Here is a 60,948-nt window from a genome sequence, read left to right as displayed (position 1 = left end):
AATGTTTCAGATTAAAATATTTCCTAGTTTTAAAATACTAAAATTCTCAGACAAAATTAGAAAGTAAAACTCCCCTTAATTTCATGTTATAGATAGAATTGTCATTTCTTTGCTTTCCCAGCTTTCTTGTGCATATGTAAACACATGTATCAGAGATGTGTAGTTATTTTATTTTTTTTGCCAGTTGTAGGGCTTGAGCTCAGGGCCTGAGTAGTGTCCTTGGGCTTTCTCAAGGCTAGAGCTCTACTACTTGAGCCATAGCACCACTTCCAGCTTTTTTCTATGTATGTGGTACTGAGGAATTGAACCCGGATCTTCATGTATGCTAGGCAAGCACTCTACCACTAGGCCAAACTCCTGGCAGAGATGTGTACTTTTTTATTTTGCTGAATAAAGGGTTTTATTACAACTTATTTTGGTATGGTACAATGTATTTTGATCATTTTCTCCTCTCCGGTGCTCTTGTCATCTTTCCTCCTCTTCCCAAATAGATATATGTGTATCTTTTTTCTTCTTCTGGTACTGGGGCTTGAACTCAGGGCCTGAATGCTGGCTCTTAGCTTTTTGGCTCAAAGCTGTTGTTCTACCACTTGAGCCAGAGCTTCACTTCCAGCTTTTTGGTGGTTAATTGGAGATGATCCTCTCATGGATTTTCTTGCCCAGGCTAGCTTTAAATCATGATCTGTAAATCCCAGCCACCTGAATAGGTAAGATTATATAAGTCAGTGGGCTACCATATGGCCAGCCATATGTGTGTTTTCTAGATAAATAAATCATATTATACCAAGTTGGCTATAAATTATCTTGCAGCTTGAACAAAGAGTCTTGTACCTGGCTTGGCTGTTTCAAGCATGGCTGATATATTACCATTTGAACCTTAGTTGGAGTTTGAGTCTCTTGGACTTTTCTTCTTGGGCTGGCTTTGACTGGTGATCCTCAGATCTCAGCCTCTTGAGTAGTTAAGATTGCAGATGCGAGTCATTGAAGCCTGGCTTATAGCCATCTTTCTATATTCATGAGTAGTTACTCATGCTTTGCAGAGTCTTAACAGTCCATGGTTATATAGCAGTGACACATTTTAATTTGATTCAAAACTATGAGCAGTTCTGAAATAAAAAAAATCATGGGCATTCATCTCTTCCCTCTTGCCTAACTATCTCCTTTGGATAGATTGTGTATGTCTAACAGCTAGATCAAGAGAATACTTATGTAAAATTAAATAAAATGATCTATATTATCAAATTTATTCATCTAATTTATTCCTTCCAAAAAGCTGGACTAATTTTCCTGTTGCAAATAGAGCATTTTACCTTCACTCACTTGGCATCTTATTACTCCATTCAATCTTTGCTAGCTAATCTGAAAGAGGAAAATTAAATTGCATTATTATTCTGGTTTGTATTTCTATGGTTACTAACCAGGCTTAATATTTTTTCTATTTTTCTTTCTTTCTTCTTTTTTCTTTTTGGCAGTTTGTATTTCTTTGTTTGAAATTGCCCTGTTCCTGGCTCTTATTTTAGTATAAAAGGAAAAGAAGGAAATTGTGATTTTTTTTGTCTGTCTCTTTTCTCTTTATTGATTTTTAAGAATTCTTCAGAAAATATACTAACATTTTAATGTCCACAGTTATGTTTGATGGTTATATTTACTTATACAAATGCATAAGTTCATTTATTTGTCTTGATGTATTAAATATAAGCTTGTTTATTGTTTTAGGTAGTTGTATCTGAGTAATTAATTAACTAATTAATTAATGCTGGTTCTTAGATTGAAACGTAGGCCTTGAATTCTCACTCAGCTTTTTCATTCAAGGCTGATGTGCTACCATGAGAGCCAGGTTTCCATTTCTGTTTTTTTTTTTTTTTTTTGTTTTGTGGGGGGGGTAGTTACTAGGAGATAAGAGTTTCATGGTTTTGTCTGCTTGGGCTGGCTCTGAACCTTAATTCTCAGATCTCAGGCTGCTATGTAACTATGGTAAACCACTGGTGTCTGGGTGTTTGTTTTATAATATGGAACATAACCCCAATTTTTTTCCTGATGGTATTAACCTTCCCCTTCTCCCATATCGAGGATTAAACTTGGGGCCATGCCCCTATGCCTTTTGCCTTTAATTTGTTTTTCAGATAGGATGCTCTCCTGCTAACTTGTACTTGCCTCTACTTCTATGTGTCACTTTGCCTGGCCTTAATACTGACCTTTTAAAAAGATTGTAACTGACATTTAAAAAGATGTTCCATGTTATAGTAGAGATTTGGAATTTTATAAACTGTCTTTTCTCATTTATTAAAAATTATCATTTTGGGTCCATGCCTCTCACCCTAGCTACTCAGGGAGAGCACTGGAGAATCACAGTTTGAGGCCAGCCCAGGCAAACATCAGTGGGCCTCTTATTCAACAAAGAAGCGGGTGTGACGGTTCTTACTTGGCATCCCATTTATAGGGGAGACATAGGTATGAGAATCATAGTCTTGAGGCCATCCTGGGAGAAAGCATGAGACCCTGTCAATCGCCCCATCCCTCCAAAAAACCTAAAACAAAAAGTTACGGAGGTGTTGCCAAAGTGTTACAGCATCTGCCTAGTGAGCACAAGACCCTTAGATCAAAACCCTGTATTCTCCCTGAATTATTATTTGATATTTTACTATTTTATTCTACTTATGTAGAGAATTTTATGGGTAGCTTTTTCTGATGTTAATTCAGTCTTGATTTTCTGAAACAAATCCTAGTTAAGATATTTTTCCCCCCAGTCCTAGGGCTTGAACTCAGGGCCTAGGCACTATCCTTGAGCCTTCTCAAGGCTAGAGCTCTACCACTTGAGCCACAGCATGACTTCTGTTTTGTTTTTTTGGCCAGTCCTGGGGCTTGCACTCAGGGCCTAGGCACTACTCTTGGGCTTTCTCAAGGCTAGTGTTCTACCACTTGAGACACAGCACCACTTCTGTTTTTTTTTTTTTAATGTATGTAGTACCGAGGAAAAGAACCTGGGTCTTCGTGCATGCTAGGCAAGCACTCTACCACTAGGCTAAACACCTGATCCCAATTCTGGTTTTTCTATGTATGTGGTACCAAGGAATGGAACCAGAGTAGATGTTATTTTTAAATGTTTTTTTTTTGTTCATTTATAAATATCACATTTAGGATGTTTGCATATTTATGTACAGGTAAATATGGGGCTTGTTTTTCTTGGTCAGTTTTGGTTTCAGGTTGTGCTAGCTTATGAAGCAAGCTCACAATAGGTCCATCAGATTTTCTTACAAAGCCTACATGTAGAACTGTTTGCAGGAGTCAATTTCACTGTTCATTTCAATTTAATTTTTTTCATATTTTGGTATAAAATTGTAAAAAGTACTGTTTCATTAATAGTTTTATGTTATCTATAGTTAAGTCTTTTACTCTGTGTGTGTGTGTGTGTGTGTGTGTGTGTGTGTGTGTGTGTGTGTGTGTCTGTGTGTGCGCGTGCATGCTTGGACCCAGGTCTTTGTACCCCGATTTTGCACTTATGGATAGGGCTCTACCATTTGAACCAGGTCTTCATGCTGGCTGATTAATTGGAGATAGAGTCTCTTGGACTTTGAATCACAATTTTCTTCTATCAACTCCCGAGTAGCTAGGATCACCTGGTTATATGCATATCTACTTCTTTTACACACTGAGATTCTTTTCATGGCCTGTTAAACAATTTCTCCTTCTATATATTTTAAATAAATGTTTTATGACATTTGAAAAGTATGTATATATTCTTTCTACTTTTGAGATAGATTTTGATTTGCTATGATGTCAAGCTTGTAATATGGTTTTTCATATATTTTATATCTTTTTTGTCATCTGACAGGACACATGTTGGGAGTGGTTTACTGCCTTTCCCACTGTATCTATGGGTATGACTCATTTTTTTCCCTATTGCTAGCACTGCTTGATTGCTTTTTTGGAGAGAGCTCAGTTTAAACTCCCCACCCCTCAAAAAACAAAACCCAAACCTAAGAGCTAAGAGCCCTATGCCTGGCCCCAGCTGCCTGGTTTGAATACCAGCCCTACCCACATGAGCTACAGATCTTGGACAGATTTCCTCCACTGGAAAAATCACATCATCCACTCTGGAGGGGGCTTGAGGGCATGACAGGAGTTGAGGCAGAATGATGGCTGACACACAGCAAGCACTGTATTGCTTACTCACCGGGTGTCTGCTGCACAATATTAGGAGCCTTATTTGTTATGTGTTGGTGTGCCTACTGTTTATTTATGTCTCACATATGGCTTATACTTAATTTTCTTGACAGTACTAGAATTTGAACTCCCAGCTTTATGTTTTAGAGGCATCTGGTCTACCACTCAAGCTCTAGCCCTTTGAACTTTTGTTTTTCTTTTCTAGGGGAGGAGGGGACGATATATATATATATATGAATTTTATATTTAATTTTTATTTATTTATTATTTTTCCTGAACTTGCCTCAGACTGAGATCTATCTACTTCTTTAGCTAGGATTACAGATGGTAACAGTTACATTCAGCTTATTTGTTGAGATGGACTTTCACTGTTTCCCAAGTCAGTCTTGAACTGATCTCTCTCTGCCAAGTAGCTGGTATTTCAGAGCATACCACTGTGCTCTGCCCAATTTAATTTTTATTTATGAATGGAAAATAAAACTTTTTACATATTTAATGTACCCAAGTGATGTTTTGAAATTGGTATATAATGTGGAATAGTTGAACCTTTCCCAATTAACCTGTGTGACCTCACACACTTATCTTCATGTTGAGAACACTGAGTGGCTTATAAAAGATATAAACCTACTTCAAATAGTTCTGAAGGTTAGTAAGTACAAGATCAATATATTGGCAGGCTTAGTGCTGGTGATAGTTTTTCCATAATATTCTCACATAACAGAGGGACAAGTGGACTCCCTCAGGCCTCTTTCCTAAGGGCACTAATACTTCTGACAAGGGCCCCATCCTTATGTTTTGCCATCTCTTAAAGATCTTACCTCTTAATATGATAGCCTTGGGGGTTGGGATTCTATCATAAGAATTTTGGAGGATATGCAAACATTTAGACCTGGTCTAGCTTTGGGCATATGATATGTTTTCAAACTTTTTGTATATTTTCTTGTAAATAATATATCTCTTGTAAATAGCATATATTTTAATTCATTTAGACAAACTTCAGTCTGAAAATGCTTATTTTTTCAGAAGAGAGCCTTGCCTGCTTACAATTGTTGGAATTACTGACATTCTTACCTTTTTTTTTTTTCGCTAGTCCCAGGGCTTGAACTCAGGGCCTGAGCACTGTCCTTGGACTTTCTCAAGGCTAGAGCTCTACCACTTGAGTCACAGCACCACTTCCAGCTTTTTTCCATGTATGTGGTACTGAGGAATTGAACCCAGGTCTTTGTGCATGCTAGGCAAGCAAGCACTCTACCACTAGGCCAAACTCCTGGCCCTCCTAGTATTTTCTTAAGTTACATTTCTAGATCTCTTGCTAATGCTAAGGTTGTGTTGTTACATTTACTTTCTAGTATTAGTATCTAAACTTTAGTATTTATTTATTTATCCAGCCTTGGGATTTGAACTCTGGGCCAGGATGTTGTTCCTGAGCCCCTTTTGCTCAAGGCTAGCACTCTACCACTTGAGCTACAGTAACACTTCTGGATTTTTCAGTGATTAATTGGAGATAAAAGTCTCATAGACTTTCCTGCCTGAGCTGGCCTCAGACCATGATCCTCAGATCTCAGCCTCCTAAGTAGCTAGGATTACTGGAGAGCCACCAGTGCCCAGCTTCTTTTGGGGATGCTTAAATGGAATTTTCTTACAAGTATCATTCTCATATAAGCCAAGTATTTTTTTTTTAAATTGAAGATATTGAAATACCACGCGTCTTTCAAAACAATTCTAAAATATAGAGCTTCATTCAACAGACAGAATGATCCCTAGAGATAGTGGGGGACCCTGGGAAGTGCCCGAGTGGCTCCATGGACAGTCTGTGAGCATGGCCTTCCTTTCTCACCAGCCTGTGTATGCTGGCCTAGATTAAAGGTCAGGATTGAGCTTGGCAAGTATAGGTTGCCTTGTTATTGGGCTTTCTCAAGGCTAGAGCTCTATCACTTGGGTCACAGCACCACTTCCTAGCTTTTTCTATGTATATAGTACCAAGGACTCCAATCCCGGTCATCATTCATGCTAGGCAAGCACTCTACCCATTTTTTCATACTAGCATGAGTTGCCACTCTAAGCTGGTTCGTTGGGGAGTGAACAATCTAGAGCCTAGAAGCAAAAAGACAGTTTCAACTCAGCCCCAAGGGCTCCGCCCTATCCTCCATCTTGTGAGCCTCTTCTTCCGTGACTGGATCAGGAATTGGAAATGGGGGGGTCTTATGCCTGCAGGAGGCACAGGATTCTGGGGGAGGGTTGGCTCATTCCTTCCCCAGCACTGCATCTCCAGTGACTGCAAGAACACCCCGCCCACAGTAGGTGCTATTCGTTCAAATGACCTGAGCTCAGAGAAGGAAAGTTGTCTTACATTAACATTTGAGTTATGAGGCTTTGGGAAAAGGCTCATAGAAGAGAAATGTATTACCTTAAAATTACGCTCTCTCTAACCTCTTCGGTATGATGTAAAAGCAATAAAAATCAAATGTGTTTACTACTCTTTCAAGAACTTACTCTGGGCAAACATAGCCTCTGCTTTCAGTGGGAGGGTGGAATAACACTGCCACATGAATGACCGTTCGCATCAGTAATGCCAGTGAAGACTTCCAGTCAGTAAAAATGCTCCCAAACCAGCTGCCAGAGACATGCCGCCCTCATCTCACTGGGATCCCATAGTCTAAAAAAGAAAACAACAACCAAGTGAAAACTCCCAGCTTACATCAGGGAAATACTGCTGCAGCAATTTAATGAGATCCCTAGGTGAATCAGTGTTTTTTCTGATGGGTCTGTTTGACTTCCATGGATATCTGGCTAGACCTTGATTGATTGTCAAGCTTTTTAAGTAGCATTGATTTTTAACAGCTGCAATATTGGGATGATGAGGTCATTGTATTTTGCCGTGGCATTGAAATTCTTGTTAAAGCAATGTGAAGGTTAGAAGTACGGGTGGGGACTGACTTCTTGCTTGTGGTAAGTTTGAGATACGAGAAAGTGAATATAAGTATGACTATAAAAACAACACAAAGACATGAAAAAAAACCTAACAGGTCCAGCAAATTCATATATAATTAAACTCAGAAGAATTCTCCTCTCGTTAAATGTAAATAATAAGCACACATGAAAACAAAACAAACAGCGTCATGTTCATTGATACACAAAGTATGGTATGTACAGGGGAGGATTGTAATGGGGGTAATTCTTTTGAACAATGGACTTACAGTTTAATAAAATGAATACCAGGAGTGTGTTTTGTTTGGAGAGTAGTCAAGAGGAAAGGGGGCAGAGGTCGAATGGTGAGTCCTGTCACAATATTCAAGGTACGTATGTGAAGATGGAATCCGATCTGTTAGTGGAATGGGTGAGGTGGAGACAGATGGGGGAGAATGATGGAAGGGGTGATATTGACCAAGATACTTCATACTCATAAACTGACATGTTGAGTTGAAACCCCCTTGCACAAGTACTGCTACCACTACTACTGCTAGTAATCATAGAATTCTGTCTAATTGTGAAGGGAAATTTCAGAGTTTTAAGAATTACAATGATACTTGGTGGCCACTAGTCTTAGTTCACTATTTCTTTTCAGTACTACCACCATTTATTAAGCAGATGGATCCATATGGGCCAGGAGCTACCACAAGCTCTCTCTATACAGAGCTCTCTTTAGCCTCACCACAATTCTTTTTTTCCATATATTTTTATTGTAATTAATAGAAAGGTTACATTATATTCACCAGATAGAAGGTGGGTTACTTCTCATGTCTTGATCCCCATTTCCCTTCCCCCACCCCTGCCCCTCATCTTGTTTTCCTCCCTTCCCTATCCAACTTCAAATAACCAAATAAGCATATATACAATATATCAGATAACAAGGTGAAATACCGTAAGTATGAGATAACCAAGGGACAGCAAAAGAGATGAGAGATAACATAGTACATTAAGGACAACAATCACTCATGATATGACTTTTGTTTCTATATCCTGGAGGTTCTTTCATTTAGCATCATTCTATATGGCCTTATGTATCTAGGTTTTGTTCTATTGTAAATCTCTGCTAGGAGAGCCCAAGGTTTCTACAAATGAGGGAAATCATTGAGCCTATGTTCCTTTGAGTCTAGCTTACTTCACTTAATATGATTTTTTTCATATATTTTATGTACTTAATAGAAGGGTTACATTATATTCACCAGATAGAAGGGATTTTTTTCTAAGTCTTTCCATTTCCTTACAAGTGGGGCAATGTCATTCTTTCTGACAGCAGCATTGAATTCCATTGTGTATAAATAACCACATCTTGTTGATCCACTCATCAACTGAGGGACATCTGGGTTGGTTCCATATCTTTGCTATGGTTAATAGTGCTGCAATGAACATTGTTGTGCTAGTGGATTTAGTCTGTCCTTGTTTCTGGACGATTGGGTAAATGCCAAGTAGTGGAATTTCTGGGTCATAGGGGAGCTCTATGTTTAGTCTTTTGTAGCCTCACTACAATTCTATAAGGGAAGTTCCTTTATGCTCCTTTTACAGATGAGGAAACAAGTCTCAGCATGGTAGGTTAAAGTACTTGAGACTGTTTCACTTGTCAGTAGAAGAGTAAGGCTATAGATGGCGCTATAGCTGAATTAAAGGCCACAGGGTTAACTGCTACTTGGTATATGATGGTTGCTTGAGTGAATACTCTGAGGTCTCTTTTGGAAAGATCAGAGAGTAATATGTGGAGCATCAGTATCAGTCCTGGGGAAAATAATAAGTCAATGCCTTTATTTTGTACATATATACCTGCACACACATATATGCACACATTTATGCATACATAGACATATGCACACATATGTTGATGCACACATGTGGATATATATATATATATAAATATATATATATATATATTTTGCATGGGTCTTAGTTTGAATTTTCCACCTTCAGAAAGTAGCCATCTTGGACTCCCTTTCACTTGAGTGAGGGGGCTAGAGAAGGCTTCGCACATTTTGGATTCTTCCAGCTCCCACCTATTGATCGCGGCTGCCAGAAGCTTTAATCCGATTAAAGTCTGTAAAACTGGCTTCCATCTCTGGCGCCTGACTCAGGTTTCAGAGCAAGGGGAAAAAAGTATGACATCATCTCTGCTTGCATCTGTGCTGGGTGGCTAATGAAATTACGTGATGGGTTTGAAGACCATTAAAGTCAATGTTGATCCTGATTATTATTAAGAGTATTTTCAAATTTACTGCACTAGGAGGCAGTTTTGAAAGCATCATTTTTCATAGGTGTGTTCATTGCTCTGGGTTTTCGCACACCACTCTGAGGGATCTAGAGAGTACTAGCAACATCGAGAATCAGTTCTGAGAGTTGCAGGACGAAGGTGTGTGTAGCTCTTGTGCTGGAGGAAGGCCATGCTTCTGGGATTTTTCCATCATGATGCATTGCGATGACCTTGAATTGAAAAGGCCTAAACTGAACTGAAACACGTCCATCAACGACATATAAAGCACCAAGGTTGCCATTCATATCAGCAATACTCCTACAAGGGGGACTCGGTAAGGTCCCCAGGGACTGAGTGTGGATGCGGAATTAGCACTGGGAATGTATAGGGCTTAGAGGAAGGGCAATGCTTATCTTGTTTATGTCTCCAGGATCAGCTAAATGTCAGCAATGCAGAAATTAGTCTCTCTTAATAGATGCATGCATTTATACATATATACAGTAACTGCCTTGATCGTCACTGTACAACTCAGTAAACACACGCAGAGCAACACACACACACACACACACACACACACACACACACACACACACACTGAATCATACCCAAATTAAGATACAGATTCCCCTCCTCCTCCCGCCATACTCCACTAGGCTTTCCCACACCTCTCAATTCTCCCAGCAGACAGAATCACTACTTTGACCTATCTAGCCACAAATTAGCTGGTTCGATGACAAATGTTCTTCATATAATACATCATATAAATTCACGTAAGCTGAATGTCTGTGTCCACATACATGGGTTTGTCTAGTGTTCTTCCATGATGGATATTTGAGTTCTCTTTAATTTTTAGTTAATATCAATAAAGCTGCCTCAGGCATTTTTGTCCATGTCATTTGTTACATTTTTTTTCTCCTCTGCTTTGTTTTAGGAATTTACACAGAGTTGGAACTGCTTGCTCATCTAAAATGCTTATGATTTTTTAATTCTTTGTGATTACTGAGTTACTGTCTACTGAGAACAGGTGGGGTATTGTTAAAGAGAGTAGTTGTAAATTATGATGAATTCAAGACAGCACCAATGATAATTCTATTCACAAAATATCTTTCTTAAGAATGACTGAAAATCTGTCTTTGGTGCTTGTATTCCATAAAAACTTTGTAGGATTTCCCAAAGAGTGTCTGTCACATTCCTCAACAAAGTACTAAGTTAAAGATTTAGTAAACTATCAATACCTTCCACTTAGAAGGTGCTGCTAACTGATACAATAAGTCACTGGTAAGTTATATTAGGTTGACTGTAGGTAAAGATAAAAGCAAATTAAATGTGTCATTTGCTGATACTTTGGAAGGAAGATTGCATTCTTGGATATGTTCATGGAAATTCAACTTTTCATGACCATCAGTGGACTGAAGCAAAAAGCTAAACAGAAAGTTTCTGAGCAGCACACTGCAGCTGGAGCTAGTAGTATACGTTGGTGTTCATTGGGGCTTAATGCATAGCATTCCTGTTTCCCACGAGAGTTCAGAACTACTATAAGGTAGTCAAGAGGTCTGATAAAAATAGGAATATTATCATTGTTCCTGATTCGGCCAGTAGTGGGGAATGCTGGGATGAGCTAGACTCATGCTCCCAGGCATGGCAGGACAGGCAGTGGTGGCTGAGTGTGGCCTTTTGAGCATGGCCGTGGCATATGTGTTTCGGGTGGGGAACTCACTTCCATGAGGCCAAAGTGCTAATTTGCTCCAACTTTTCCATTTCCCCTGGAGAAGGTTAACTGACTGTAGAGGCTGCCATGAGACTTTGGCACAAAGTGTTCAAATGCTCCTATTTGGAAGGGATAGGGGTACCATAAAGAAGAGAAGGATTCAGTCCTGCTGCAAACCAGGAGGCACAATGTGGAGTCTGGGAAGGCAGGGTGTTTCAGATGCAGGCTGTAGGCCATAGTCCCCTTGGCCTGTTTCTGGGCGGAAGGATTTATTGGCATACAGACACACAGACACACATTTGTGCTATAGCACCAGAGTCAATAGTTGGTACAGAGAACCTCCAGTCCATAAAACTTAAAGTGCTTATTCTCTGGTCCTTTCCACAAGGAGTTTGCTGACCTTTGCCTTGGGTCAGGGTAACTCACAGGGGCACTGAAGGGGGTGGTGGAATGGAAGGATGAGAGGCCAGGGGCCATGTGTGGTTGGTGATATTGGGGCACAAAGCAAAAATCAGGTAAGGGGCAGGGTGGGGAAAGCTCTAACCTGTCCTGTGTGCTGTGCTTGCCATGATCAGTGAACAAATGTAGAGAGAGCATTGTTGCAGGCAGACATGTCCATTATAATTTGCTTATTTGAAGACAAATAGACAAACACTTAACAGAGACTCTGCATTTACAATTATTAAGAATTTGTAGCAGAAAAAAATCCCACTTGAAAGAGAGAGGTTTGTGGCAGAGATCCACAGAGGTGGTAAACAGCATCTGGTGCTGGAAGGAAATGAGGAGGATGAATTAGGAAGCGGGATGCCATTTAGAGTTAATATGGGAAGATGGAGGACAGGGAGCGCAGGAAATGTACCTGCCAAAGAGTGGAGGGAAGACACTAAGCTGAGGGGACCAGAATCTTGAGGGATCGAATTTCTTTTAAAACGAAGATGTTCTTTTCTATCACATAGCCTGTAAGATTATTGAGGCACATTATTTTCTCTCTACCTGCTTCCAAGGAAGATGCAACTTTTGCCTTGTGGGGTTTTTGTTATGAGGCCAGGAGGTTAAGAAGTGGAGCTATGTGTAGTGGAACTCAGCACTGAGAAGAACTATGGCAGGGGAGGCAGAGGGACTGGAGACGGAGCAGGCAGCCAGAGGCATGAGGACCCCAGGGCAGTGCCTTGCTCAGAGCTGCTGTGGGGAGAGGACTTGGGGAGTTGGCAGAGGAAGGCAGCTGTGAGCACCTGTGCAAGATAATCAGGAAGCCGGGGATGGGGTTTTATGATAGGTTATGAGTTCACTTCTACCTGATGCCTTCCAACTGCCTCACTAAAGGTGAAGACTTAATGTTTAATTGCTGACTCTCAAATTGCTGTTTCTATAGGACACTGTACAGAACGATGTGATTCTTTCCGAAACAGTTCTTTAATTTTTCTGTTTTCTTTGACTACTTGTATTGAAGTATAATCCACAGATAATAAACTGCATACACTCAAAGGTGCCCGGGGTTGTTGATATATTTTGACAAGTAGACATCTGCAGAATCTCAACCAAGATGTTGGGTGGATCCAACCTCCCAAAGCCTTTCCCTCACCCCGTGAATCCTGCCATTTCATTTCATTGTCAACAGATGGACCCTGAGCTGTGTTCTGGCATTATAGATTACTTTGTATTTTCTAGGACTTCACATAAATGAAATCCTATAGCACATATTCTATTTTACTCAGAGAAATTACTTGAAAATTTATACATGTATTCTTGTGTATGAATAGTTTATCACTTTTTTTACTTCAGAGTAGTATTTCATTATATGGATATCCCATGGAGTGTTTATTCATTTGACTTGTTTGTAGCTTTTGGCTATTAAACTAAATATATTAAAGGTGTATTCTAAATATACTAAAGTATACTAAATTGAAATAATGGCTGTAAGTTTTGGCAGTGCTTTTGTTTGTTAGATAGGTGCTTAACTACTTGAGCTGCACTTGCTCTTTAGCTTTCTCTAGTTATTTTTCAACTAGGGTCTCATGCTTTTGCTCCAGGCTAGCTTTTGAGTAGGATCCTCTTATCTTTGCCTTTCACATAGTTGGGATTATAGATGCATAGCTTTTTTTTTTTCCTTTCGGTAGTGGTGATGTAGTTTGAACTAGAGCTTTGCTAAGCAACCACTTTGCCACTTGAGCTACATTTTTGTCCCTTTTTGCTTTAGCTCTTTTGTTTTAAACAAGAGTCTTACTTTTTCCCCTGTGAATTTCCTGAACTATGATGGGATGACAGACATGAGCCACTGGGCTCAGCTTATTGATTGAGATGGGGGAGTCACACTGACCTTTGCCTGAAACCCTCTGATCTCTACCTCCAGAAGAGCTGGGTATTAGCTACTATACTCTGTGTTCACATTATCTTTATATATATGTATATATGTATATATATATATATATAGACTTGCACTTTTAGTTGTATTGGGTAAATACTGAGAGATTAATAGCTGGATCACATGGCATGCATATGTTGAACTATTTGAGATACTGATGAAACTGTTTTACAAAGTGATTGTACAATTTGACATTGCTACCTGAGGTATATGACTGTTTAATTTACTTCACACCTCCATCAACTCTTGGTTTGTTCTTCTTTCAATATTACCCATTTCAATGGGTATGTAGTAGCATGGCACCTAAATACCTAAATTTTACTTTCCTAATGATTAATGAAATTGAACATTTCCTCAGTTGCCACCCGACAATCCCTCTCTCCCTTCATTTCTTCCCTCCTTCCTCCCTTTTCCTCCCTTCCTCCTTTTCCCCCCACCCCCTCTTTCTTTTTAAGTCTGTACTAGGGTTCTAGGTCAGGAATTGCCCTCTTACTTGGTTTTTTCATTCAAAGCTAGTGCTCTGTCACTTGAACCACATCTTCATTTGCAGCTTTTTGCTGGTTATTTGGAGATAAAAGTCGCATGGATTTTTCTACCCTGGCTGACTTTGAACCTTCTTGCGTAGCTAGAAATTCACAGCTAGATGTGAGCTGTTTGGTACCTGGTGTCTTTTGCTCATTTCTTATTTAAGAGCTATTCACATATTCCAGACATAAATCCTTTAACAGGTTAAAAAATACTATTACTAGTGTGTTTTGATTTCAGTTACCTCAGCAAGGTCTTTCAAAGAGCAGTTGTTTTTAATTTTGATAAAGTCTAGTTTATTGATTTTTTAAAAATGTATTGTGCTTTTGGTGTCACAGATGAGAAATCTTTGTGTAGCCCAATATCACCAAGATTTTTTTTAATGTCGTGTTTTCTGCTAGGAGTTTTGAATGGTTTTAATTCTACTTTTATATAGTTTTAGGTGCATGAACCATTTTTAGTTCATCTTATATATGACATGAAGTATGAATTAAAGGTCTTTTTCCCTTCATATATCTTTTCTTGTTTCTGGCAAGGATTTTTTTTTCTCTTGTTCTAGTGTCATTGTCTGAAAAAACTATCCTTTCCCACTGAATTGCTTTTTGCACATTTAGAAAAAAATCCATATATTTATGAGTTCATTCCTGGATCTGTTGTGTTCCATTGATCTTTTTTTTTGTAGACTTTTATACTAGTACTGCAGCATTCTGATTATTATAGGTTTATAATAAGTCTTTCAATTAGGCGCTGGTTGTCCTCCAATTTTTTTTTTGGTCAAATTGTTTTAGATATTCTGTCCTTGGCATTTTCATATACATTTTAGAATCTGTTTGATAATTACTGGGGTTTTGAATGGTACTCCATTGACTCTCTGGATCAATTTGAAGAGCATTAGCATCTTAACATTATCCAGTCTTCTAACTCATGCATATGGTTTTTATTTAGATCTTATAAAATTAGTCTCAGCAGTGTTTTATCATCTTTTGTGCAAGTCTTGCACAATCTTTAATCGAAATTATTCTAAGTATCTCATTGTTTCACTTCTTTCAATTGGTGATTCTTTGTTCTCAGTGTGTATAAACACGATTGACTTTTGCATATTGATCTTGGATCCTCTGACCTTGCTTAAATGACTTATTAGTTTTAGTAGAATAACTTTTAATTTTTTTTGGAGTTTGGGATTCAATCCAGGTTTGTTCATGCTAAATATGCTCTCTACTATAGAAATACATCCCAAATAACTAAAAATGTATTATATAACATATATAACTTTAAAATAAATATATATCTTTTGGGGGGGGGTTGTTATGGGGCTTGAACTCAGCCTGGGCACTGTCCCTGAGCTCCTCAGCTCAAGACTACCGCCCTACCCCTGGGTTTGGGCATTGTCCGGGAGTTCTTCAGCTCAAGGCTACTGCCCTACCCTTGAGCCAAGCACCACTTCCCATTTTCTAGAGGTTAATTGGAGATAAGAGTCTCAAGTCCTTTTGTGCACAGGCTGGCTTTGAACTTTGATCCTTAGATCTCAGTCTCCTGAGTAGCTAGGATTACAGGTGTGAGCCACCACACCCAGCCTAAATATAAATCTTTAAGTAGTTGTACATGAGTCCCCAGTGCTGAGAATTTCTGAGTCTCTGGGAGCAAAGGCTGAAGTGGGAAGCATGTTTCCAATGTCTATGTAGTCGTCAAGACTTAGGTGATAACTAGCGAATGTTGTCAGTGCACCTGGAAGTCTAGGTTGACTCTTGGATTTTTACCACTCGCATGTAGCTGAGTTGTTGAGGTGAGGCTTTTTGCTGTTTATTTTAGGTCCCAGAGGCACAGTGGCAAAATAAAAACCAGCAGGCTGTGAGGACCGGTTGGTTATGGTAAAAGAATTGCAATGGGTCATTAGAGCTCTACTGCTGCTTTGGTAGGCGTTGAGAGGCATTGTCTGCAGAGAAGAGAAAGTCCAGCACAAGGAAGATGTCTGCTGACCAGTAACTTAACCTAGGCATTCAGCTTTAGGTAAGACTTGGTGGGACTGACCAAATAATTAATGTTTTGTGACTGTTTTGTTACATCCCTTTCTTCCATGTTGACCCTGAGAGGTGCTAGTAAGGCAAAGATGAGAGATAAGCCAAGTGGACAGAAACCAAGACCCTACCCTCCTCCATTCTTCTTGAATCTTCTCCATTTAACCAGAGGGCTTTGTTCTTTGAGCAAAATATTGTGTTATATATTGAGATTCTACATCAGAATTTGTTCTCTGAAGTGTTTCTCTCTCTCTCTCTCTCTCTCTCTCTCTCTCTCTCTCTCTCTCTCTCTCTCTCTCTCTCTGTATTATGTGTATGTGTTTGAAAAACACTGGACTAGATCAATGAAAGTGATCTATGATGAGTGCCTTCCTCTGAAACAAGAGGGAAAAAAAATTCAAACAGAAATTGTGCTCTTTGCCAACTCTAAGGGAATAACTTCCTTCCCAGAATTAGCTCCTGCTCAAGTGACAAGTTACTGTTACAAAACATCCCATGGGTAATACATGAAAAATTATTTGCTGCTAATCTGAAACTCATATTTCAATGGATGCCCTATGTTTTAATTTGCTAAATCTGGAAACTCTAATCAATGAATAACTTATAACAAATTAGTGACTATGTTCTCCAATATAATGATTTTGCTAATCATTGAGCAAAAAATTCTCAACTAGGCACGGTGGCTTCTGCCTGTAATCCTAGCTACTCAGAAAGCTGAAATCTGAGGATCACAGTTCAAAGCCAGCCTGGGGACTAAAAACACCAAAAAGTCCGTGAGAATCTTATCTCCAATTAACCACCAGAAAACCAGAAGTAGCACTGTGACTCAGGCAGGGGTAGGGCGGTAGCCTTGAGCTAAAGAACTCAAGATCAGTTCCCAAGCCCTGAGTCCAAAAGTCCCAAATTGGGGAAAAAATAATCTCGTATCTTGGTTGTATGTACCATTGTATATACATACATTTGCTGACCATACATAGCTGTAGCCTGAATTCTTGCTTGCTGCCAATAAAGGCTCTTTAAGACCAGATTGGCCTGTTTTCCCCAGGGTAGTAAGAACAGTGTCCCAACTTCTACCAGTAAGCTTATTTTCCCACATCTTGTGTTTTGGCTCTTTTGCTTTATCTTTATCTTTGTTCGTTTTCTCTTCGACATTTCAAGTTGCAACCTTTAATTAAAATATCAGTAGCTCCTAGAGCCTCACAGTTACCTATGAAGAAAGAACTACAGAAACTCAAAAGGTGCTGATTTACCCTCAGAGAATCTTGGAGAGACTTGGCCAGCCAGGTACCCCAGCCTCACACCTCCATCAGAACCTGCTGCACTCTCTCACCCGCTATCACCCCTAGGCATTATTATTCCATATATAAAGCAGGATAATGGGAATGGTTAGGAAGGCCTATTCTAGCCCAGTATCCTTTAAATGCTTTTTTTAAAAGGTAAACAGAATAAGTTTATTTGAAAGTTGACATTGATCAAAGTATATTGTATTCATAAACTACTTTGTTAAATGGCAACTCCTTTGTATAACTCTTAAAGATAATTAAAAAAAAGAAAGTTAAAGTAAAGCCATGAAAAGAAAATGGTAAGACTTTCCATTAGGAGGCATACCCCAAAGAGGAGTCTATTTCTGAAGTTTTTTGACTTTCATGTTCATCATTTATTACTTTTATTCATCTCTTATTCAACCTTTATTTACCCAAGTAGTAAGCAAGGCTTCTAGAATGAACACATTGTCTTTTTGTTTTATCTCAGCATCTTCACAACCTAGAACAACCGACATGAGAGCTCCCCCCCCAACATGCTGGATGAATGAGTCTTGAAAGCTGGTGAAGGATGGCATCTAAAAGAGGCCACAATGGGCCACTAAGGTGCATCTATACAGCTTCTAAAACTAATCCAGTTTGTCTTCTACATGTCGCGTGATTTTTCAATGAACTGTTCCAGAGATCCAAGTGAAAACTCTGCCCCAATTACCTTTTGGCTCAAGTTAGTTTAAGAAAGGAAAAAGGATTATTAGTGGTATGTTTGAGTACTCTATCAATATTCTATTCAGGTTGACTCTCCCTTGGGCTTGGCACAAAAAACCTTTCATATTTTGCAGTTCTTCAGATTTTAGAATGTTTGAATAGAATTTACCAGTTAAGGATCCTTGGTCTGAGTATCTGAAATTTGCTCAAAAAGTTTCAGATAAAAATTTCTGGAGTGCAGTCAGGTACTGGTGGCTCATGCTTATAAGCCTGGCTATTCAGGAGGCTTAGATCTAAGGATCAAGGTTCAAATCCAGTCTGGGCAGTAAAGTCCATGAGATTCTTATCTTCAGTAAACCACCAAAAGCCAGAAGTGGAGCTGTGGCTAGGCTTAAGCAAAAAAGCTCTCAGACAGCGCCTAGACCCTGAGTTCAAGCCCAGGAGTGGTGTGTGTGCGTGTGCATGCACGCGCATGTACGCACACACACACACACACACACAGAACATTTTGGATTTCAGATTTTTTTTTGTACTTTCTTCTTTCATAGAGAAAAGTAAAAAAATATTTTTTATGGACTTTGCTATATTTTCCTTTCTTGTAAATCATTTTGCATGTTATTTTTCCAAATACTATGTTAATGCTGCTAAAACTAGCCTGGTCTGGTTCCCTGTTCTGCATTTCTTCTTTTTAAACGCTGGTTAGAAATATAAACTGTACAAGAGAACCCTGTGGGTGGCTGCATTGGCTTTTAGATATTTCTTGCTTGTCTCTCTCACTGAAGTCTAATAATAATTAGTACCACTATAAGAATTTTTCTGGACAATAGGATTGAAGTTATATTTGGATATTCTGATAATGAAAGGTTAATAGCTACCTTTAGTATATATTTAGTCCTGTGCATTTAATACCACATTCAGTTCTTATAACCCTAAGAAGTAGGTGTTGTCTTCTTGTATCTTTTATGCAAGTCCTGGGGCTTGAACTCAGGGCCTGGGTTCTGAGTCCTGATCTTTTTGCTCAAGGTTTGTGACCTAAAACTTGAGTCACAGCTCTTCTTCTAGTATTTTTGGTAGTGTAATAAATGTAAGAGTTTTAAAGACTTTCCTGCCTGGGAAAATGACTCGGAGCTATGACCCCCAGATCTCAATCACCCCAATAGGTAGTATTACAGGTGGGAGCCACTGGTATCTGGCTCTATAGCTTCATTTCATAGAAGAGGAAACCAAGAAACAGAGAGGCAAAATAACTTGCCCAAGGTGACATAGCTAGATATTGTAGAGCTGGGATAGAGACATATATCTCTGCCAGATTTCAGAATTATTGTTTGTAGTTATTTCATTATGCTCCATGAACAGGACTTTGTTGGTCTGGCTTCAGTCAATTATGTGCAATAATAACCTTCTGGAGTGATTGCCTATATTAGAGTCACTCTAATAATATAAGAAATTGATTGTATACTTCTAGCATTGTGGATAAGAGATGTTAGCTTAGCTCTTCCTCATAGATTTTTTAGCCAGTAGATGAGGCTCTTCTTCTGTAACTCTTATTCTTTAATGACAAGAACTAACAATATAATGTCATCTTAGATTTCAACTCATTACTTAAACAACAACAGCAACACGTAGAGCATAAGTCTTCTCAGAAGAAGAGGGGATATTTGTGTACTCACATTTCTTTCCTCCTGTTGGGATTTGTTCCTTTTGCATGTGAATTTATTAACTACAAACTGATTGTCAATGTTTCTTTTCTTCAGGGCCCTAATCCTAAAACCTGGTTTCTATCCATACATTAATTTTAGCACCATTTTAATTCATTAAACTAATTGCTAACTTTCTGCAGTTCATCATAATGGGAATTTACCTAATGATTTTTGTCTTAAACTGTGGAAAGCTCAATGTGACAATGTTATTTTTCACTTGGAAAATGATTTCCCACACATGATTTCTGAAACCTTTTCCCTGCGAAGATGGAGCTTTTCATTGCATCCAATTTATGGTGGAGAGAAAACCAAGACTCCAAGATGTTAACTAACCTGGGAATGGTTTCTGGCCAAAGCTCCTGCCTCAGCCTGGTGTCAGATCTAGATGTTGGCACTCTGTCCCTGGCCACAGAAATGATGGGATCCCACCATGTCTGTAAGTCTCAGTCCTGCATTAGATGCATAGTTAACCTTTTCCTTTCTAGCATCAAAGACTTAACTCACTGTAACTCAGGCCTGTGGTGAGACACCCTCTCTTATCTGATGTTCTCCTCAGCAAAAGTTTGCTTCCTTGTGGATTGGGCTTGTCCATTTTGGGGTGGCTTTAAAAAACATATTTTATTGTCAGGGTGATGTATAGAGGGGTTACAGTTACATCCGTCAGATAGTGAGTATATTACTTCTTAGAACATTGATACCACTTCCCATGTTTTTCTCCCACTTTACCCCCCACCCCCTCCTAATCATCTTGTTTTTCCCTTTCCCTTCTCTATTTCAAATAAACAAATTAATGTTTATACAATATACCATGTAATAAAGTCAGATACAGGGGGAAAAAGAGACAAATAATAACCTCACATACTACCTTAAGAACAGCAATCATACTATAAAGCTCTTCTTCCCATATCCTGGAGTTCATTTCATTTAGCCTCATCCTATGTGGCCATATGTACATAGCTTTTGAGCCATTGTGATTCTCTGCTAGGAGATGTCTGTGGTAGTGAGGTATTCTGTCAGACAGAGCTAATACTACCATTGTTATCATATGATTTATACAAAGATACCAGAGGGGGTTCATGGTTACCAAATCTTCCCTCCATTCCTCCCTCCCTCCCTACCATCCTCCCTCCCTCCCTCCCTCCCTTTCTTTTGTGCCATTACTGGGGCTTGAATTCAGGGCTTTGTGTTCTTGCTTGGCTTTTTTGTTCAAGGCTGGTGTTCTGCCACTTGAACCATATCTCTGCTTCTGGCTTTATTGCTGGTGAACTGGAGTCCTGGTTTTGTCTGGCTTCAAACTGTGATCTTCAGCTCTCAGCCTTCTGAGTAGCTAGGACTACAGGTGTGAGCCACTGGTGCTCTGGTCTGCTGTGCTTTCATGGTGGGAGAGGCAGGAAGAGAGTTGTGAGCATTATGCAAATCTAGTGAAAGTCTTTGGGGAAAGTCACATAGAAATGTTACTGGTTTTATGTACTGTGGTGGGAAAGCAAATGGTTCAACAGCATTCTGATGCTGGTGTTACAGAATTAACAAATGTGGCCTGTGTCACATGAAATCTAGGACCCTACCTTAGGTTATGTCAACTACAATGAGTTTATGTTTTAGAATGAGAGACGGTACTGTGAGATGGGTGTGAGAATGTTAAGTCCATGTGTGTGAATGGCAGGTGCGTGGCACAGTTTGTATTTGAATGGCTCCTTTCTTCTCAGGAAGCTAAATCTGCAAAGTGCTCTTCCTCTCCTTCCTTTGGCCTAGTGTGACAACAGCTTGGTTGGCAATAAGCACCAGATTCTGTTCCTGTGTTCTTCTTACCAGCTATAACTCTGCCCTTGTTGAATGACATTAGTTCAGGTGGGATAGTGTCTGACTGATAGTATCATACAAGCCCTGCTTCTTTTATGATGAGATCTACAGATCATGACCATTTTTTCACTCCAGAAAGTTATGCAAGAATGCTTCATCCTTTACCTAAAGATAACCTTGATGTTTGACCCCAGGGGAAGGTGTAACATTGCTAAATTTCCAGCCTTCAGGGTCCTTTGACTTGGAATCCTGCTTACTTGTTCTTGTTGCTCCATATTACTTTTCATGAATCCTGAACTTTCCATCTCATCTTAAATAAGTAGGTTGATAATGGATTGTGTTTTATAAGTGAGACGCTGCTGAGAGTTCAGAGTGAATTACAAACAAATCTAATGAACAAACAATTCTGGGTCAATAGGTGCAAATTAAGATCATGGGAGGCAAGCACAACTTACTAGTTATTACAGAGGTAACAGTGCCTTTGGGGAATTAGTCCCAAGACTCCCTCCTAACCAAAACTGTGGCTACTAAAATAGACAGATGCTCAAATTGTTCATGTAAAATGGCATAGTATTTGCGTATAGCACACAGATCCTCCTGTATATATTAAATCATCTCTGGACTACTGATAATACCTCATACAATGTAAATTCTATATAAACAACTACTATACTGCATCATGTAGGGAGAATAGCAAGAACAAATTCCTATCCATTTTGCACAGATGCATTCTTTTAGAATGTTTTTGATCTCAGGTAAGTTGAACTCATGAATGTAGAATCTGTGGGTGGACTCTAATGGCTTTCTGTTATTTGAAGTCATAATTCTGGCCCTGAGAAAGTGAAGCACATGCCTTCTATTTGTTGGCTCTCCCATCTTGGACCCCTTCAGGAGCTGACTTCTGTACTGAAGGGAAAAACCATGTTGTTGTCCATCTCGAGTGCTAGGTGAAGAAAGCCAGCTCCAGGACCATGTGAATGACTGAAGCTTGTCAGGAGGTCCTTCCTGGTATTGTCTTTGAGAAGAGAATTAAGTTCCTAGGAAGATCTTTGAGAGCTGTGTCTCTTAGTGTTTTCAAATTCTCTCGGCCGTGGAAAGAATAAAAAGTGACAGTGGTTCTAAAAGTCCAGCAGGCCCAAAGGAGATAAGAAGGATGAGGTCCCTGGAGAGGAAGGTCATGAGTCCTTGGGTCGGGGATAGCCCGTGAACAGTCCACATGTCCGTTACTTTGCAAAGGAAATGAAAGAGTCACATTGCCATTGCATTTGTGTGTTTGCAAGGCTAGGTTTCTTTAGAGAGAGAATTTCTCTGAAAACTTTTCATCAGCTAAAAATGAGGAGAGCTGCTTCAGAGCATCAGCCGAGCCCAGCACCCTGAGTTGTGTGTGGTAGCGGCTGTTCTTCATTTGGCTCTGTGCTGTTAGCTCAGATTCAGTGTTTTGGGATGATCTAGCCAATTACTGTACTGACACTCTATCAGCCTCTCAAGAGATTTCCCTTTTAGTCTCTCTAAGAGAAACCTTTTGTTTTCCCTAGAAGAGCAATTTGATCCATCTATGGATAACTATCTTCTGTAGTTTGTGCCAGGGTTTGGATTTATTTCCAGTGCTTGGCCATATTCTTTTTCCTCCTTTCCCTAGTATGTGATGTTCTTACAGGTAATTTATGAGAAACACGTTGCCTCACACTCTCCAGCCTGGTGACTATCGTTCCTGCCTTAGAAAACAAATGTGGCACATTCTTCATGTACACCCATACATTTGTGCGTGTGTATTTTAATTTTGTTGAAAGAACAGGGAACTATTGTGGCTTGTTGGAAAATCTCTTCCAGGTTTAAATGATTTTCTTATGACACCAAGTCAAAAGCTCTTCTCATTTGGTGTTTATTTATTATTTATTATGATGCAGATCGACACTCAGTTGAATCAGAATTTCAAGTCTGCAACACAGATAATGGCAAGTTTTCTATGTAATAAATTATTTCTGCAAGTCTAATAGCTGCCAGAAGAGGAATGGCTGTGGTTGAGATGATAGGCCTGGTGGCTTGGCCCTTCTTAAATATGGTTCACTTAGATTAGATGAGTGAGCACCGTACTCTCAGTTCAATTATGCAGTGTCTGTGAGGCCTAAGTATGGAGGTAAGGTATGGACCCAGTCTAAAACAAACATGAACGCCAGCATAGAAATATATATATATAAAATTTCACCTCCGGACTTTTATTTGTTCTCTTTCTTCCTAGACTTAGAAAACTTCTCAAGCTTTTTTTTCTTTCTTTCTTTTTTCATTTTTGTTTCTGCTTTGTGCTTTGACTAAAATGTTCTTGCTGGCGATCTCTGACTGACTGCTTGTTCTCATCCAATAAAAGCATTCGTCTTCTAATTCACTCAAAATTGCAGTGACAGCTCTTTGCCTCCTTCCTGGTCAGACTGAAAACGTTTCTCTGTGGAGTCCCTCTCTTAGTTCCATGTAAAAGAGGAATTCAGGAAGCTCACACTGGGGATCACACGGACAATCGTTCGCTAATCAGGAACATGTTCTCTGTGGTCCTTGCGCATATTCATCTTCCTTTACGAGACTGGGAGAGTTCTGCGTGTTGGATAAAAGATTAAGGATCCACAGACTGATGCCACAGTACAAGAACCTTGAAGTTCCCTGTGGATGATCTCTGACTCACTCCATTTGTTCATTCATTCATTCCTGTCGCTTCATTCTCAATACTAGACATCCTGCTGTGTGTTTGAGAACTGACATAGATGACACTACTTTTTATTTTGCTATGATATAATCACATATCCTAAAAACCAAGAAGGAGGCACTAATAAACATTTGTAGGAATAAATACATTTTTGTGAGATGGCTATGTCAGTGGGAATTTAAAACAAAAATCACGGAAATGGTGAGACACGGGGTAAACCAATGCCACAGCAGTACTCCCTAGATATGATGTTGGAAATGAATTTTACATATTGGGAGGTGAGGGGTGCAGAGGGAGGGAAAGCAGGAGAAAATGAGGGAAGGGGAAACATTGCTTGAAAAGAAATGCATTTATTACCTTACGTAACTACAACCTTTCTGTACACTACTTTTACAATAAGGCAAAAACAAAAAGAGAAACAAATAGGCACTCCCCGCTCTGCAGCAATACTTCAACATAGAAATGAAAATGGAGGAAAGTGTTTTAAGATAATGACATAAAATTAAACATGGTTGAAATTAATAAAGTATTTATGTATTTAGCAGGAAAGGGTAATGGGATACATTAAGAAGCATGAAATAAATTTGGACAAATAATAGGACATGCAGCTCTTAGATGTAACACCATAAAGTATGAAATTGCATAATATTATCATGTAAATTTAGCATAGAATTAATAGACTCTTTTTTTTTTTTTTTGCTGGTCCTGGGGCTTGAATTCAGCTTGGGTTCTGTCCTCAAGCAATATTTTACTCAAGACTAGCACTCTACCACGTGAGCCACAGTGCAGCTTTTGTTTTTTCTTTTGTGATTATTTGGAGATAAGCTCCTTACAAACTTCCCTGTCCTGGGCTGGCTTCAAACTAATTTTCAGATCTCAGCCTCCTGAGTAACTGGGATCACAGACTTGAGCCTAGCACCTGGCTCAAGCTGTTTTTAATTGGATAAAAGCATATCAAATTTCATTAACAAAAGTAAAGACATTCTTAAAATGTAAGATCATAAAGAAGTGTAGAAGAAGCATAGTGGGTACTTTCCTTATTAGATATCACTATTCTCAAGAAAACCATTATAAGAAAAACAAGGATGGTATGGGTACAGGATAAGCAAATAACACAGAATATATTCATGAGTATAGAATTCATAGATATAGACTTCATAGATAGCATGAATGTACCCCCAACATACATGAAAAATGACATCTAATAAAGTCTTTAATGTAGTTCACTGATGCTATATTTCATAAATAATGCCAAAGTAATTATCCTTTTGGAGAAAAGTTAGACCATTTCATGCAAAATGTAAAAATACAAATTTCAGATGACTTGAAAATGTAAGCGTATAAAATCCACTTTCATGCCAATGACTCACATGTAAAATCCTTGCTACTTAGGAGGCTGGTATCTGAGAATCACTGTTCAGGGCCATGCTAGGCAGACAAATCTTTTTCCAGTTAACCAGCCAAGAGCCAGAAGATGTGTTTGAGATGTGGTATGATGTGGTAGAGTGTAAGCCATGAGCAAAAAAGCCAACTAAGAGTGTAAGGCCTGGAGTTGAAGGTCTAGTACTAATTCATGACACACACATGAATATAAATATGTAGATAAAAGCGGATTATTTTAGTATCCGAAGAGGTCTTTTGATTGTCAGGATGAGAGTTCTAAATGTCTTGTACTGTCGAAGATAATCCTCCTTAGAAAATGGGCCTGTCCAAAATACCAGTGGGTTCTCCTTTTATTATAGACCATCGATTTCAGCTGTTTATACCATAACTTCAGTAAACCTTTTTGCATATTCAAAAATATGGAAATAAAAAGAAGAGGATAAGAATTTCCTGTGACAATCTTAGCTGTATTAGTAGTATATAATTTCACTTTAGACACTTCACCCAGAAGAATTGTTGAGTGAACTATAAACTCACTACATCTTCATTTTATTCCATAAAATTTCAGGTCCAAAGAAAACAAAATGCGAACTTACCAAGCCCACTTGATAAGATGTGTGCTACACTCTGTTGTGAATCAAGGGTCTGGTTAAGGTCAACCCACAGCCCTAAAGCAGAATGTTCCAATTGGCTCACCCTGAAAGCACAAAGACAGTGGATGAGGTGAGAATGGCATAGGTCTGCTCTGATATGTTAGATTTAGCTGAAGGCTGAGAGATTCTTTAAGATGCACCAAAATAAATAAATCTATCCATTCACAAATTTGCAAAAAATGAATATGTAGATGAAAAGCCAAGAGATGATAGCAAAGATTAGGAGAGAACAGATGATTTAAAATTTTTACTAATTCAAAAACTGGCATAAATCCATAAATTCAGGAGTAATATAGAAGATACAGAAAAAGCCTTTGCCGTAGCATGGCCAGTGGTGATTACAATATAAAGAAGAATTAATATGTATGAGATGGATTTGGTGATGCCTGTGTGTAAACCCAGCACTCAGGAGCTGAGTTAGGAGAATGAAGAGTTCTAGGCCAGCCTGGGCTACAAGACCTTGTAGTAGAAAAAAGTGATCAGTAAGAAAAATACAACTGATCAATCAATCATTCAACCAATGCAATCCACCAAGCAACCAAAAGTAAATGACTTTCTCCTAATACTGGCTGGGAATGTGAATAAACAACTCACAGAAGAGAAAAATCTCAAATTTACTAGTAGGCAGCAGCGTTAAAAGGGTATAGTGATGTAGCATGTTATACACTTTAGATTGGCAAGGTTTAAAAGGAGCAATGATATATATCCCTATAAATATGACAGCAAGTCGAGTTTCTTATCTCATTCTCCTGGTAGAAATGTGAATTGTTAGTCTCTTTTCTTCCTGGTCACTAAACTTGGAGCATTGCCCACGCTAGCATTCCATACACTAGACAATCTCCCTGCCATAACACTACCTCCCCAAGTCTTTTTTGCCAAGTATATTTGGAATATCTATAAAAATTAAGCAAACAAAATCACTACCTTCTAAACTGTCAGCACAAGTTCTGGAAATCAAATAGATACAGTAGCATCAAGAGACAGGTGACGTGATGTTGATTGGAGTATTTTGGACTCATAATAAAATGTCTATGCTATAACATGTTGCACAGCAATTAAAGATAATTAGAAGCAACTGGATTGATTTTTGGAATGATTTCCATGGAATATGAGAGGGAAGAAAAAGATTCAGAGAAATAGAAGTCTTGTGGGAAATTCGATGTGGGCAGTAGGGGTGACTGAGGAAGAGAAGGGAGGAGACTTGAGACAGGCAACACAGTTCATGGATGGGTGCTGTGGCTGGTGTTTGTCATATAAAATACTCGAGAGTTGGGGGTGTGACTCGAGTGGTTGAGCCTAGTAAGCATAATGACTAGAGTTTGAGCTCTAGTACCACCACTACCAAATAAAAACAAAACCAAAAACAATAAAACACGTACTTAGGAGACTGAGATAGTAGCATCATAGTTCAAATTATCCTAGGCACCCCCCTCCCCAAACAAAATAAATGCCAGAACTGGGAATGTGATCTAGCATGCATGAGACACTGGATTCAATTCCTCAGCACCACCACAACAAAATATCACATTAAAAAATAAAGTTAGCAAGATCTTATCTCAAAAAAAGAAGAGCTGGTTATGGTAGTGTACAGATATGCAGGAAGGATAGGTGGGAGAACTGTGGTCGGAGATCAGCCTGGGCAAAAAATTCAAGATCATATCCACATGTGAAAAATAGCTAATTAAAAATGGACTCAAGTGATAGAGAACTTGTCTAGCAACTCAAGGCATTTAATTCAAACCCCTTGAACCCTATACACCAAAAAAATCTATGATGTGTGTGTGGGGGTTGAGGGAGTGTGAATGCTTGTGTGTAAAACAACTTGAGAAAAAGACAGCTTGATCTAGACAATCTTTGGAGTGAAATCTACTCTATCCCCAAAGACTTAAAGAAGGTCAAGTAAGAAGAGATAGTCATGGTCAAGGTGACTAGAGGAAGCTATCCATGAAAGCCCGAGGGTCCCTGCAGATATCTGCACAATGAGTGGCTTTGGTGTTGGACCATTTGTGTGCATGGAAGAAGCTATGCAGGCAGAAGCCTGCATCAGAGGCAGCCTTGAGACCAGGAGTCGGTGCAGGGCAGCTCAGTTCTTTGACAATCAAAATCAAGAGAGCTAAATTAGTTATGAAAGGACATTTATTGAGAAGGAAGAAAGAATGGCAGCGGATTACAAATTTTCAAAAGGATAGCTAACACCTCAGACATCAAAAACACAATTGTTTGGCTTCATAAGCTTTGATTGCCTTTCCACAGGACAAGTTTATGATATCTTCTCTCTATAGAGAACAGAAAAGTGACTACAAATTGTTTTAATATGGATCACTGAAGGTTTTCCTTAAATTATCGATCCTTCAGAAAAGTTTCTGTTAGGCTAATGATACATACATTTTTAGAATTATGACAGGATTGGAAAATCTTTTGTCAAAACATTGATGAACTCCAAATCCTCTGCTTACCTTTGGGTAGGTCAGAGTGCCTGAGGCATTTCCTATAGATGAGCTCATAGCTCTGTTGTTTTCAGCCTCTAATATTGAACACACACCAGGCGCTGGCCATCAAAACTCACAGTCATGTTGAATGTGATCACGTTTGCATCTCTGTACTGCTCAGGAGCAGCGGGAGCACTTCTGGAAACCAGAGCTCTGCCAGGACCAAGCAACCCCACCCGTGACTGCCGTCCCTGCTTTTCTATTAACTCCAAGTGACATAAGATCCTCAACTCTTTCTCAGTTGTATCCTCCCAGATGCTCATGGTCTGTCTACTGCGACCCAATAGCCAAAGGAAATTGGAGCAAAGAGAAAAAGCAATCTTAGGCATTTTGAGTCAAATCGCCTTTTCTTTTCTTTTCTTTCTTTTTTTTTTTTTGCAGATTTTACAAAAACCTCTGGCTCTGTTACTAGATGATTGTTAGGTTGCCTCCCAGGGGCCTTGGGATATAAGCTTTATTAGTATACTGTTATAATGTATTTGTTCTCTTACTGCCAAGTTATTTGGCATTTATTGGATAGAATATTAAGCTCATTGTAAGACAATAGGTCTTTCTCTGTCTGTCTCTGCATTTGTCTCTTCCCTCCCTTTCTCCCCTCTTCTCTGCCTCCTCTGCTCCTTCCCATCTTTCTCTTCTCCATTACCTCCTCTCTCCTTCTCTCTTTTCCTCTTTCTCTCTTTCTCTCCCCGTTCCTTCCTCCTTTTCTCTCTCCTCTCTCTTTCTCTCTTTGCCTCTCTCTCTCCATATGTGTGCATGTGTGTACGTGCGTGCGTGCGTGTGTGTGTGTGTGTGTGTGTGTGTGTGTGTGTTACTTTGGACATACTATAGCATAGGTCTAAATAAGTCAGCTTTGCTTTTCTGGCTTTAAGTCATTTTTTTAAACCCTGGAATCCTAATACAGGTGCATTAAACACGATGACGATGACAACAACAACTGCAGTAATTTTAGAGTCAATGTCCTGAAAATGAGAAATTTCGCTGAAATGATGTGCAGCATAACATCGTTTCCAGCCCTGCTCCACCACTGTAGCTTTGCATACATACATTTTCCTTTCTCATTTTCATATATATTATGTTTACCATCAATCTTATGAAAGTTGCCATGTGGGGACATTGGTGACATCGTTCTCAGATGAGATCAATCTATAAATGGCCTGTTCCTGCTCTGGGTGAACACACACACACACACACACACACACACACACACACCCTGTAGGAACAGTATCTCAGGTAAAAATTTGGGCCCCATAATAGGAGCAAAGCAGTCAACCAAAGGTCTGGGAGAAAAACTAATCAAGAGGAAGGAAGGAAGCAAACCTGCAAGAAGTTGTCTGGTCACTTGGGGACAATTTTTGATGAGTTTGAATATAAAAGCAAGAATCCTGGAAATGTCTAAGAAGGCCTTGGATAAAGAATTCAAAATCCAATGGATCTGTGGGGAAATTGTTTTTATTTATTAATGGCTTGTTTAAAACTCTGTTTTTTTCTCTTCATAAACTTTTGGTGCCTTGAATATGAAGGTTTAGTGCAACCAGTTTTGAAATACATTTCATTTTGAAATTAGTGACTTAGGCCTCAGACCGAGGTTTTTCCTACCCATTTCTTCTTTAAGATGCAAACACTGCAGTGTTCTGAGGAGAGGTGTGCTTCAGTGTGTTTAAGCCTAGCTTACCAACGTTGGAGTTGTGGGTGCACATAGGGCTTTGACATTGCTGGCTTAAGCACATTGCAGTAGCAATAATGAAAAGCAGAATGGGCAGAAGCCCACAGGCACTGGGCGTGTTTTCCAGAATGGATAACAAAAGTTGGTGGGAAAGAAATAGCCTCCTGTAGAGAGCTGAGTTTGGAAATAAGGCCATCATCACAAGGCCTTCTGGGAACAAATGTAAACCAGATGGAAGATCAGAGTTAAGGAGGATGAAAGGAAGGAGTGGGAGGGGATGGGGAACTTGTACCTGGCTGTCAGGATGACAGCATGGAAGCAAAGCAAAGCAAAACTCTATCAGAATTGGGTCTGAGGTCCCAGTTCTTGTGATTCTCCTGATTCCTGAAATCCACATCTGCCTCTGAGCCTTGGCTGCTTGCTCAGTGGCCAACTTTTGGCTGTCACTGTGTTCTTGTTTCTTAACACTGTCAATTGTCCCAGGCCTCTCAGGAGGAAGAACCACTTGGCATGGCTCTACTCTGCCCCCCCCCTCGCCCCCGGGTGGGGATGTGTGCCTCCCACTCCTTGTCCTTTTTATTACTCAGAAGTGTTAGAAAGTGCCATGGGATCTGACTTGCCCAGCAGCTGACTGGGTATGTGCTAGTACTAACACACCCAGAGTGCAGTGGGATCAGCACACCCAGTGGTGTCTCCTCCTTGGACATTGAGGAGAGATAACAGAAAGGACCTGGCAAGCAACCCTGTCCCCCATTCATGCTCCCAGCCAACTATTCCTAGATGCAGGCATCTCACAAAGGCCTCTCTAGAAATGCTCTCTAGACAGAGGAGCTATATGTCTTCCTCTCCCCTCCCCTCTCCTCCCCTCTCCTTCCCTTCCCTCCCCTCCCTTCCCCTTCCCTGCTCACTCCTCCCTTCCCTCTCGCCCCCTCCCCTCCCTTCCCTTCCCTGCTCACCTCTTCTCATCCCTCCTCTCCCCACCCCTCCCTTTCCCTCTCCTTTTTTTTTAATTTTATTTTTTCATTTCTTTTTCTCTCATTTCCTTTTCCTTTTCTATTTTTACTTTTTACAGTACTGGTTCTCCAGGGCTTATGTTTGATGTTAGGGAAGTTTCTACCACTGTTCCACTGTCTCTCTCCCTCTCCCAGATTTTCATTTGCTTTCTTTATATTTTTTATTTTGTTTAGTTTTTGGTGGTACTAGGGTGGAGCCATAGTTTTGTAGAAAAGTACTCTACCACGTGCACTACGCTTCCAGCCCATTTGCATTCTTTGTTTTTCAGAAACAGTCTTGGGAGTTTTGCATAGGAGCAATTTCAGGCTTCTGTCCTCTACCTGTATCTCCCAAATAGCTGGAATTAGGGTGTATGTCACCATGCCAACTTGTTCTTTGAGATATGGTCTTGCTAATGTTAAAAAAAAATGACCATCTGGACTCCAACCACAGTCCTTCTATCTCTACCTCTAGAGCAGGCTTTCTTCATGTTTCCTTATCGATAGCCTTGAGTGTGATGGCTAACTTGGGGTACATAAAATCACTCTATCATTGGATGAGATCTTTCTGTTAAAAAGTTCCATATATATGCCTTCAATGATTTTGTTCTTTTTTCATATATTTTTTATTTTAATTAATAGAAGGATTTGATTTTGTTCTTTTTAATGAGAATTTCTAGCTTGTTGTTTTTCTTTTACTCTTTGATAACATTTCATCTACTATAGGGAGGGATTCGTTTCAAAAAGAAATGTAAAATTTCAAAAAGTACAAAGGAAAATGTTATAGTGACATGCGATCCTAAAATAATCACCAGTAATATTTTAACATTTTAAGTGGTTTTTTTTGCCTTTTTCTACCGAATTTTATAATCTGCTTCACTCACCATCTTAAAAGTTTCTAGAATGCATTTTATTTTTGTTGTAAAGGTGACACACAGAGGGGTTATACTTACATAACAGAATAAATTTTAAATTATCTTTAGAAACTAACTTCTTGGTGATCAAAGAAATAATGCTTTTGTTTTTGGAGAAGAGAATGGTAGTGGTGTTTGAACTCTGGGTTTTGTATATGGTAGGCAATACTCTGTAGCTGAAGCCCTTACTTTCAGAGATGGTCTTACATTTTTATCCAGGGCTGGCTTTAGACTGAGATCCTGTTACCCATGCCTGCCAAGAAACTGGAATTACAGGTGTGCACTACTACAACACTCACTGACTTTTGTTTTGGTCTGGGTTGGCCCTGAACCAGGACTCTCCCTATCAGTTGGCCTCCTATATAACTGACATTACAGGTGAGAATCATGCACTTGGCTTAGAATACTATTTTTGTGTGGAAAAGTTGGTAACACAAACTCCAATTGCACTAACTAGTTGGTTACCAGTATTAATATTGTATTTCCATTCGAATATATACATATTCGAATAAACAAACCTTGGCTAGTTATACTTGTGTTGTTCGGGGTATATTCCTCTTTCAGTGAACATATCATGTATCTGTCTTCTGATCAGTCTTAAGGATGACAATTTAAATATCTATATGCTTTGGTCTACTTAGCTGCTTACTGCTATATATTTAGCTGTCTTATTTTCCACCATCATAAATGACTCTGACATACATATTCCTCTTACTTATTATTTTTCATAGTTTTTATGTCCAGAAGTAGGAATACTAAGTCAATGGCAGTACAGAGTTTGAAAGATTTTTTTTGGAAAGATTTTAATAAGTGGGTTGCCAACTGCTTCCTAGAGATGTATCCTTTATGGTCCCATCACCAGAGAAAGAAATAATTTTTCTATTCTTAAAATAGTTCCCATTTTAGGCAAGGAGTGTGGCCTAGTAGTAGAATGCTTGCTTACCTTGCACAAAGCCCTGGGTTTGATTTCTTGGTACCACATACACAGAAAAAGCTGGAAGTGTTGCTGTGCCTCAAGTGGCAGAGCACTAGCCTTGAGTAAAAAAAATTGTCCAAGGATAGTGTCCAGGCCCTAAGTTCAAGTCCCAAGACTGGTAAAAAAAAATAGCCCCCTTTATCTTGGTTTTAAATTCACTAGTAGATTTCTGTCTGTTACCCTGCTTCCTTTCATCACAAGTGTGTCTTAGCTTGGTGTAAGAGAGATCATTCTCACTCAGGAGGTTGAGAGCTGAGTCTTAATGGTTTGAAGCCAGTCTGAGAAGGAAAGTCTGTTAGACTCTTATCTTTAGTTAACTAGAAAAAAGCTGGAAGTCAAGCCGTGGCTCAAATTCTATAACACCACCCTTGAGCAAGCAGCATCTAAGCCCTGAGTTCAAGCTCCAGTACAGGAATGAGAGAGATAGATAGGCACACACATGTGTGTGTATGTGGGGGGCATTCTTCAAGGGGGGAATAAGAATCAACTTCTCTAATCATCTTTACTTCTTCCAGAATTTATTTATTTATATATTTTGTTGCCGGTCCCAGGCCTTGAACTCTGGGCCTGAGCACTGTCCTTGAGCGTTCTCAAGGCTAGAGCCCTACCACTTGAGCCATAGCACCATTTCCAGTTTTTTTCTATATATGTGGTACTGAGGAATCGAACCTGGGTCTTCGTACATGCTAAGCTAGCACTCTTACCATGAGGCAAAACTCCCAGCCCCAGCATTCATTTTTTTATAAAAAATATGAATTTTATTGCCAAAGTACCAAGGAGCTACAGCTATGTATGTAAAGTAATGATTACGTTTCTTGTCAAGCATTGTTAACCCCTTCCTCATTTTTCTCCCACTTTCTTTTCCTCCAGTCCTCTCTCCAAGACCCTCCTCACTCCACATCTCCCACCCCCCACCTTCCATGCCCACCAAGTTGTGAAGTTCACTTCTACCATTTTGTCTTGTAAGTATCGATGTCATCTGGCATTGGGTCACCCTTTGTCCTTTGACTCACCGTTTTGCTGCTCCCTTTCCCTTCCCAGTTCAGATAAATGTACATACAAGACACAGGGTGCCAAAATCAAACCAAACACGGTGACAACAGAGGATTAACTATAGGGGGGAAATGAAAGAAAAATGAAATAACTTCTCATAGTACATTATAAACAGCAACCGCAAACAGAAACCTCTTGTTTCCATATCTTGGAGTTCATTTCACTTGGCATCATCTTATGTACATAGCTATTGAGCTATTGTGATTTTTTTTTCTAGGACTATCTTGGGTATATACAAATTATTACCAATGAGGGAAACCAGGTCCAGGAGCTTGAACTCAGGGCCTGGGCACCATCCTTGCTCTTTATTGCTCATAGCAAGTGCTCTACCATTTGACCCACAGCTTCACATCTGGCTTTTGGTTAACTGGTGATAAGAGTCTTACAGATTTTCCTGTCTGGGCTGGCTTTGCAATGTGACCTCAGATCTCAGCCTCCTGTGACACAAGGTGTGAGCCACTGGCTTCCAGCTTCAGCGCTCACCTTCGATACTTCTATAATTTAGCTTCTTGTCCCTATACTTGGAGGCTGCCAAAAAGCACCTATTATTTTCTTTGTATGTAGAAAGGCATGCTATCATCTGGGCTTGTTCTAATCATCAAGGCAGGGGGGAGGGGCTTTTCTGATGCTTGTTGCTCTGTTCCTCAGAAGTGATGCTTTCCCATCTTCTTTGCTTGTAGCTTCTTGCCACTTTGTTCCAGGAAATAACTTCTTTAGAGACTGCTTTGGACACAGAATTTAAAGAGACAGTATTCCTTTTATAACACAACAGGAAATTGAACAGAAAATGAACTGGCTTTATTATGTGCATGGTTGCAAAATGTCTGGTGAGGCTTACAGGTTTAGCCCCTGATTATGGAGTAGGATTTTCCCCTTTGAGAAACTCTCCCACGTTGCTCAAGTCTTGGCATTATTGACATAGGCTGAAGCCACCAGGAAGTACTAGCTTTGCCTGGAAAAGACTTAGGGATGAATTTACAGTTTTTTTTTTTCCAAATGAGATTTAATTCTGTACCTAGGATTTCCAGACTTGGGTCAGTGAATCATAGTAGGGGTGATAATGTGATGAGGAGACAGACTTCACACGCAACAGATGAGACAGGAGGCTGTGTTTGCCAGTCAAGGCTCTGCCAGGCAGATATCACCAGTGATCTTTAGAGAGCACCCAAATTCTCTTTGATTTCAATTTTCTATTTTTCCAGAGGTCTTCTTATGCTTCTATAGAAGCATAGAAGAAAATTTATTGGAGATTTTAGTCTGAACATTTCTGTTAGCTGAGAGCTGAAGCAGAGAACACATTTTCTTGCCATTCATAGTGACAGGGGGAGTGGTATAACATTCATTTCAGTCATTAACTGAGGCCATACATTTATTTTGAGGTTGGTAGAGTTATTTTTGTTATCAAACATCCCATCTGGAGGGAAACCTAGAGAGTATTGTGGAAGGCATGGCCTCTATTTACTCATTTCCCTGCTGACACAAGAATATAGTCTAGTAAGTAGTCAGTAATTTGGAGATTTATTTTCCCATCGCTAGCATATCCTTTGTTCTTTGTACCCTGGTTGTTAGTTTTTGTTTTAATAAGTTAAATGTGTTAAGACTTTGGCTCTGTACATGCTATTCATACCGTACTAAAACAAATGCCTATGACCTAGCTAGACTATCCTCTTTTTGTCAGCCTCATTTAGACGAGAGAAGAAAGGGAAGGAAATGTCCTTTTGTCCCAAAGTATCTGCCCAGAACAAGGGTAGATTGGAGCTAATGTTTACTAAAAGTGAGTTACGGGAAAAAGATTGGGGCTTGAGCCAGGATTCTTAGTTTTTACCTAGGCCTACTCTGGGTTGTAATATGTACAAACAAGTCAACACAAGCAAAGCGAAGGCAGCAGCACGTGTAGGCCTCGAGGACCCCAACAGTGTACAAAGGATGCGGGCGAACTTTCTTTCAATCTCACAAGTCTTCTCCTTTTTCCTTTTTCCTACTCAATCCAGGATAGAACTCATGTCAAAATCATGTGAATGAACACCAATATTATGGCCTCTGATGAAGCAAAGCCTGTGGGTAAATGAGTCTAATAAGAAAAAAAATTGAAAACTTAGAATGGGGCAATTTTTGGATCAGAGTATAGCTTTGACAACTATCAGATTGGCTAATACACAGTACTGGACAGAGAAAGAAAGAAAATGTTTTAGGAAAAATTAATGGTAGCTAAATGCAGATCCTTCAGTACAATTAAAAGCAGCCTGAACCAACACAGCATACAACTCTAAATAGACTTATATTCAACTGAATGGTTAAACCAGCTAGGGAAACAAAGCCATGTTTGTGTGCGTGTGTGCGTGCGTGCGTGCGTACGTGTGTGTGTGTGTGGAGCAGAAAAGAAAGGAAAAGGAAAAGAATGAAATAAGATAAAAATATGAAGTTCAAAAGTTTGGAGGGGACTGAAGCATACTAAAAGAGACAGAGACAAACAAGAAGACTGTATTTAACAAAGAAATGCTTTTTTGTTTGTTTTATTTTAGGATTTACAAAGAAACAAAATGACCAGGAAAAGATGCAATTCCATGGAAGAAAAGAAATTTGGTCACCAACATGACCCAGATGAAAATAGCTGAAGATAAAGATCATTTCTTGAATAATACTTCACATCATGGCTAGAGAACATGGGAAGAATCAGGAGATGAGTAATTATTGACAAAAGATTTTAGTATTGGGACAGTGATTATTTACTTTAAAATGTGCAAATATCTTACAGCCACATTTTTGGTTTAAAAGCTGAACCAGTAAAGTCAAAGAAAAGGTTAACTAACCAGCCAGAACTTACTATCAAGGCTGAAGACTTTATCAAAAAGTATAATAGACATAATTGAAAAACACATACTAACATGACACTTGCCATTATTTTGCTTACATTGGATCATCAGGAAACTTTACTTGGAGTATAACATTTCTAGTATTGCTATTTCCCTTTTGATTTTTGTGGTGTTAAAATGTTCTTGAAATTAAAACATTCCACCCCTCCCACTCCTCAAATTCCCATCTGTTCTCTTGTGAGCACACGACCTACACAGCTGGTCTCAGACATGGCCACATCCAGGCTGATGTAAGAATATGTTCAAATAAGGAATCTGTAATGGAGATTTAATTAATTCCACTACCTAAAGAGTGCCAGATAGTCCTTCTATGAACTGGAAGAACACAAATAAATAAGTAGGGCCATAGTTTTCAGAGAAGTCCTGATGTAACACTAGAGAAAACTCATTATTTTCATCAAGCAGTAACTTGAATCGAGTTGAAGTGGATTGTGTCCAGAATTTGGAGTCCTGAAGGTCTGGCTTGGATCTTGGCATTGCCATCAGTCCTTTGTGGGACTTGTAAAAAAGGGTGATATGACTCCTTCTAAGTTTTTTGAACCATGGCACCCTAGACTTTATAGCAACAGACTTCTGGCCATAGAGATGGATGCAAGATAGACCCAGCTCTGTGTCGATTATTCCTGGCCCTAGAGATGAGTTCAGGGATGGACCAGGATTTTATCAGGGCTCATTAGAATCTTTCCCCCAGATTTTGTTTTTGTCTTCAGGAGTAAAAATGGACAAGAATTTTCTTTTTACTTTTTGATGATGAGACTGTAAAGAATGTAATTTCAAGGATGTCTGAGGTTATTGTTTCAGTGTTGTGGAAACAAAGAATAAGGCAATTAACATTTTATTTTATTAAGCTTTATATTAAGCAAGATAGCACCACATATTCATATGTAGTGTAACTACAGTGACCACATTCCTTCTTCTCATACTAGGTGTTATACAGAAGAGTTACTGTTATGTAAGAGAGATAATGAAAATGTTTCTTCTATTTTTTTGCCAGTCTTGGGGGTTGAACCCGGCCTAAGCATTGTTCTTGGGCTTTTTCAAGGCTAGAGCTCTACCACTTGAGCCATAGTAACGTTTCCAGCTTTTTTTTTTTTTATGTATGTGGTACCGAGGAATTGAACCCGGGTCTTCATGCATGCTAGGCAGGCATTCTACCACGAGGCCAAACTCCCAGCCCAACATTTCTTATTTTTATTCTTGGGGTAATATATAGCGGGGTTACAGTTACATTTGTGAGGTAGTGGGTGCATTATTTCTCACACATTGATACCCCTTCTCAAGTTTTTGTCTCCCTTTACCTTCTCCCAACCCCTCCTAATCATCTTGTTTTGCCCCTTCCCTTCCCTATTTTAAATAAATAAACAAATAAATGTATATAAAAATACCAGGTAACAAAGTCAGATACAGTAACCACATGAGATTAATCAGAAGTGGAAAAAAAGAGAAAAGAAAAACTTCACATAGTACATTAAGAACAACAATCACAAAGATAAACCTGTTTCCATATCCTCGAGTATTTTGTATTGTCTCATCCCATATGACCGTATGTACATAGATCTTGAGCTATTGTGATCCTCTGCTAGGAGAATCCTAGCTGTGTACTATTACGAATGAGGGAAACCATGGAGCCTATGATCCTGTGGGACTGATTTACTTCGCTTAATATGATTTTTTCCAGGTTTTTCCATTTCTTTACAAATAGGGTGATGTTGTTCTTTCTGATGGCAGCATAGAATTCCATTGTGTATAAGTTCACAGCTTCCTGGTCCATTCATCAACTGAGGGACATCTGGGTTGGTTCCATATCTTAGCTATAGTAAATAAAGCTGCAATGAATATTGTTGTGCTAGTGGCTTTAGTTTGTCATTGTTTCTGGAAATTTGGGTAAATACCAAGGAGTGGAATTGCTGGGTCATAGGGGAGCTCTATATTTAGTCTTTGGAGGAATTGCCATACTGCTTTCCATAGTGGTTGAATGAGTTTACTCCCCATTAACAGTGTAGTAGAGTTCCCTTCTGGCCTTGTTCCCACCAGCAGAACAGTGTTATTCCCCCCCCCTCTTATTTTCTCCCACTTACCCCTTTCTGAATCCTCTCTCCCACCAAGTTGTAAAGTTAATTTCCAACATAATGTCTAATGAGTATCATTGTTTAATTGGTTCACCTTTTGTCATATTCAGGAGTTTCAATCTTAAACTTTGTGCTTATTGTTTCCTTGCTTAAATTGTCAAAAGATTCCAATACTTGATAGTTTTATCACATAAGTGGTATCTTTGTGTGATAGTTTTTAATCGCAAGTATTAGAATATTTAAATAATTTTTGTTCAGTTTGTTTTTTAAATTTTATAAAAACAATTAGTGGGGCTGGGAATGTGGTTTAGTGTTAGAGTGCTTACCTAGCTTGCACCAAGCCCTGGGTTCAATTCCTCAATACCACATAAACCAGAAAAAACTGGAAGTGGCTCAAGTGGTAGAGTACTATCCTTGAGGAAAAGAAGCTCAGGAACAGTGCACAGGTCCTGAGTTCAAGCCGCAGAACAGGAAAAAAATTAGTGTGTATTTTCTCCTTTACACAATATGGGCAAAAATCTAGGAATTATGAAAACCTTACATGAGACAGGAATTTATGTCTTCCATAGGAATATAAATTAATATACCACCCTGGATAAACAATATGACTCTTATCTTGTGAAGCTAAATATGAAGGTAGCAGTGGAAGTCCTGCCATCCCATTTCTTGGACTGTACTCTAGAGAAACATGAGTATGTGTGCTCTGGTAGACATACAGTGATTTACAGATCCTTTTCAGAAGATCCAAAAGAACAACAACAACAAAAATTGTTTTAAGAGAGTGCTGGATTGTGTGGAGAGTTCTAAATGCTGTTCTCTTAGTCCTATGCTCAGTAGCTGGCCTTGACAACAGCCTATTTCCAAGCCCTGGTCCAAACTGGAGGCTGAAATGGATGCAATTCAACACTGTGCAGTGCCCAGCTCATTAGTCACCAGTCGAGGGAGAGAGGTTGAGTGATGGTATTCACCTTGGAGGTGAGGCTGAGCTACCCTTTGCTGAACATCTGGACTTCAGAATTGATTTGGTTCAGGGATCAGGGAAGAGAAAATGAGGGGATTTTTTTTTCTGCTTCTAGGTTAGGAACCTATGACTAGCTCTTTATAGGACTCATCTGGATAGTTTATTGGCCTTGACTCAAAAGGCCTTTAATGACTGATTTATTGCCATTGATGTCATATTTGAGATGATGAGTTTCTGATAGCGTTTGTTCTGAGCGCTAGTGACTGACCCCTCCATTTGTGATCTCTGCAGTAGTAAATGGGTCATCCTGGCTTTTCCTTGAACAATGGTTTAAACAACCATACTTTGAAATCCTAGGTGCTGTATAAAGCTAAGTTTAAATTTATTTTCTGTATGTAATATCTTATTCAGAATCACATTGCTGTGGAGCTGTGGCTTAACTGGCAGAGTGCCAAGCCTAGAGCAGGAAAAACAAAAAAAAAATGAAGAAAGAGCCTGAACATGCACACACACACACACACACACACACACACACACACACACACACACACACACACACACACACACACACACACTACATGTTGCTTACGGGGATGCCAATGGATCATGACTGCAATTCCGGCTATCCAGGAAGTTGAAATCTGGAAGACTATGTTTCAAAGCCAACTCAGGCATAAAAGTCGAAGCAACTCTGTCTCCAAATGACCAGCAAAAAAGTAGGGCAGAAGTATGGCTCAAGTGGTAGAGTACCAGCTAAGCAAACATAATGCTCTGAGTTCAATCCTGCCATACAAAAGAAACAAACAAATAATAAACTATATAATAAACAAAAGAATCACATTATTTTATGTTAACAAATCCCCCAAAGTTTTGTTATGATAAAACATTTTCTCAGCATTTATCAGCTAAGATTTTTCATATATTTTTATTATAATTAATAGAAGAGTTACATTATATTCACCAGATAGAAGGTGCATTACTTCACATATATTGATACCCTTTCTCATGTCTTGGTACCCATTTCCTTCCCCCCCTACCCCCACCCCTCATCTTGTTTTCCCCCCTTCCTTATCCAATTCAGCTAACATTTTATTCTTTCTTCAGAGTATATAAAATAGAAGTGGGACTTCCATAATCAATGGCACTATAGATTTGATTTAATAAAGTATCTTTATGTAGTACAGTAATCATTTTTATTATTAATAATATGCACATATAAACCATATTCATCCAAGACTCTTTTTTTTGCCAGTCCTGGTTTTGAGCTCAGGGCCTGAGCACTATCCTTGGACTTTCTCAAGGCTAGAGCTCTACCACTTGAGCTTCAGCACCATTTCCGGCTTTTTTGTATGTATGTGGTACCAAGGAATCGAACCCGGGTCTTTGTGCATGCTAGGCAAGCACTCTGCCACTAGGCCAAACTCTCAGCCCTTATCCAAGACTCTTAAACAGAAATTGAGACATACAGTTTTATGGCTGGTGGAAAGGAATGCCCTCACAGCTGTCTCCAGTGGGCCAGCCAATGAGCAGAGACAGAGCTGAGTGGGAGTAAAAGCCTAGAGCTAGAGTGATTGCATGATGGGAATAGAGAGTGAAGGGAGGGAGAGAGAGGAAAAGAAAGAAGAGAAGAGAGGAAGCAGAGAGAGAGAGTGTGTGTGATAGAGGAGTAGAGGAAGAAGAAAGGGAGAGAGAGAGGGGGGGGTTGAGAGAGTAGAGACTTACTTCATTTCTGATCACTTCCCAGCATCTCTGGGAGCCTGATGATACATTGTGCCCTGCACTCCTTGAGTTGTAATAAATCCCTCTTTCTCAGTCTGGTCAAATTTCTTTCTTTTCTTTCTTTCTTTCTTTCTTTCTTTCTTTCTTTCTTTCTTTCTTTCTTTCTTTCTTTCTTCCTTTCCTTTCTCTCTCTCTCTTTCTTTCTTTCTTTCTTTCTTTCTTTCTTTCTTTCTTTCTTTCTTTCTTTCTTTCTTTCTTTCTTCTTTGTTTCTTTCTTTTCTTGTTGTGAGGCTTGAACTCTGGGCCTGGGCATTGTTGTCCCTGAGCTCTTCAGCTCAAGGCTACCACCTTACTCCTTGAGCCACAGCCCCACTTCCTTCAAATTTCAATTTCTTACAACCAAAATATCCTCCGATTAAGACAATCATGTAATACCTTACCCAACCTTCAGTAGGGCTCTGTAAATGCTGGTGTCTTGTGATTGTCTAAGTGATTGGGGAGGGTCAGAGAGGAGAGATGGTGTTTGGATAGGTGGAGGAGAAAAATGAGACTCCAGGATGAAGATATGGTCAGCAGGGGTAAGAGTGCTTCATGAAGAGTATGGCAGAACATTAGGGCTGGGATACTGGGACTCTTGTCTGGGTGGCTGGGCCTGATTTACGATGACCTTAAATGCCATGTGATGAAATTTTTGCTATATTCAGAAAGATTCGCAGAGGAAGCACAAGGGGACCGAGAGATGCCATTTCTTTTAAATAAAAAGAGATGACAGCATAAGAACTTAGTTGAACATGTCATTCTGACACTGATGAGGGGAAGATGAAGTGGAGAGAGACAGAGCTGTACTGGGAGGCTGTGACAGCTTGGGTGAGAAGAAAGGAAGGGGAAGTGAGATATCCACATTCATTAAACAGTGTGTGTAACACGGAGTGAACACCTAAGTGGTCTGAGTGGGCAGTCTGACAATGACAATCACTTGTTTCACAGATATACAAAGCACAGCTAAGTTGTGTCTTGACAATCCTGGCCCTAGCTCTCTTAATGCCTCCTCTAACCCCTTATCTCCAGGTTCTTCTGTCTAGACATGAACAGTAGATTTTCCATTTCTTCCTGGTAATGCTACACATCTGAATGGCTGATTAAACCATTCAGACAGTTTGTGTACACACACACACACACACACACACACACACACACACAGTGGTTTGAGAAGAGGCTAAAACTAACAATTCATACAAGCTGTGATGGGACCTTTTCCTCCTTTACTATGGCATTTTTGACAGCAAAAAATGATACAAGGACAGCACTTATCAATTCACAAAAAGGCTTTCCTTGTGACTTTGGATGCAGATCTATGTGTGCAGTCTAGACAAATCTATGTCTATTTGGGAGGTAAAAAGCTGTAGTACTATAGATGCTGTCATGGAAATTGACCTTAAAGAGACTGCATTCCCAGCGGACAGTGCAGAAGTGATCTCCACACATAGTTGGCTCAATAGATATGCTTGTAACCAATATCAAGGAGGATATTTTACATTTGGGAGAATAATTCTTATACAGTGGAAGGTAGAGAAAATAAATTGGAAATATACTGCTCAATTCTGGCCATGTGGTCATTTTAATGATGCAGTAAAAGTAGAGATGAAGCAAATGAGTGCTGCTTTATGAGGTGGGTGACTACTGAATGCTCTCAATCTGGAAAGATAAAGGTAGAGTGGGGATGTGATAAGAGAATTTACGCAGTCATGAAGGGAATGAACCGGGTAACAACTCGGAAAAATAAGAACAAGCAGTACACACCAGAGGTAGTTTCAACACATAGAAAGTGTGAGTTACAAACTGACAGTAAGAGCTAGGTTAAGATATGATGGGGGCAAAACAAGACAGGCTTAGAAAAACTCAAGGGCGTAAGATCTACTGTGGTTATATGTAAGAAATAAGTTCATACTTACTTTTTTGGGTACAGATCCTAGGGCTTAAATTGCAGGGCATGGGCACTGTCCCTGAGCATTTTTGCTCTACCATTTGAGACACAGCTTTCCTTCTGGAATACACTGACACCATGGTTTCATATACTGGCAAAGTGTTACTTTCTATTAAAGCATTATCGCTACTATAATCAATTCCATTTCACTGCATGCATTTTGTGATGTTTTTGCATGATTATTTTCTCTATGACACTATTGTCAACTTAAAGATGTCCTAATTGCATTGATCAAGATGCATTGTACTCATAAATTGACGTGTTGAATCAAACCCATAGTACAATTCTTTTTTTTTTTTTTTTTGCCAGTCATGGAGCTTGAACTCGTGGTCTGAGCACTGTCCTTGGACTTCTTTTTCTCAAGGCTAGTGCTCTACCATTTGAACCACAGCACCACTTCCAGCTTTTTCTTATGTATGTGGTACTGAGGAATTGAACCCGGGTCTCCATGCATCCTAGGCAAGCAATCTACCACTAGGCCAAATTCCTGCCCCCCCCCATAGTACAATTCTTAAAAAATAATAAGGCACTCCAAAGAAGTGCCAAAAAAAAAGGAGCCAAAAAAAATAGAATGGAAGAAAGACAGCCTCTTCAACAAGTGGTGCTGGCAGAACTGGTTAAGCACCTGCAGAAAACTAAAGTTGGATCCTTCTATGTCACCCTGCACCAGGATTAACTTCAAATGCATAAAAGACCTTGAAGTAAAAGCAGATACACTGAAAACTTTACAAGAAGGAATAGGAGATACATTAGGTCTCCTTGGCATAGTTCGAAACGTCCTTAATAAAGACCCAGAAACACAACAAATTAATGAAAGTGTGGACAAATGGGACTGCATTAAACTGCACAGTTCTGTATGGCAAAGGACATAGCTAGCAAGTTAAATAGAAAGCCCACAGAGCAGGAGATCTTCACTAACCATACAACAAAGACCTCATATCTAAACTAGCCATACAACAGACAAGGGCCTCATATCTAAAATATATCTACAGCTAAAAAATTGAATCTCTCCAAAACAAATCTTCAAAGAAAACATCCATCCCATTAAAAGATGGGCCAAAGACAACCTTCTGAGTAGGCAATAATTTTAGCTGTTTTCCAGTTTTCTAGTGGTTAATTGGAGGTAAGTCTCATAGACTTTAGTGCCCAGGCTGGCTTTGAACCATGATCCTCAGATCTCAGCCTCCTGAGTAGCTAGGATTACAGGCATGAGCCAGCGCACTTGGCTTATTTTGCTTGTGTAAACATTTTAATTGCCACACACTCCTAAGATGATGTTAAATAATCCATACATGGATTTTGTATTTATCTTAACTATCTACCTATGTATATCTATATCTCTTAAGATATTGTGCTATGGTTTTGCTAAATGGCCTCCAAAGGCTCAGGAATTAAAGACTCGGGTTAAAGATTACATTGGTGCTATTGGGAGTTGGTAAAACCTTTAAGAGGTGGGGCTGGTGGGAGGAAGTTAGGTCGCTACGGGAGTGCCCTTTAAAGGGTTATTGATGTCCCACCTCCTCCTTTCTCTTTTGGCTTCTTGCCTGCCATACTGCCACCATAATGAACTATCTTGGCACAGCCCTCAAAGCAACAGGGCAAGTGAAATTTCTATAACAGTGACTAACTTTGCTTCCTTATCAGTTGACTGTGTGTGTATGTATGAGCATGCTCATGGTGCGTTCCCTTTCTCTCCTTCTCCCTGCCTCACCTGACTCTTACCATTGTTCTCCTTAGCTCCTGTTCTTCCCCAGGCATGCAGCTTAAACTCACATGTCTTAAAAGTACATATTTGTTTGACAAACAAACATTTCTAGTGGCATTGTTTCAAGCAAGTTGAATTATGTTTTTGTATTCAGCCTGTGCCTTCATTCCTTCCTCCCTTTTACCATACTAAGTTTTAGATCTAGAATATTTTTATAAGATTGGTTTCTTTCTACACTAGCAAACATTTAAAAATGAATTAAGTTTTTTGTCATTTTCTATTAAGTTTCAAAATATTTTGCAGACTCATTGCATAGGTCTTAGTTGATAAATTAATGAAAATTGTTTTCATGGTTTACAATCACAACTTCTTAACTGAAAAATATTTATACTTGATTTGTTATGAATTTATTTGTTAACATGCTGGCATGTTCTTCTAAGTGATTTTTTTTCAAGGGGGGCTTATATAACATTAAGATTACAATGTTCAGATTATTTTCAAAATTCTGTAGACATTATTTAGTTATCTTTTTTCCATATATTTTTATTGTAATTAATAGAAAGGTTACATTATATTCACAAGATAGATGGTGCATTACTTCACATATATTGATACCCTTTCTCTTGTCTTGGTCCCCATTTCCCTCTCCCCACCCCCATCCCTCAACTTGTTTTCCCCCCTTTATTTAATTATCTTTTATATTTATGGTTTTATGTAGAAGTTGGATGAGAAGTGGATTATTTTTCCCTTTTGTATGTAACCCATCACTATTTGCATGTTTGCAATATTTCTACTCCAAATTCCCTGACTCTCTAAGTAGTTTATTTGGAGAGAGGTTATGATTGTTTCAGTGGTAGATCTTGTCTACATATTTCTAGTGTAGATTTTTAAATTTTTTCCATCGAGTCACAGAAATGTCAGTAGACTCCTCATTTTCTTAATCCAACTTTTAATCATGAAAAAATTCCAAATCTACAGGAAAGTAGACAGGAGCATGTGGTCAGCTTAATTCTTAGAAGGACATAGGTTTTCAGAAGTAATGTCAGGTTGTTTAAGATAATAAATCTCAACATAGGCTTCAGGCTTATTTGCAATTAAACTCTAAATTCAGAGGCCTTTGGAGGCCATTTAGCCAAACCATAGCACAATATCTTAAGATATATAGATATAGATAGGTAGATAGCTAAGATAAATTCAGGAGACTGATGCTTCAAAGCATGCAGGAACAACCATAAAAAGAAGCAACTATGTCTTTATATTATGAAACACAATCAAATCTTATTTAATCCTCAGAGTATTCTGTTTTCTACCATGAACTTCACTTCACTAAAACATCCCCAAACCACTTTGTGGAAATGTTTTACATGTCAACAAAGGAGCAAACAGAAACCAGAGGAGACAGAAATGTAGCTCAGACTTCCAGGTTTATATATAGAGTGGCCAGACATTCTTTCCTTGGTTTTACCCTTTGCACTTACATTCTCTAGATGGTGTGTCTAATTGCTAGGTTGTATGTTCAGATGCCTCTAAATGTAATCTATTACCTTCTGTTGAAACCCATAATTTTCTCCCCCTGGATTTTCCCACTCTCTGTTACCAGCATAGTGGTGGGCTTAACATTCATTCCCATCAGCTACATGCCCTAAATTCCATCCAGAGCACTTCCTTGCCTGGTTTTTCTGGCATCTTTATGTGTGTCTGCATTCCTGGGGGAAAGCATCCTCATCCCTCTCCATTTCCCTCTTTTCCATCTCCTATGGTTTTCTCTATTTCTGTTCATTGGCCAACCCTTCCTGAAGTTACATGTGTTTTTTGAATCTTTTCTGTATTTTAAAAATCATCTTGGAGTGCTTAGCCTTTGGACTTGGAGGACTTATTAAATTTTCTCATCTTTCCCCTGCTGTCTTTCCAATTATTTCAGGGTGTCATTTTACATGTCTTACCTGTAGATTCTTGAGTAAAATTTACTTTCTAAACAGTGGCATGTTTTACTAGGGTAGATGGTTTTTATAACCTTTCCTTGTAACAGAGATTCCATGTCTTCTAGATAATGACCCATCCACCCACTTACTTCCAATCTCCCTTGTTCAGAGCTCGTGCCATTAATGTTGTTGACTATATTCTATTAGGAAATATTCCTAGAATTGAGAAGCATCCTACAAGTAAGACAGTGCTAGTGGCACATGGCTTGCTTTTTCTCTTTTTAGCATCCTACATTGTCTTTTCCATAATCCCATCATTCTCCCCGCAAGGATTTTCTGAATCTTGCATCAGACATGTCCTCACCCCGTCGAGATTCACATTAGAAACCTGTTACCACAAATGAACTATGAAATTTACTGAGATTGATTAGGGAAGGGGGAGGGAGGACAAGGGGAAATGATGGAGGGGTGAATGTGATCAAGGAACAACCGTGTATGCATACTAATGTGTCAAGATGAAACTCTTGAATAACTAATCAGTGCTAATAGAATAATATCATAGCACATAGTAATTATTCTACAATCCATGTGGGCCTTACTGTCTTCCTATTGGACTCAATGGTTATTTATTTATGTATTTATTTATTTTGTGGGTCATGGGGTTTGAACGCATCCTGGGAATTGTCCTTGAGCTCTTCATCTCAAGGCTATCTCCCTACCCTTGAGCCAAACCCCACTTCCCATTTTCTAGAGGTTAATTGGAGATAAGAGTCTCAGGTCCTTTTGTGCCTGGGCTGGCTTTGAACCTTAATCCTCAGATCTCAGCCTCCTGAATAACTACAGGCATGATCCACCGAGCCCGGCTTTAATGGTTATTAATCAGAGATGTGCGTTGTCATATTGAAGATTCATCTTTCTTCTCCTTTTTGTGTGCTGATACATCTTTTTTTCCGTGTCCTTTTTCTTTAAACAGGTCCTGGCTGTCCTTGAATTCACATTTTAGCTCTGGTGCCTTTTTCCCTAAAGATCCTCTTAAGAGTTGGGGTTACAAACATGCACTGCTACATCAAGCTAGGCTGGCACATTTTGATGAACTCCCTTCTTCATATCCTTTTGAGTATGTATGCAATAAGATCATACTTAATTCTCGTTGAGTTTTAGTTTGAAACACAAAATTTAAATGCTGAAAATAGCATGTATACTTATGTTGATGAAAATAGATGTATAGATTATTCCACCCAATGTTATGCTTAATAAACGACAGATATCTTCTAAAATATTCCTGCCTCAGAAAGGATTACATTATATGGCAATTTATTCTAACTTTCCAGTTGGAACTCAGGTAACTAAGCCCATTTCCTTCATCTCTGTTGCTCCTGAAATGACTAAAGAAAATTAAAATAAAGGAGGAAGTACCTGAATCATCCATAAGAAACAAGAATCCTTAAAAAAGATACATTATAGGTAAACTCTGTAATTATATAACGGAATATAATTATGGTTAGTATTCTAGGTGGATACTGGTATTGTGATTACAGAGGAGAATATTCTTAAACATTGAAGGAACACACAAGCAACAGTCTTGTTTTAGAGTAGAGAATTTATGGGAAAATTTTGTGATAGTTCATTAGTGTACTTTCTAATTGTTCAGGGCAAAGGAATGTGTATATAGATGTAGATTAAGTTACTAGGGAAAATATTGGTTGAAAATGATTATATATATGTTCAATATATGACTCTACTTTTGTGCATATTTGAAGACAGTATATACCCATGAAATAGTTATTAAATAACTAAAAATATATTCTTCCTTTATTTGTGCTGGTCTTTGGGATTGAACTTGGGCCTGGGCACTATCCCTAAGCTTTTGTGCTCTACCAACTTTTTGGTGGTTACTTGGAGATAAGAGCCTTACAGACATTGCTGTACAGGTTGGCTCTGAACCACGATCTTCAGGTCTCAGTATCTTGAGTGGCTAGGGTTACAGCTATGAGCCAACAGTGTCTGGCTAGTAATCTTCCCACATTTTATGCCTTGCCTTCCCCATCTCCCCATCACTTTATCTCTGACTACACCCTAAGTCCTCACTAGTTTCTTTGCCTTCTAGACACCTAATGCTTCATAGATGACAATTAGTTGCCACAAAAGTCAGCATTTCAATTTATGGATACTCCTAAATTAAATGTATTTTTCTTTCTCACCACGTGAGAAGTGTGTGGGTTTAATGATTATTTATTTATTTATTTATTTATTTATTTATTTATTTATTTATTTATTTTGCCAGTTGTGGGCTTGAGCTCAGGGCGTGAGCACTGTCCTTGGACTTTCTCAAGGCTAAAGCTCTACCCACTTGAGCCTCAGCACCACTTCTTGCTTTTTTTCCTATGTATGTGGTACCAAGGAATTGAACCCAGGTCTTCATGCATGCTAGGCAAGCACTCAACCATTAGGCCAAACTCCCAGCCCATATCCTTTTTTTTTGCCAGTCCTGGGCTTGAGCTCAGGACTGCCTAAGCACTGTTCTTGGGTTTTATCAAGGCTAGAGCTCTACCACTTGAGCCTCAGCACCACTTCCAGCTTTCTTTTATGTATATGGTACCAAGGAATCAAACCCGGGTCTTCGTGCGTGCTAGGCAAGCACTCTACCACTAGGTCAAAGTCCCGACCCCCCGATCATCTATTTTTTAAAAGATCATTCCACTAAACGAAAGAGGATGAACTGGAGGCAAAAAGGAAAGTTAAGAGTTTTGTGCCCTATGTTTTGGGCTATTGAATCGTTTTTTTTCTCCTTACAAGCCAAACGTATGCTCCCCTGAGACAAAACCACAAACATTGTATGTGGCTACCAGGCAGATCTTTCCAGTGACATTTTTGGTCCCTCAACTGGAATGAAAGTTTTCTGAGAAATGGAATTATGTCTTGTAGCTTTCATAACACCAGCCACAAAGTCAAATAGCTAAATTCAAAGGGATTTTTATTAATCCTTATTCTCTTTAACTTTTCCACAGCATTAGCTATGTTGAAAGACTTCCTTTGTAGATATCCTGTATTTTCATCTTGCTCACTACTGCCATGGCTTTAAGTTGAGCCTGAACCAAAGTCCTCTCATCTCATGTCCCTTCCTGAAGCTTTATCTTCTACCCCTCCTATTTCATTTCAACTCTCATCAAAGTTATCTTTGATTAATGCACAGGCCTGCTTCAAAATCTGTGCACATTCTTCATTTCCTACAGGAAAGGTTTCAAGAATCTCTGTTCTTACATCCAATCCTGAGCCAAGTGGAAGAAAGATGCTCAGGTCTCCTGCCCATAAGGCCCAGTTCTATTATATCCTTCCTAAATCCTACTGTATAGTCACACGAGGCAGCAGAGGGCGGCCCCTGTAACTAGCTTAGGTTTTCGAAGGAGCCTGTAGCTCAGAAGACCTGTGCATTGGAGCATAGATGAGAGGGTGAAAGATGAAGGGCCTTTTTGAACAATTTGTGTTCTCAGCTGTCTAGGCGAAGTGTTTTACCAACTCTGAAAACTACATTGCTGTTTGTGATCAGGGACTTAGTGGAGAAATTCCATGGATTAAAAGCAGAGTGCAGTGTATTGACTTAGCTTCATGGTGTTTGTTGTCTTGTTTTGGAGGTGGGAGGTGCTGGTTGTTAGCGATAGGGAGGTCAAAGGGTAAAAGTGCAGGGGAAGTGACAAATGCCTCCATTTGTCTGAACTTACTCCAAAGTGCTGTAATCACAAGAATCGAGTTTCCTAGAGAACAGGTTCATGGGTGAAAGCAAGGCTCTGGGGAGGCTATTTTTGGTCAGTGTTGTCCATGCTGTTACCCCTAATTTGCCTCTGTGTGCAACATAGCCATGGTGACCATATGCTGTCCAGGTTAGCATGGGTCAAGGTGGTAAACTTTAATGTTTATGTGAAAACATATTTAATATTTACTTGAGAAAATATTTACATGGTCACCATAGCTATGGATTACAAAGAAAGGTTCTCAGATGACCTGTGCATGAGCTACCTTGTTAAGTAAATGGGAAGAAATGAATGTACTGACCCAAAACAGCACTAAGCATGAAGATAAGATTGCTACAACTTCAAGTTTTATTCTTTTGAGCAATTTGGCAAAGTTTTCATTTTCTCTCTCTCTCTCTACATATATATCCACAAAAATTATGTATTTGTTATCTTAGTAGATGTACAAAGGAGCTACTTTCAACAAATCCATTTGAGGATCTTGATCACTGTCATACCTTTTATCATTCTACCCCATCCTTCCCTATACAACCCCTCCCCCATTTTCTTAATTTCATAGGATATGCATTGAATGTTATGAGTTCATTCTTTCCCCCATTTCCTGTCTTTCAATTAACTTTATTGTGGGACAAATTCTAATTCTAAAGCTTTATTGTGGGATAAATTCCAAAATTGACTAAGCATAGATCTTTAGGTTGTTTTTTGAATTCTGAATATGAAATATTGAATTTGTATGAATAAAATATAGTAAAAAAATGAACCATCAAATTTGCATGGGAGCTTAATTGGGGGGGAGGGGCCAGCTGTGGAATTTGAACTCAGGGCCTGGGAACTGTCCCTGAGCTCTTTTGCTTAAGGCTAACATGCTACCCTTTTGTGCCATAGATCCACTTCCAGTTTTGAGTGGTTAATTGGAAAGAAAAATTTCACGGGAACTTTTCTGCCCCAACTGGTTTAGAGCTGCAATTCCCAGATCTCTACTTTCTGAGTAGCTGTGCTTGTAGGTGTGAGCCACTGGTGCCTGGTTTAAGTTTTCTTTTTTTAAAGCTATGATGCTTCCCATCATAATCCAGGGGGATTGTTCAGTGTCTTTTATTGAGTCGTATGTAGTACTTACTTCTCAAGTTCCTTATAATGTAAACAGAAGCTAAAAGCTAGAATGTGTGACAGTCTTCTAAATCATATTGGTTACCCCACCTATCCTTTAGTATTTCCAGTTTGAAATACTGGCTCTTTTCCCTGTTCCACCAGAATGGGAAAGACTAATCTCACTTATTTTCCTTAGCCACTGGATTTTTAATAATCAGGTATGATCTTTTTAACCTCATCTGGGGGGGAGCTCCTGAGGGTTTGAAGTCAGGGCCTGGATGCTGTCTCTGAGGCTCTTTGTGCTCAAGTCTAGTGCTCTACCACTTGAGCCACAGTGCTACTTCTGGCCTTTTCTGAGTAGTTTATTGGAGATAAGAGTTTCATAGACTTTTCTGCCCAGGCTGGCATTGAACCTCTATCTTCAGATCTTAGCTCCCTAAGCAGCTAGGATTACAGGTGTGAGCCACCCATGCCCACCTTGTCAGACTTTTAAAGCATAATTACTTTTTGTGTGTGTATGTGGGCCAGTCCTTGGGCTTTCTCAAGGCTAGAGTTCTACCACTAGAGCCTCATCACCACTTCTGGCTTTTCTCTATGTATGTGGTACTGAGGAATTGAACCCAGGTCTTCGTGCATGCTGAGCAATCACTCTACCACTAGGCCAAACTCCCAGCCCCACATTTGCTTTTAATGCTGCAATTACCTAGCAAAAAGGGTGCCAAATTATACAATAATGAGTGCTTCCCATTACCAGCTAGGCAACCAGATATAATGTTTTTGGTGTGGCCATTTGGCAGCATATTGTGCACCAGTGATTTCCTTGTGCCTATGATTTCCTTTTGAACAGGAGAAACAATGAGATTCATGACTGTAATGTACCATTGTATAAGGGCTTAGATGTGTAACTCTCTCTTCTCAGCATCACCTTCGTGCCCTTGGGTAAGACTGGCTTCCACTTGTCTCTCCATAGCTGAACATGTTGCAGCGCTCAATGTTCCCTGCCCACCCCTGGATATTGTTGCCTTGGGATTGGCTGCTGTGTGGGAAGACTCTGGCAAAGATATAACAGGCATATTCCTGGTTTTGATGGCATTTCCGGTGTATAAGCATGCTCGCTATCTGTATCTACCCCTTTCTACTGCTTCATCTTGTTTTGTACCCTAGAAGGTTGGCCTTTATGAATGCATACATGGATGTCTGTACCCTTAGCTTCTGGTTGGGATTGGCAGTGGAGTGCATTGACAGCAGATGGAAAAGATGGAGGAGAATGAGGGCCAGATATTTTGTTTCCTTGGATCTCTCTCTCTCTCTCTCTCTCTCTCTCTCTCTCTCTCTCTCTCTCTCTCTCTCTCTCTCTCTGTATGGTTATGGTATGCTGACTCTTTCCTTCAATGGAGGATCTCTGCTCCTCTGTGTACCACACAGTATTGTCTTTGACCTCTGCTGTTTAGACCTAAAATGGAAGCATTTTCCTACCATTATTAGCTCTGAGATAATATACCATCTCATGCTTCCCCTATATTCTGCCTATACCTTTGTGAAGAGAATCTAAATTAAACTCTCTTCTAGCTACCAATTTGAGAGTGCCATCTGCTTCTTTTTGGAACCCTAATTGATGGAGGGAGTAGTTCTTGAACAAATGACGTTGGTAGAAAGGTTCTGAAGGACTTTACCTGTGATCCTAAGGACCTAAGTCAAGCAATATAACAAATGCACACATTTAAATGGCATCTGCATGGTGAGAGTGGAACTCGGGCTTTGTGTGGCTTCTGTGACTTCCTTCTGAGATGTCCCTTTTTGGGTCACCACACCCTTGGTGCTGGGGCTGTCACACTAGAGCTTTGACTTTGACTTGGAGCCTAGGAGAGAGGAGGAAGCAAGTTGTCTCCATTAGCATTGCTGGCACAGAAGAAAGCCTCTGAGTCAGCAGATGAGAGCAGCTGGTTTCACAGCATCTCCTTGTCTCTGGTGCCGCCTTTCTCTCTGTCTCTCCTCTGATGCTGGCGGCCCAGGCCCATCCTGGCGTCAGTCGGCAGCAAGGAGTACTGTCCTGAAGCGTCAAGCCTGGTGCCTCCCTTCTGTCCTCTTTTCTGGCATCCCTGTCCCCTTGCAAAGCAAGATCCATTAGCAAGTGAAATGTCATCATTTTGAACAAACAAACAAACCCCAATGTCTGCCAAGTTGTCTGGGTGAAATCACAAAGAAATCTCAGTGTCCTCTGCCTCCTTTTAAGCCTCTTTCCCCCCTCCTTGCCTCTCTGCTCTTCTGGTTTTCTTAGCAGATGATCATCTGCAAAGATGGAAGGTCATTCCAACCAGAGGTGCTTCCTGACAGAGCTTGGTGAAGTCCCAGGCAGTTGAGTTACCCCTTGGTCCACTGTTGGTTTATGTGAATTGGTTGCTGTTTGGGATTTAATCAGTTCCCTTCCTTGCATCCTTTTCCTGGAGGAAAGCCTTGTCTCTGTTTGCCTTTTCTTGGCCAGCTCATCAGAAAAGATTGAGGCTGCTCAGGTTGGGGGTGGAAAGAAACAAAGACACTATCTCTGCCCAAACCAGCAAAAGTAACTCTATCAGATTTGGGTAGTACAGAGAGGAAGAGGCAACTAGAACTGAATTTCCTGGCAAAGAAATAGTAAACAGCAAAACAGTTATTTCAGAGGGCAAACGATTTGCCTCACTAATAAAGCATGGCTCAGGATGGAAAATAACTCAGAAGAAAGTAAGGAGCAAATGGATTGAGTTGCTATGGGAACGCAGTTGGAAAAAAAACATGAAATATGTAAATACTGTAATTTGGTATTTTAATGTACTTCTTTTCCATGAAGAAAATTTCCTGACAACCAAAACTAACAACTCATCCCTCTGCTTCATACAGTGCTGATTGACAGAGTTTAGACAAGTAGGTTTCTGAATTCACTTCTCTCAGTAACAAATCCATCTCTGTTCTCAGGCACAGGGGTCAAACATTGGTCCAGAGGTTCTCACCGCTGACTGCACATTAGGCTCAGGGAATTTTCAAACAATTAGCCACATGCCAGCCTATTAAATCAAATTCTTGGATGGTGAGGGGTTGGGCTTTGATTTTTTTTGGCTTTAATATTTTAAAAAAATATCCCCAGTCTTTTCTGTTGAGAAAGCACTACCTGTGAATGATGTTGTGAATCACTGGCCCAGAATCCTGGTTTGGTATATCTGGTGAATATAGGTTATTTTTCTATACCTGCCCTAGGTTTTATTTCATTTGCTTTTTGATGATTTGGACATTTTAATATCAATAATGGGAAACAGTTAGCAATCATTATTCTGTAATTATTAGTGTTATTATCTTCCATAATAGATTCCAAAATAGATTAGAGCTTCTTATTTGGAGAAAACTGATAATACTATCTTCCAATTCATTATCATTTACCCATAACAATAGTGGTGATTAATTGGTGTTACTTCTAAAAGCTATGGATTGATAATCATAATTTGGGAAGTTTAGATGTTGCTCTAAATGTTGATATCAATCTATATTTTAATAATTACCATCATTAATTATCATTAGTTGTGTGGTAAAACAATAATACGCATCTATATAGATGTAATTATTCAACTTGCTTAATAACAGCCTGCAATAGAGTTGGCAAGTGGCATAATTTCTGTTTCCCTGGTGGGAAAAACGTTGCACACAGAATCATGAAACTTTCATTAGTTTGTATGTTGAAATCATGGGAATAACTGAGTGTAAAAGCTGCAACATTTCAATTTTTTTGTTGCCTGGCTTCTGTTTCTTTAGTTCTATTCAATATAAAAGTCCCAGCAGTTCTGAATAATTGCTACAGGGACAAAAATTAGAATTTAGTCCAGAAATTGCTGATATTAAAAGATAAATTTGAATAGATAAGGAAGGAGGGTTCCTACAAAAAGATCAATATTTTAGAAAGTAAGAGTGAACTGTGAAAATCTCATTTGGTGTCCAATTTAAATTCAGGTGCTTAGTTCTTTAAAAGGTTACTAGAGAGTTCAACCTAGGAAGAGCTTATTTTCTTCTGACATTTCTTGCTCTTGTCATGGTTGTTCTGTGTAGTCTTTAGAGACTGGTCCTTGGATCCATAGCATTCAGACCATTGGTTGGGGTTGAAGTTCTCCTTGAGATAGGCACAGCATGGCTTCTGTGCCTTCCCCTCTGGTATCTTTGAGGTAACGTTTTCCAGCCCTCTAGATTAGGTCACATTCTCCATTTTCTGTTATCTGCTTACTTCCCACAGCACCATTGTTGTCTTCCTTTCACCCTTAACATCAGATGTTGTAATTTATTGAATAATAGAAAAATAGTATTATTCATCCTTGTATCCAAATTATCTTGACATGGACCTTTGTGTGTATTAGGTCATAAATATTGCTGACTAATTTCTCTCCCCTCTTTATCATTTAAACCTATTCTCTTTCAGATTCTTAACATTTTTGATTAAACAAACCTTTTATAGATATTTTGAATATACCCCAAAGTAGTGATTTTTTAAAAAGTTAAATACTTCTATGATTCTGTCATTTGGCTTTAATAATGATAATGTTTATCAGTCTTGCTTTAAAGACTTTCTAGTAAGAAAGACCTAATTTTTTGGCTTTGGGATTCAGTTCTGAAAATTTTTTAGATTCGAAGTTGCTATTTCCATTCTTATGAGAACAAACAAATAACCCCTAGGCAAAAAATCAATTATTTAGACTCATCAAAGAACTAAAGTTACAGGGCAAATTGCCACCCTGAAAACTGGAGCAAGAGCTGAATCCAAGAGCTACAAATATAATCTGCTTACCCAGTGTAGAAGCCAGTAGTAATTGTAGCAATTAAATGATAATTCTGACCAGTTTCTGGAGGTGAATTATGGACTGGTCTTACTGAGAAACTCAGTAAGAAACTCAGACTGTAGGCACATACAGTCTTAGAGGAGCCTCCACACTTCTGTGGTTTCACCTCTAGGAATACCCACTGGGTTCTCCTGGTAAAGAGCCAAGAAATGTTCTCCCTGGATCTGTTGGGGAGAGGGGGACGAGCATCACTGTGATAAACACCAAGCACAGCCTCTCTAGAAAAGAAAAAAAGTACGTTCCCTACCATTTTTGCTCTCTTTTTCCTATTCTGGTAGTGCCTTCTCCTCTTCCCTTCCTTTCCCTTCTCTTCCCATCCTCTCCCTTTCTCTTTTTTTCCTCCTGTTGGAGAAGTTTTACCATTGGAGAAGCACTTGTGAAGGACTTAAAGATAAAGGTCTATGGAAAGACTGAGATTTAGCTATACAATTATTGTCCTCCTTCCCCGTTCCTTGCCATCACAAAGATAGCACCCAATACAGTAACTGCTGGAATGGTTTCAGGGCTCACATATTCTTTGTGAAGGTGTTTAGAGAAACCCTCAGCCTCAAAGTGGAGACAAAACCAGGACACTGAAGGCATTTGAAGGCACAAACTCCTGCAACTATAGAAATTATTAAACACAATCTTACTCCCACCCTAGAGTCCTCTTACCTGATGCAATACCTATTACTTAAAATAAAATGCAAGAAGATAGGAAGATTAAAATATCTTGAAAAGGCAAGAGTAATTTGAAGAGATATGGCAAATATCATGACAAGATTTAGTATATAAATATTGGAATTGGCAATGATAGAACTTAAAAGAATGATGTATAAGTTAAAAATTATAATAGAAGAAGTACACATGCAGTAACATATGAATAATAATCAGAGAAGAAATGGAAATTCTAAGAAAGAATCAAAAGAAATGCTAGAAGCCAAATCTTCTGCAACAGAGATGAAGAATTTCTTTGATGGGCTCATCGGTAGAATGGACATGACCAAGGCAAGAATCACTGAGCTTAAAGATAGGCAAGCAGAAACTTCCCAACTGAGATGCAACATAACTCAAGATTTGTAGGTACTATTTCAAAATGTATCTGTAATTATGTATATATTATGTGTATAGTTAGGATATCCAAAGGAAAAAAAGAACAGAAAAAATAATAAAGATTACAGAATTAGTGACAAATAGCATAAATTCAGGAAGCTTGGAACATACTAAGCATGATATATATTTACTTGACATGTTATATTTAAACTACAGAACCTAGAAGAAAAGACAACATCTTGAAAGAAGCCAGCAAAGGGTATCAGCTGGATACAGGTGGGTCATGCCTGTCGTCCCAGGCATGACCCGTCAGACCTGAGGTTCTCAGCTTCAAGCTAACCTGGATGGACAAATCTAGGAGACTCTAATCCCCAATTAGTGGCAAAAAGCCTCAAGTAAAACTGTGGCTCAAGTGGTAGAGTACTACCTTGAATGAAATACATAAGTGAGCTTTTGAGGCTCTGAAATCATGACTCATTACATCATAAGCAAACAAACACACAAGTCTTATCTATAGAGAAACAGAGTTAAATACAGTAGACTTCTCTTCAGAATAAGGAGAGCAAAAAGAGAATCGGATAAAATGTCTCAAAGTTTGGCATTCTATAAACAATGAAGTTAAATTTTAAAGTGCAGAATAGAGATATTATCTTACAAACTAAATTAGAAGGTCTTTATGTCCACCAGAACTTCTTTGCAGGAATTGTTCTAAGAAGTTCTTAAGCAGAAAGAAGTGCTACAGGTCAGAAGCTCAAATCCAGGTGAAGCACATTGGGATGTGAGGGTTGTGGTATTTGCCACTTCATTGATCACCAGGGTTGATTTGGCTGATATGACTTTTGAAGCTGTGCATTTCTTTGAAGAGAAGGACCTCACTCAATAGATGAAGACCAGTTTTCCATCAAGGACATACGAGTAGCTGTGTTCCTCCTCATCCAAAGATGCTGTGCAGTATTTGCACAGTAAGATGCGATTCAGGGGTGAGAAAGAAATGTGCTACCAAGTTAGAAGTCAGGCGTGAATTATAAATGTATATTGCTTCAGAAAAGAAACTGATCTGAAAATGTTGAATGAGGGTTTTAGAAAAGCAGTAAAAACAATACCTTTTGTTTTTCTTATCTTTATCTGAGAGATGTCCACTTATCTAATATATGAATAATAACCATGTCCTGAGTGAGTGTGGTATGGATAGATGAAATGGAAAGGGATAATGCTATAAAGATGGGAGGAAGGAGTTGGAGATACTCTGCTGTAGAGTTCCTGTACTACCCTATTATTAAGTGCAGACAGCTCGGATACTTGTAATCCTAGCTATCCAGAAGGCTGGAATCTGGGGATTGTGTTTCAAGGCCAGCTCAGCCAGGAGTGTCTATGAGACTTTTACCTCCCATTAACCAGCAAAAAGCCAAAAGTGGAGGTAGGTGTTATTGTAGAATGCCAGCCTCAGTGACAAAGTTAAGGCCCCAAGATCTTGAGTTCAAGCTTTAGTGCCTGCACAGAAAAAGTGCTTTGAATTGAATACCACTTAGACTAGAACAAAAATGAATAATTAGATGTGAATATCATAGTTTATAAATAGGAAATGCTTATTCAGCAAGCTATACAAGTCTGATTGAATAAATGGAGAGATAGTCTATTTACATGGATTAGAAGTTTCATTATTTTTAAGACATCAGTTTTCTTCAACTTAATTTATAGACTTAAAGGAGTGTCATTCAAAAATCTCAGCAAGTTATTTTGCAGATATTGATGAACTGATTCTAAAGTTTATAAGAAATAGCTCACAAGATTGGAATAGACATAGAGATCAATGGAACAGATTAAAACTCAGAAATAGACCAACATAAATATAGTTAAGCAAGGGCAGTTCAATAGGAGACAAGATCATCTTTTTTTTGTCAGTCATGGATCTTGAACTCTGGGCCTGGGCGCTGTCCCTGAGCTCTTCAGCTCAAGGCTACCACCCTAACCCTGCAGCGCCATTTCTGGTTTTCTAGTGGTTAATTGGAGATAAGAGTCTCATGGACTTTAGTCCCGGGCTAGATTTGAACTGCAATCTCAGATCTCAGTCTCCTGAGTAGCTAGGATTACAGACATCAGCCACCACACCCAGCTACAAGATTGTCTTTCTATTAAATGTTGCTGGAACAGATAGCAACTGGATATCTACACATAAAAACATAAATTCAGGGACAGACCTTAGATGTTTTATAAGAATTTATTTCAAAAGGTATAATCTATACAGCTAAGTTTGAAGTTTCAAACTATAAAGCTTCTAGAAGAATCATAGAGGAAATACAAATGATCTTATGTTTGGCTATGAGCTTTTAGATACAGCATCAAAATTCAAGAAAAAAAACCTGATTAACCAAAATTTTAAAAAATCTCAGCAGTTCTATTATGTGAAATATAGTACTGAAAGAATAAATGACAAGCCATATACAATTGGAGTACATATCTGACAAAATACATACCTTCCTTGAAAAACAAATATCAGATAAAAGACTTGTGTCCAAGTGTACAAAAATGTAACATTGTTTTTTTCCTGTTTGAGATTTCTTATTGCATATTTTGGATACAAGCCTTTTATCTGAAATTTGTATTTTATAAGGAAGTTATATTTTATCAAATATGTGTTCAACAGGAAGAAAACAATACAGTTAAAAAGTGGAAGAAAGGTCAGGTGCCAATGGGTCCAGCCTGTAATCCTAACTACTCAAGAGGCTGAGATCTGAGGATCACGGTTTGAAGCCAGCC

At 39.1% G+C, this 60,948-nt stretch overlaps 1 long non-coding RNA gene across 2 annotated transcripts; it reads left to right on the top strand.

The window, feature by feature from the left end:
* Positions 1–15,748: 15,748 nt before the first annotated feature.
* Positions 15,749–48,578, top strand: LOC150064349 (uncharacterized). Of its 2 annotated transcripts, XR_016535153.1 has the most exons (4): positions 15,749–15,945; positions 17,706–17,821; positions 36,761–36,922; positions 48,445–48,578. It is a non-coding gene; the product is annotated as an uncharacterized LOC150064349 (long non-coding RNA). The 2 variants fall into 2 exon arrangements; XR_016535152.1 differs by lacking the exon at positions 48,445–48,578 and having other exon boundaries at positions 36,761–37,270.
* The last annotated feature ends 12,370 nt before the right edge of the window (positions 48,579–60,948 follow it).

Source organism: Megascapheus bottae, chromosome 4, assembly GCF_031878675.1.
Source record: "Megascapheus bottae isolate mThoBot1 chromosome 4, mThoBot2.hap1, whole genome shotgun sequence".
Lineage (NCBI taxonomy): Eukaryota > Metazoa > Chordata > Mammalia > Rodentia > Geomyidae > Megascapheus > Megascapheus bottae.
This window is presented reverse-complemented; position numbering and strand designations above follow the sequence as displayed.